The sequence below is a fragment of the Chenopodium album genome, chromosome 24 (genome assembly GCF_948465745.1).
Source record: "Chenopodium album chromosome 24, dcCheAlbu1.1, whole genome shotgun sequence".
Classification (NCBI taxonomy): domain Eukaryota; kingdom Viridiplantae; phylum Streptophyta; class Magnoliopsida; order Caryophyllales; family Amaranthaceae; genus Chenopodium; species Chenopodium album.
In genome coordinates this window covers 429331-490278 of record NC_137857.1, presented here as the reverse complement: position 1 = coordinate 490278, position 60948 = coordinate 429331, and the positions used below count along the sequence as shown (strand labels likewise).

Here is a 60948-nt window from a genome sequence, read left to right as displayed (position 1 = left end):
CATAAGTCAGGTTTTTCGAGTTGGGTAATTGGGTATGAATCGATTTGCCAAGTCTATTCACGTTCAATGGGTGCAAAGTTGCAAACCAAACCATTTGCAACAATGCCCAGATCTCAACCAGCTCTGCCAAATCAAATCTTGCCAAATTTTAATTCAACAAACTATAGTGAATTGTGAAAAAAAACCAAGGCACTTGACAAATTCCTGTACCTTGTTTCCCCTTTCAGATTGCACCTTTTATATCAATGTAACTAATTTAATTGCATAAAATCTCATTCAATGTATAATAAAGGTCCATTTTCATACATATTACACCTTTCTGTCTCACAAAATTACTGTTAAATTACAATTCCTTCAATTCCTGACTATACTTATAGATATCAACTTATTATGTTACATATATAATAATACTATGCCCGAATAAAAAAGAAAGCCAAAAAAAGGATCATTTTACATAAAAATGAATTACATAAATAATTAATTAAGCTACAATTACGCATCCTTATCAATTTCAAGGATGGTAATAGTAACAAATGTATATTACTTCCATTTGACAACTTTTGTGTCTTTCGACTGCTGTTTCTGAATGTTAATAAGTTGCGTCATTACCAAACATCACGCAAGTATCTATTTGTAGTCTGCAAATTCTTCACCATGGCTTCTGCTTCGCTACTTTTCATACCGCCCTACAAACCAATTAATCAACAAATAAGTATTCTCGCAACATCACACAACTTACAATTATGTACTAAGTATATCAGGTGTGATAAACAATCTGGTGGTTGTCGGTAAAAAAATGAAGGAAATGGGAATAAGCTTGTAAGTACGTTTGCAAGGAAAACTTTATGCATAAGTCCATGGTAAATTCATCTCCAGATGTATTTTTCTTCATATCCATTCACTTAATACCACAGCAAAGACTGGTAACAAGTGATAATGGACAATTACGAAGAGTTAACACACTGTATTTGAAAGTGAAATTGCATTTCCACGGACATTCAACTGCTATTATTTAATACAACACACTATGTCATTATCATTATCGCCATGTATTGACGGCTACCTGAAAAGCCATTATTAATAAAAACAACTACTTTCACAACTAGAAGATTTTATTTTAGTTTCTTTGCAATATTCTTCCTTTGGTTTGGTAGCTTCAAATTGACAAATTTACTTGAAAATGCCTTAAATAGCCGAATGGTCACTTAAGGAGGCTAGCTGAGGTAATTTGAATTTAACTATTGTAAAGGGTGGTTAAGCTAAAAATTATTATTATGAAAAAAGTACTTTTAACTGGGAGGAAAAAGGTACTGCTTGAAAAGATGTTTTTGACAATTTTTCGTAAATCCACAAACCAAAGGCTGGAGATTACGGTAAACCATTCAAAACCATTTAAAATGCAAAGGACAATGTGAGAAAGGGGGGACCTTAAGAAAGCAACTAGTGCTGTTAATGAATTGTATTAATTACTTATCATGTGTCGTGTATATATGAAAGAATTTCTAGCCTCAAGTATTTTTGCATGTGGACATACCTGCTCCTGTAAAATTGTGTGAAGGGTGCGGTGGACATCGCGTGCCATGCCTTTGGCATCACCACAAACGTAAATGTAACCTCCTTGAGATATTACGTTCCACACATCTGAAGCCTAGAATTGGCAATAAAAAGAAGAAGAATTAACATTTATTATGTCTTTATGTCCTATTGATTATCCAAGTATCCAACCAAATGTTCACAATGATGATATAGGCATACCCTTTCCATCATTTTGTGCTGTACATATTCTTTCGTGGGGCCCTCTCGTGAGAAAGCAACTATTAGCTCTGAAAGTGCACCACAATCAACAAAGTTCTGGAGCTCATCTTCGTAAATATAATCCTTCAAAAAAAAAAAAAAAAAAAAATCATCAATACATATTAAAGTAAAAGATGCAACATGCAAAAATGCAAATATGGTGGGGAAACTCAAGTATATCTCACCACTTTACGGTTTCTGCAGCCGAAAAACAATAATGCTTGCCCAAGCTCCACACCGTCCTCTTTCAGAGCAGCCCTTTCCTGATGATGAGAACCATGGAAAATATGAGTATTCAAATATTAGAGGAAAAAGATGCTTGATAAAGAGAAATATTGGTTAGTCAATCAAACCTGCAAGAAGCCCCTGAAAGGTGCTAATCCAGTTCCAGGACCAATCATTATAATTGGAACAGATGCATCTACTGGGAGTCTGAAATTGGACTGCCTCACAAAAATAGGTGCCCAACTAGAATTATGGGTCTCCTCTTGGGACAAGGAATTCTGAAAAGACAAATACACTATTAGAAAGAGGGGCTTACACTTGGATACAAAACAAAATATTTCATTCAGCTTTTTCCTGTAAATAGAATGTTTCCTGGTAGGCAATAAAGAAAAAAGATGGATGGATCATTTAGCTATTGCTTTTGAATTATATACTCAAGTTTACTTTTCCAAAGTTGATTACATTCTCATCATCTTTGCCGTTGAATTACGAGGTTAACTATAAGTCCAAACAACAAGCAAACCCTCAACTTGTCGCTCATTAGCTAGTTTGGCCATGCAATACTGCCGCCCTCCCACTTCTCCAAATCAAAAGAAGGCTCAAGAATCTATATTATAACGACTGCACTGACAAGAAATTTAATGCTTCGTAATAGAATAAATGTTCTAATATAACAAACCTTCATCCAAGTTGAGCACACTCCTTTATGAATCCTTCCAGTTGGCATTTTATCAAGAACTAATGCACATGTAACATGAATCCTTGATGGGGCCACTCTGCACACACAAGACAGCCAAATGTGTAATGGTTAGTATACCACACCAAACTTGTAAGTAGTAATAATCAATAACCAAACAAGACTGCTTCTAAATGAGCTAGGAACAAACATATCCATGCAATTCACAGCATCCCATTTCAGTTGCAATAAGAGAACAAACAAGAAGCAACTATCGATGAGAAATCCTCCTCCTTTATCACTATAGTTGTTGCCAGCCTTCATTTACTATGAAGGATAGCAATACACAGAGGGACAACAGAGCTCGGACAACAACTATCGAACCTTAGTAGAAGCAATCAAAATGGGAAGACAGAGAGGGAGATGGCCAACTAGAAGGTAGAAGTGCTCAATATTTGCAGTCTTTCAAACTATACTATACCAAAATTTAGCTTAAATAAGCTAGTTAAATAATGATGGATATAATCACTTTATATGTCAATAGTATGTGCACCAAGGAAGATGGAAAATGTAAATGTCAATAGCATGTTCGCCAAGAAGTAGGGAGAAAAAATTACCGTGGGGAGGATGAGATTGAGTAGAATCTTGGCTGCAAACGTGGTGCCACTGCAGCAAAGAAAACTCCAAGTGACGGTTTTGCTGAAGGGAACTCAGCCATGACCTCAAGGAGACTCCTCTGACTCGCAACTACCCACTGGGCAAATTCATCCTGCAGAACATAGCTCAAGCTATTTAAAAGACAAGTTGAAAAGGCTATAGGCATAATATTTATTAACAAAACATAAAAAGCCTTTTTCACCTTTCCAGCAGGAGATGCAAGATATCTCAGTCGTTCGGCTTCATTGGCATCAGAAGCATGAGCTGCTAACGCTAGCAAAGTAGACTGAAAAAAAAAAGTATCAGAATGACAAACCATTCACAGCATACAAAAGATTAAGGTCAGGCAAGCTGATAGGATATAACAAACCTTTTTAGGGGAGCTTAAAAGATCTGCATATCTAGTGAGAGCCGCTCTTACAGTACAAGGCGGGAAAGGTGGTGGTAGTGAGGATCCAGCAACAGGAGTGCCATCTTCATTATCGGTATGGATAGAGAAGAAAGTATCAGGTTTCACATCTAGTAACCTTTCAGCCTCCTCCACAGTCTCAACAAGATTTTCACAGTAGACACCAACATGATCCCCTGTCTCGTATCTGGAAAGAAAATAAACACAAATTTAAATCAGAGAAGAAGGTTGGGAGGAGAACTAGTTTGCCAAGATTTCGCAAACAGTCAAATAAGAGCACATGTACTAATGGAACTAAGGCAGGAAAAAAGCATAATTGATATATGAGCCATGGATCTAGGATGTAAAACTTACTTCAGTCCTGTGCCAGCAATGTCAAATTCCAAATGGGTGCAAGAACGATCTGAAGCGGGAGTGTGTAGCTCTCTTCTCACAGCAACATTTGATCTTCACCAATATAGTAGCCAAGTTAGATTGAAGAACGAGATACAAAATTCTAAGGTCTTCATCCATTAAATCAATCTCCATACTATACCTGCAGGGATGTTGAGCATCAAAGACAGCGTGACCATTAGCATTAGCCCAGCTCTTGTCTTGCTGAGCTGCATTAGAAGCCTCATGATAAACTACACGGTATTCTGGTATGGTAGCAGTATAAGGAGTAGAAACAGCTACATCATCCTCATCCCGAAGCAACCGGTCTAATTCTGGCCAGACTAATTCCTTCCTGAAATTGACAGATTTCAGTATATTTTCACCAAATTACAAGTTCATTATTACCGAAGAAGTAAAGTTCCAGACAATACCAAGCTGAAAAATCATCTTCAATGCACTGGTCATCATCACCAAGACCAACTGGAACAAGGCGATTTCCACCTGCAATTGACATAAAAGGTCATCTCTTGCAAGCATAATACCTTAATGAATGTTACTCAACAGACTGCACTACCCATCCCCTCACCCACCTCTTCCTAAAAAATCCTAAAAAAAAGGTCAAACCAGTACTTTTATTAACTTTCAAATTTTTAGTACAACTCATCAATTACCGCACTCATTGTGGCTCTATCTATGATACTTGCAAGTTGTAACTCCCATTCCAAAAAAACACCCACACATTCAGTTCAACATGTACATCAAAAATAAAGAATCTTGCCAAACAATCCTCACATCATATAACAAAGTCTCCACCAAGAAGTAAGCCTCACATGATCATGCATTAACTTTATTGATTCATCCTGTCTGAATAGAAGTGGCCCATCATTCCCATCTAAAAGGTTCTAATGTTTGATCATCAATAGTTTCAAAGAGATATCTATCCAAAACAAAATTACTTTCTTAATTCCTCTAGAAAGTACCTTCAAGAAGCATAACTTGTATAGTTCACCTACTACATTACATTGATTATGAACAAAAATACCATAAAAATGAAAATGAAGCAAGTCAATTGCCTAACAGCAAAAAATTGGAGCAACTAAAAGAAATTCTCTCGAACAGTCTAACAAGTTCCCAACAAGAAAGTACTTTCATAATTTTAAGTCTAACAAGGAACAATTAAACAATTAAGAAGTCATTAGAAATTACATGCAAATTGTCACTGACAGCTCAACAATCAGATTGATGCAGATATTATACTAGTAGAACAACTAAAATAAGTAAAAGCTACCTTGCTCAGCGAGAAGCTCATCAATCTCTTTACCAACCTGTTGATCATTGAAATAATAATACCATTAACACCAACAACAAAAAAGGACTTCCAAATAAAATTCACTTTGTCCAAAAAAAATAATGACATGCTATTTTTAGAAAGTCCAAAAAAGTATCTTTATCCTATTATAGTAATGGTTAAAAATATAAATCCCAGTATGGCACTATTCAAATCAAGTGATGGTTAGAGGTTGATATGGCTCAGCTATGGTAAAGGGTCTTTCTATTAGGCCATGTCATAGTATTAGCTGAGGGGTTTGGACGATTAATCTTGGACGTAAATTTACTGAAGAAGCGATCCAAGGGGGGAAGGATAAGATTTTAGGTAAAAGAAGTGTATACCTTGTTGAAATGCTCATACTGTCTATTTCCAAGCCCAAACACCCCGTACTGGAGGTTTTGAAGCCACTCACCCCTGTCTTTGCCCTATAACACAGAAAAAAGAGCACCCACTTTCAATAAACAAGTAATATAGAATTTCTACGCATTTTTAGGATCCAAGAATCTTTCAATGACAACAACATAACTTATAAAAACAAGTGATTTTCCTATAATTGATTTGCTGACGATATATTAATCAATTTTTTTTATGCACCATAATAATTATTATTCAAAAAAAATTTCTTTCATCATGCAATCAGCTCACAGCATTAAATAAATAAGGTCAATATTCAAAGTCGTACAAGTTAAGTAACATGAAAATTAAATCAAAAGCGAAATTTTCATAACATAATAACATGCCCCGCATAACATACTAACATACTCCATCATCATTTTAAAAATGTATAAAAAGCTACAAAGGACAATGAAATAGACATAATTGATCATCAAAAAAAAGAAAAGACATAATTCAACTCACGTATTAATAACCAAACCCGAGACTTTACCAACTAAGATAATTGGAATCCATACACGCACCACAATCTTAAATGGACAATGACATAAACAGAATTCGACTAAAATGTAATTGTAATTTTATACCTCTAAGAACCACTTATAGAACCTTGCTGCATTGTCTGTCGGCTCGCCATCTCCGTACCTGAATCAAGCATTTCATTCATCACTTACTTCACATACAATCATCAATTGAATAAATGGAAATCAAGGAAAAGAAGAAGAAGATACATACGTTGCCAAAAAGAAGAAAGCTAAAGATTCCTTCTTTAATTTTCTTTCATATTCTTCATCATCAGCAGCATAATCATCCTATTCATTATTCAAAGATTCAGAACATATTCCAAAATCCCAAATTATAACACTTTCCCTCTATTGCATAGTATTCAAAATTGAAAATATAAAATGCAAATATTACAAAAAATTAAAATACAACAAATTGAGAAAAGGGGAAAAAGGTCAAACTTACCAAATCAACAATTTTAAAAGTTGCTTTCTCATATCTTGCTTTGGCTTCTTCTACTAACGCCTACCAACCACAAAAAAGTAAAAACGCATCAAAATTATTAACCAATCAAACAAAAATAAAATGATACAAAATAAAATAAAATAAGATTCACATATCTCTAAAAAAATCATATACAGTATGAGTACATTAAAATAAACCCAAATTTTCAGGTACCAATAGAAAAAACACGGTTTAATTTTAATATACGAGTATAAGCAATAAATATACTTTTGAAAATAGGATTCGTGATCAATTACGCGTCGATTAGTGTAATTAAATTATCGAGCAGGGTTTAAAATAAAAACCTTGGCGAATCCCTCAGCTGTTCCAGTTTGAGTACCAAAGAAGACGGTAACCTTCTTCTTGCCATCATCAACATCAACATCATCTTCCTCCTTAAGAATCAACGGCTTAGGAAGTTCCGAAACAACTCTGGAAGATTTACCACCGTTGGATTTCTTCCAAATGAGCAAGAAAGCAACACCAATGAGTACAGCAATGGAGGTTGTAACAAACATAACAACTTCACGATTTTCAACGATGATCGCAGCAGCAGAAGAGTCTTCAAACGACGCGTTTAGCTGCTCGAAATTACCCTTAAAAATAGCACTCATTAGATCTAAAGGTGAGACCTTGATTGGGTTGGAATCCATTTGATTGAGAAATAAGAAAAACCCCAGATCAAATTTGGTTGATTTTTTGATGAAAAAATTGGGATTTTGAAGAAATTGGAAGATTTGATTAAAACCCCAGAAATTAAAAATGGTGGGAAGAAAGAATTAATTATAAGAAGAAAGTAAAATGGAGTCTCTCGCAAAAATGAGATTGTTTTCTCTCTCCTCCGGTTTTGTGGTTGGAAGTGAGGTGGGGGTAGGAGAGACTCCTGAGGAAGAAGAGAGTTAGAGAAAGGGAGATGGAAGTTGGGAAGGGGTATTAATAATGTTAGTTTTGTTGGTTTTTTTTTTTAATTTTAATATTATAATAATTGATCGAGGTCAGTCTTGTATATAACGAGTGTATTGTATACATGTTAGGTTTTCTGTATGATTTATTTTAATTAATAAAGTGATATTTCGTATCTACAATGAAATAAAATTTAGTAATTGAAATCGAAGTTTTTGTGATTTTAAGTGACTAAACTCGTTATTACAAATTGGTACTTGAGATCAATTTATTTTTGTAATTTGAAGCGACTAATCTTACTAAGGATTATATATTATACATCAATACACAAAAAAACTCTTAAGTCAATCTCCTTAAATGATTGGCATGAAAAATTAGAAATTGTGTGGTGATTTCATATTATATATGAACAAAATGTCACATTTTCTAACTTTTTTGTAATCATATTATTGTTATAATATATGATTATCAGTACATAACTCTATACAGTATGATCATAGCTGTTAATTAATAAATATTCAATCATAAATTCATAGTTGTTGATTAGTAAAGATTATACGATTTAATAAAATTTTAGATGAAAAAAGAGATTACTTAGAGCGATCTCCGCATACATCTGTAGTATACGAGTTTTTTTTTTTTTTTTTTCTTTTTAAAATAAAAAAGTGATGGCATGGGTTAATTTGTGGGGTAGATTGATTTGTATGTAAAGAAGGTGAAGAGGAAGGAGGTGGAAAGAGAAAAGAAATAGGGCGCCAACGCTCACCAACCCCCCACCACAAACAAACACCCTAAGTCTTAAGAGAAATAACCAGTCAACTTACCTAACACCATTTTTACTAACTATGGTTAAGAGAGGTTATAATGGTCATCTTTTCTCCACGTGGCCAATTGGGTTGATGGTTCAATATTGAATTTTTTGGGTTGCTTATTTCATTTTCATGTCATCATTTTTTGGTGTTGTTGGATAATGCAATTATAGTGGTTAAAATTAAATTTCATATTATTGAGAAAATACAATTATGAGGGGGAAACATTAGGTTAGTTGAAATAGTGTACAAAATTTGGTGCATTTTGTTTAACAGCAACTTAGAATTTATACTTCACAGCTACTAACATAATGGGCATACTATAAATATAAAAGTTGTATTCATATTATTAATTAATTAAGAGAGAGTTAGTCCAAGCATTCTTTAATTTGGCAAATAAAAACAAGTGGGAACAAGGATGTGGGTGGCCACTACTTTAGTACATAAGTCCATAGTTGTACAAATAATGGTACTGCATGAAGCCATGAAAAAACATAAGATCTATCACATACAGACTTTTCGAGTACTAAATAAAAGGTATAGGGTATATTTTATTCGCCTCAATTTTATATCTAAAATCTAATATTTGTTGTGAATTTTACTTGCTTACTTTTTTGTAAACGTATTTTCATGAACTTATTTTACTATATTTATTAGTATCACATTTTTACTAATTTTTCTTAACGAAATTTATTTAAAATAGCTTAAATAAGTGTAAATAAGGTGAAAAGACCCCAATTATCAACTATGATTGCAAAAGATATAGATTGGTAGCATGCAGGGTCAAAAGAGATTTTTGTTGGAAATAATTGGAGATGTGGTTGACATGCATGATTATTCCATGAACAAGCATAAAGCAAAAGAGATATGGGGGTACCAGGGGAGCTCCAAATTGGTGTGATAAGTGGTTGCTTTGATGATTATCAATAATGGAGTTAGTAATGAAAGAGCCAAAGTAGATAGGGTGGCGAAGAGGTTGGTGCCTCAAATTGATGGTTCATGCAAATCAAATCTTTGATTGAGAGGAACTTAGTTCTTATGTTTGTTGGTACGCATTTGTTCAAAATGTACAAGATCGTGAATTTTTCCCTAACAAATTTTGATTAAGTGGACCGTCTTATAGAGAGCTTATATTACTCTATATATTTCTTCTTTGCGAGCCTTTTCATCATAACTTTCACAATTCTACTAGGATCTAGTTTAAGATAACAATACACGGACCTAGCTTAGCCATGCTTGTGTTTACTAGGCATGCATGCATATTCCCAAGCATCAAGGATATAATGTGGTGGCTGTGTTGAGGTGTAGGTTTGGTGGTGGACTAGAGTTATGACAAGTTTCGGTAAGGATTGTAGCTTATTGAGAGGCCGTGGCTTGATGATTGTGATGATGATACGCTCTTGATAGTGGTCAAAATGTTTGAATGAGAGCACTCATATCTGAATTTGCTTTGTCATAGAAATCTTACAATCATTAAAGATTGAAGGTACATCCGTACATATATATTAATAAGATTCAATTGATCAATTTTATTTATTCATCCAAATATATATTAATATAAAGTTCAAAATTGTAATATTTACATATGTATGAAATTGAACGATCTGATCCGTTGCAAATTGCAATCAATACTTGCTCTTATGCCTCTAACCTCATATACGAGTCTTTAAATTGGTTAGAGACTTGGATATCGTATGGTTTATTTGGTTGGAAGGGGGGTAGGGGGCACTAGAAATGTGGTCAATGATGTGAACAATGATGAAGAGGGTCGTGCTCTTATTTACTCTGCCATAATGACATTAGTCGCTTATCTCGTTAATTTGATTTTTTCATGTCTTCATGTTAAAAGGGGAGGGAACATTGTATCTCATCTAATAACATGTAGGATTTATGAAGGTATTGATGAATTAATTTGTATGGATTCATTTTCTCAAAATCTTACTACTTTGGTGGAATTTGACCTCTCATCTTTGTTTTACAAAAAACCTCATATACGAATCTAGTTCACGATCTCGATATGAAAAATATGCTGATAGTATTCGTAAGCCAACTAATACTCCGTATTATACAATACCTCCATATAAATTTATTTATTTATAAAAATCTCCATATCTACCTAGGTATTGTATGATCGACTGATCGTATCTACTTTGCCCAAAAAAGATTCGTAAACATCATCATAGTAAAATCCAAACTTCGAAATTTATTCAAAAAGAAAAAAAAAAAGGTCAAATCTTTGAATAAATTGAATCAAGTCCTCGATAGTAGATATGTGCACGCGGGTCTCGTGCGCGTTTTGACTCTTTTTACAAGGCCATCCTTAGACCACTCCTCCGCCAACCAATCGTCGCCTTTTCCGGCAACCATTTCCGCCGTCAACACTATTATCCGGCGAATCTTCGGTCACCGGAAGGTTAGCAGTTGTAGCTCATTCGCTGTTACTTCTCTACTCTTTTGAAAGTTCTTCGTTTTCCGTTATTTTGGAGGATAAAGGAACAATTTGAGTATATTTTGTTGTAATTGAATCAAAATTAGAGTTTTGAAAACCTAGGTTTGAGTTTGTTGTTGCTGTTGTTGTTGATTGTGATGTTGTCAATGTCAATGTTCATTACGACTTTTATTAATGAACTCGAAGGTTGAATGGTTAAATTGACAATAATCTTGAATGTATGCCTACATATGCTGTGTTGATTTGTTAGGTATTGTAAAGCCTATTAGCTCAACTGGTAGAGCACTATGCGCGCTTTGCATAGAGGGATGTAGGTTCGAATCCTATGTAGGCTGTCAATGGTTCGATGATTACATTCACAATTATTATCATTGTAATGGGTGGTGATATACTTGCACATGAAGGACGCTTTTTTCAAGATATTGAGCTAATTAGGTAACTGCAAATCTATCTAAATAACGTAAATGGATCAAGGAAAAGTATTTTATTTCCTGCTGGATAATGTTTATGATTGAAATGTAGAAAAAAGGTGTTGAAATATTATTGTCCTTTTGCTGGTGTATTCCTACTGCTGTGTTTCTGCTACCCTGCTACATTGCTATGTGCTGCACTAGATTCATCTTCTATGTTGCGCTCTGCTGTTTTTATCGTCTTCATTTCCCTCCGTATCTGTTCTTGGAATAGAGTTTTAGAATTAAATGATGATTTGATGCATCAAACACTATTAAGTAATGAGAGTTGAGATTTCAATTCAATCAAATTAGATTCATTTCTTTTGGGCACAACTAAATATAGTTTAATATGATAGCAGAACAAATCTGATATTACATGTTAAGCTCACTCTCCACCAGCTAAGCTTCTGGAAGAAGCAAAGTTCACCAGCAATGTTGATCGGAAACAGAATATCAATGACCAAAATGCGATTGCAATCAAACCTTTTCAATTGAGATGTATGTACACTTTGTCACTGTTTACATACTCATACTTTACTGGAAGCAGTAAGATTGGTGATACCAAAGTGTACACGACTGTGATAATTAATGGATCCCTAATTTCCAAATAATGGGAACTTACTTATCTCTTTTACACTATTTCATGTAATAGCTGCACCACTTGATGCATCTCAGGCCTTGTAGCAGGTCTATCATTGGTGCACATATGAGCTATACTGATGATCTTCAACATCTGATGCCTCCACATTGATGGAACATACGAATCAAGCAGCTCATCTTCTATCTGATTGGCCAACATCAAACGAACCCAACCTACCAAATTACCACCCTCACTATCAGCCTGTCCAGTTGGTGCCCTGCCAGTCACCAGCTCCAGCATCACCACTCCGAAGCTGTATATGTCTCCTTTTGTTGTTGCCACCATTGACTGCCCATACTCGGGAGGAATATAACCTAATGTGCCAGAGAGAAGGGTGCTGTAATGGCTCTCATAATCACTTATTATTCTGGCGAGTCCAAAGTCTGAGACTTTAGGCTCAAAGTTATGGTCCAGTAGTATGTTGCTGGACTTAATGTCCCTGTGAATGATGTGAGGCACAAACCCATGATGCAGAAAGGCAATGCCCTGGGCAGCCCCCACACATATCTTGAAGCGGGTGGGCCAATCTAGGCCTTCCACCCCAGGATCTCGGTTCCACAACCACTCATCAAGACTCCCGTTCTCCATGTATTCATACACTAAAAACCTTTCCTCAGCAAAGACACAGTACCCAACTAATGGAACCAAGTTTCTGTGTTGAACCTTTCCAATAGTCTCCAACTCAGCTAGAAACTGTCGATCATCTTGAAAGTGTCCTTTATCAAGCCGCTTGACAGCCATGGTTCGCCGGCGTCCCCCCTCCAGAAGGGATGCCTTATACACTGTACCGACTCCACCAGCACCAATTATATGTGTCTTGCTGAAGTTTTCAGTGGCCGATAATATTTCTCCATGATCAAAGCGGATGAGAGAAAGCCCAAATGTACCAAGATTAATGCTTAACGGCTCACTGATGCCTCGCTCAACCGTCGCTACAAGTCCAACCCTTCCACTGTCACGAAGTGACGCATTTCGCTTCAATATCCATTGTTTACCCAGATAGATGACTAGAACAAGAAGGACAAAGACTATAACCACAATCATGGCATTCCAAACATGGGTCTTATTTGGTCGATGGGCAGGAATTAAGCATGGTTCAGTATGCTCAGTGCAAGACTTGGGCACAAATCCCAGGAATTTGTTGGCAGAGAGATTGATGAAGGAGAGACCTTCAATGCCACAGATGGTGCATGGAACGTAGTTTTCAAAATTGTTACTAGAAAGATCTAGATATGTCAAAGAAGCAAGGTTTGATATCGAGGATGGAAGGTTTCCTGTCAAAGCATTGCTGTGCAGGTCAAGAAAGGAGAGGGCAGTTAGGTTTGAAAGCGAGTCACAAAGGGGGCCTGTAAATTGGTTATTGCTAGCATTTAGATGAACAAGCGAACTGGGGGATGCAAAGTGACAAGGGATGGTCCCCGAAAGAGAATTTGCACTGATATCCAGGTAGAACAGTCTTTCAATACCGAGCACGGATGGTGGCAATGAACCACTGAGAAAATTCCATGATAAATCCAGCTCAGCTAAACGAGGCATTAATGAGGCCATGTTATCAGGAATAGCACCAGAAAGCATATTGTGGGAAAGAATAAGGCCCTGAAGATTCTTCAACGTGATATTTTCGGGTATGGCTGGACCAGCTAAATGATTGGAAGACAAATTCAGCGTGGTCATGTAGGAAAGACTAAATAACTCAAAAGGAATGATGCCGTTTAGCTCATTGTTTTGTAATAACAGTTCCCTGATTATAAAGCAGTGACCAATTGACGCAGGAATTGGACCCGTGAACTTGTTGTGGGAGAGATCAAGCATACCATAATGCTGAGTGTACTCGGAATCTGGGAAGGGCATCTCTTGGAATCCAGAGCATATCTCTTCAGGTATGCGACCGGATAAGTTATTCCAGGATAATACCAAATTATCCATCAATTCCAATCTTGAAATGGACTTAGGTATATGACCAATGAGGTTGTTTGAACCAAGATCCAAGGATACGAGGCCTGTACAGTTGAAAAGTTCCTTAGGGATCTCTCCTGTCAACTGGTTACCGCGCAGAGAAAGGTTGGTGAGGTTCCTCAATTCACCAATGGAAGCTGGGATGGTCCCTTTCAAAAAATTATCACCTAATTCCAGTCTCCGCAATGTCTGAACCTTAGCTAGAGCCGGAGAAATATTTCCAGAAAGAAAGTTATTATCAATAGCTATTGCCTCAAGAGATTTCGACTCCCATAGCTGATCAGGAATCTTCCCATGAAATCTGTTCTTTGACAATACTAGGGTGGTCAGAGGGAGATTACCTAAGTAATCAGGTAACTCACCAGAAAGATTGTTTCCAAACAATATTAAATCTGTCAGGCCATTACAGTTCCTGAAGGTATTCTCAATGCTTCCAGTGAAGTTATTGTTTGGCAATGACAAATTTTGTATTGACTTCATACTGCATATTTCTGAAGATAATTCACCAGAAAGCATGTTAGAACTCATGTCGAGCAACTTTAGATTCTGCAGATTGAGTGACGGCATAGACCCTGTGAATAGGTTCTCAGCCATCGTTATAGATTCCACGTGCTTCCAGTTCGAAATCCAACTAGGGATCATCCCTGTTAAGTGGTTGGAAATAAGCTTCAGAGTTTTAATTGATTCCATCCCTGCAAGACCATCCGGTAAAGGACCAGAGAAAGAGTTGCAGGAAAGATCTAAAACCTCAAGGCTCTTACAGTTACCGAGCTGTCCAGGGATGCTCCCACTCAATCCAGCATTTGTAGCAAGCAAGTTTTGTAAATGAGTCATATTTCCAATGTTTGCTGGCAGTTCTCCAACAAACGAGTTTTGTCCGATATCCAAGGTAGCCAAGTTAGGTAGTTCAGTTAACTCACTGGGTATGGCACCTGTAAGCTTGCAGTTCCTGAGTCTGAGCTCATGAAGCGCCTTGAGTTTGCCAATAGAGGATGGAATTGCTCCACTGATGCTGTTGTTCACCAAGTTTATTGAAGTTAAGTTCTTCAGTTTCCCGATATTCTTTGGTATTGGTCCACTTATGGAGTTTGTAGAGAGATCAATCTTCTTAAGGCTCGTTAACTTTTCAAACCCAGAAAAGATAGGACCACTAAAGCTGTTGGAATTAGCATCAAAGAACAAGAGACTAGCAAGGTCACCCAAACTCAAAGGGAGGGCACCAGAGAAAGAGTTTTTACTAAGATCAAGAGACTCCAATTTCGAAAGATTTCCAAGTTCTGGCGGAAGATTCCCAGAGAAAAGATTGGTGCTAACCGAAAGCTCAATAAGATCACTTAGAAGGCCAATAGTCGAAGGCAAGTGACTAGAAAAGCTATTATCATCAAGTACAAGATACCTGAGATTTTTGAGACTAGACACCGTTGAAGGCAGAGTTCCAGACAGTTTATTGTAACTCAGGTCCAGAATCTGGAGCTCCTCAAGACTCCATATATTTGCAGGAACGACACCCATGAACCCACACTGACTGAGATTAAGAACCTTAAGATGTTTTAGCTCCCCTATGCTACTAGGAATTGGAAGCTGTAGCGCCGAAGAGCTGCAAGGTAGCTTAAGCCCAAGAACAACTTTTGATCCTCCACATTCCACACCTGTTAAGTTGCAGACAGGAGTGTCCATGTTAAACCAGCTAGGAATTGTATCTTTTCTTCGGATTAGGCTCTTTCTCAGAGAAGAGACTATCTCTATATCACTTGAAGCAGTGGCCACACAGATCATACCCAACATTAGAAGAACTAAACTCGGATTCATCATGCTATTCACGCTCATGGCTCGTTTGCACAATTTGTTAACCCTGCATACGCGGAAAATAAATAAATTAGAGCTTTAATAGCTACTTCCTTAATTCCATAATAACCTGTGACATGTTTTTGTTTACATACCTCTCTTTCTACTACTATAAATCTATAAGTTTGGTACTTAAATCTTCTCTCATTCAATATAAAAAATAAACCTTGCTAATAAGTTTGGTTCTAAAATCTTCACTCATATAACCAATTCACAAAAGAAATAAATCCTTGACAAAAATCCGCAATAATGTCTGCTCTTTTTTCAATTTACTACCTCCGTTTCATATTATTTCCAACAATTAGATATTTTTCCTCTCTACTTTATGTCAAATCGTTGCAAATAATATGAAACGGAGGTAGTATATTTGTACACCATAATAACAAAAATACTCGTCTAATAAAGATTGAGTTACAAAGCTATGTATGTACTGCAAGAATAACAGAAGTCATAAACAACAATCATCAAACACAAAAACTTAAAAACTACAACGTTAATAACAAAAAGCAAGAAACTTCTAGAAAATCAGAAATGGCGACATGATAAACCATACAAACAATAACATAAGATCAACAACAAGAAGAAGAAGAGAGCTAACCTTAACCACCTTGTTTGAGGGTGAAAATGAGTATTAGTGTAGGAGTAAAATGGTGTGTTTTTTGTGCGAATGTTTCTCACTCTAAAATTAAAGGGTGATAATCATCTGATCTGCACACAACACAACATATAAGGTAACAGAGTTGAGGAGAAGAGTACGACCGTACCAAGTAGTACTACTATTGCCTACTCACTTTATTCTCATTGGTTGGGGTGTTTGGAGTTGGGGCCCACTTAGTCAGAGAATCAACATTAAGGTCATGGAATACTTTACTCACATATTTGTCATTGATTTTTGCATTATTATCCATGATTTTTCTTTCTATGTTTTGATGTAGATTATAACTAGGAATTAATGAGGTTATGATGTATTTCCTTCTATATTTGGTCTAATAATTTTGTAGAAAAATGGATCTATAGTTATTAAATTTGGAGTGTCTTAGCGACCAGTGGAAAATTAGTTTGAAGGTGCATTTATTCGCATATTACAATATCTATTGTATTGTTTTTTTTATTATCACTCGTGCACAAAAGCCGTTTATTCCGTATTTAACTTTAGATTTACTTGAGATGTACTTTGATATACATTTATACTCGTAATTAAAATAAGTCATTGTCGATACTATGAATGGATACTGATATGTGTCATATCTTAGGATTTTCCGTCTAAACTACTTGTGGCATTTTTTTTTTCCCAGACACCAATTGAACAAAAAAGAAAAGAAAAAAGAAATAGTGACTGCACAACCAAATAAAGACTTAAAGAGTACTTTTCTTTAAAACAAAAAGAATCGTGATATGCATGAGGCAGATCTAGTATAGCTATATACTCGTAATCTTATATGGTTATATTATATACGAGATATAATGATACTTGGAACCATATATGTCCAATTGTTCATTATATGTTGTTATAAACGTTCGTAGTATAGCTTGATTTTATCAAATCAGAGCAAGTTGTAATCGGATAAATTGGTTGTTTAAAGGCATACTGGACGGTTTTACCCATCCAAATGGACTTCTAGAGGGTATTAGTGTCCATGGTAATCATCTCGGAAATTTTTATTTCCAACCCAAAAAAGTGAAAAATTGTTGAAATTGTTGGCTTATTATCCACGTTTTTTGAGAAATTTTGGAGGTTTCGGGACCCGATATCGGAAACACTTGAGATGGTAAGGGATAAATCTCGGGGTCATATAATGACGTTTGGAACCATGTATGACCATTATATGTTGTTATAATGTCCGTGGTGTGGCTTGATTTTATCAAATCAGTGCAAGTTGTAATCGGGTAAATTGAATGTTTAAAGGCATATTGGACGTTTTTATCCAGCCAAATGGACTCCCGGAGGGTATTAGTGTCCATGGTAATCATCTCGGCAATTTTTATTTCTAGTCCAAAAAAAGTCAATAATTGTCAAAATTGAAGCCTATTATCCACGTTTTTTGAGGAATTTTGGAGGCTTCGGGACACGACATCGAAAAGTCTTGATATGTTAGGGGATACATCTCGAGGTTATATAATGACGTTTAGAACCATATATGACCATTATATGTTATTATAAATGTCCGTGGTGTAGCTTGATTTTATCAAATCAATGCAAGTTGTAATCGGGTAAATTGACTGTTTTAAGGCATATTGGACGTTTTTATCCACCCAACTGGACTCCCGGAGGGTATTAGTGTCCATGGTAATCATCTCGGCAATTTTCTGGTCCAAAAAAAGTCAAAAATTGTCAAAACTGAAGCCTATTATCCACGTTTTTTGAGGAATTTTGGAGGCTTCGGGACCCGGCATCGAAAAGTCTTGAGATGTTAGGGGATACATCTCGGGGTTATATAATGACGTTTAGATTCATATATGACCATTATATGTTGTTGTAAATGTCTGTGGTGTAGCTTGATTTTATTAAATCAATGCAAGTTGTAATCAGGTAAATTGACTGTTTTAAGGCATATTAGATGTTTTTATCCACCCAAATGGACTCCCGGAGGGTATTAGTGTCCATGGTAATCATCTCGGCAATTTTTATTTCTAGCACATAAAAAGTCAAAATTGTCAAAATTAAGGCTATTATCCATGTTTTTTTGAGGTGTTTCCCTGAGCATCTCAAGACTTTCCAATACTGGATCTCGAAACCTTCAAAATTTCTCAAAAAACGTGGATAATAGGCTTCAACTTTGACAATTTTTGACTTTTTTTTTGCTCGGAAATAAAAATTGTTGAGATGATTACTATGGATACTAATACCCTACGGGAGTCCATTTGGATAGATAAAACCGTCTCAATATGCCTTTCAACAGTCAATTTACACGATTACAACTTACACTGATTTGAAAAAATCAAGCTACGCCATGGACATTTTTAACAACATATTATGGACATTTTTAGCAATCTTGAAACCCATTTCTCAGCTTTTGGAGGGCTTTCGACTTCATCAACTTTAGTTTAAGAGACGCTAAACTTCACTGAAATTCTATTACAAGTACATTTCTTCTTCCCTTTAAACTCTACTAAAAAATTTCGCAACAATGGTGGATTCCATTGAAGATAATCAGGTAAAATCGCGAAATTTTAGCTCATTTATATCTTGTAATTTTCTGGGTTCATTTTTCTTACCCATAATATGATGAACTCCAATTTTCATGGGTCCATTTATTTGAATTCCTTTGAACTGGTCATGTAGAATTAACCCTTTCATCCTCTGTTTTCTTGCTCATTTTTATTACTAGAATCACCATTTCAGAAAGAAATTGGTAAGTTAAAAGCAATACATAAGAACCCTTTTGAATATTTCTTAGATTTTTCTTTGAATTTGTTGTTCTAATAATGTATGTACTTTTATCAAACAGTTGGTGGGCAAATATGAGCTATATTTGAATGTGGGTTTTCTTGGGTGTTTGAAATCTGCATTGTTTATGTAATAAACTGCTTGCTATACATCTTGTTTCATTTTTTATGTGTTTTTTACTGACTTTGATCTTTGTATAAATTGCAGCCGTCTTCTTCAAGTAATTTAGGTGGAAGTGATGATTGTTTCTTGGTTGTCGAATTACCTGAAGATGACCCTTTGTTTGAAAAGAAGCTTGTGAGTTTTTTTTCAGAATTTGAATTGAAAAATTAAGCATTGGAGTTGCAAGATAAGGAAGAATTTGTGTGATTCATTTCTTTCTTTGAGTGTTAAGCTTTCTCCTTTTTCGGCTTTTGGCTATTTGGATTAGTTGCTGACTTGTTGTTATACTTGATTTGATTATACATCTGTTAAGTTAATTGATAAAACTGGTATGATGTAGGAGGACTCGGAAGTAGGAACTGTGTTATTAATCGAGGGCTCGAACAGTTTGATCCATGATCATATTAATGATTGTTAATGACCTAATCTTAATGCATTACTTTCTGGATGTGATCATTTGAAGAAATTGTTTCTTGGAATGTCATTGACGGGTGTTTTAATTGTTAGTAAAACATATTATAGGGAGTTTTAAGGGTTTAAAATGGAGTGAGACTTGTTTTTAGAAGCAATGAAGTCAGAGCACTTTGAATTATTTTTACTTGATAGTGTTTGAGTTGGCTTATCCTTATGTTCTTATATTGGTTTTAGGCTTCCAAGATGCCTGAAGACAGTTCTGTGTGCTTCATTCATCAATGAACATGTTTATCTGGATTATTGTGCTAACTTATGGTGTCTCTTTTTTATTACAGAAATTGCTTGAAGATAAGGGATTTGGTCCAAGTGATCGTGTATACCTGCAGAAGACTTTAGTTCCTCATAGTCTGAAAGTTAAGTTGGATGCATTGCTTCAGAGAGCTCGGATAATCCACTTGAATGAGGTAAGTGGTATATTGGTTAAAATTATTACTAGTATATACATCTAAACTCGGCTGTAGACTATAAATGGCTCTGTCAATAGTTCCTTTCAATTCAGCATGAAAGCTTAAGTATTCATTCTATGTTATATTCATATTGTCCATCAGTACTTTGTATGTTTGCTCTAGTACAGGATGATAAACTCATCAGAATGCTTAAATATTCTGGAACTTCTGGTATCGGTAATGCTGAAAAGCTAACTTTTTTCTGGTGCAGACGGAACTTTATTTTGGTGCTAGTGCTTTAGATGAGGGTATAACAGAAGAATTTTACAGTCCTCGGAATGAGTTAGAGGCTCTCAATTGTGTCCTCTCTCTAGTTGATCATTATAGTGGGAAAAGTGATGTGACTAATGCTTCACTGAAAGCTCTACGAGTTGCAATTATCTCAAGAATTTGCAATTTTGGGAACAAAAATAAATTGGAGACAGAGATCGTAAAGGAAGCATGTGACAGTGAGAAGCATCTTATGAGTTGGGCTGAAAGCCATGGTCTCATATCTAAGCTGCAGATAGCTTGTATGTCAGGAATGCTCTAATCTAAACTTGTTCAAATCAGAGGCATTGTATTAAGAAAGTTGCTTACATTGCTTTCCTGTGCTGATGTTTACATTTTGTGACAACCTAGATGTTAAAGGAGCTGGGAGAGGAGCACTGGCAACAGAAGACCTTGGGGTTGGAGACATAGCTCTGGAGATACCTATTTCTGTTATTATCTCAGAAGACCTTGTCTATGAATCTGACATGGTATGCTTCATTTGGCCAAAGGATTACATATGCATAAACTATATACATCAATACATGTACTATGACTCAAAGTGCTCCATCCTTCAGCACCTTCTGAATTACGTGATTTCCCAAAAAGTTGGATACATTATGTTTTTGTTGTTATATGAGGGAAAATAATAATAACTTTGTATTCTTTTACTAATCAGATTCATATTTTGGAAAAGATAGAGGGCATTTCCGCTGAAACTATGTTGCTCTTGTGGAGTATGAGGGAGAGGCACAACATTGACTCGAAGTACAAATTCTACTTTGATGCACTTCCCGAACAGTTTAATACCGGTTTGTTCTGCTGCCTAACTCTTTTCTTAAATGCTTTAAGCTTTACATTTATCCATTCATTATAATCACCTGGAAGCTAAATGATTAGCATCTAGGAGATTACTTTTTAAGAATTTATCTCCTATGTTCTGCCAGCTTTATCTTGTCTAACTGATCCCCTGAATCTTAATAGACAGTTCTTACACTGTTTATAGTGATCTCATTGAATCTATGTGTATTCTTTCAAATAGGATTGAGCTTTGGTGTGGAGGCGACGATAGCTTTGGATGGAACCTTGGCCTTAGAAGAAATATTACAAGCGAAGCAGGTTGTCTAAAATGTTTTTTTTTTTTTTTTTTTTTTGCTGTTTTTCAAAATCTAGTTAATAGTATTTCTGCTTCGTTGTGGTTAAAGGAGTTTGTGGAACTAATGTGGACAGTGGAGTAGATAATTAAGCTCTCTTTGGAGTTAAAATATATAGTAACACTCATTTCTGTGCATATATGTACATTGAATTGCTTCATCCAGTTTAGTGGTCTTGTAAAAAATGTATACTAAATTTTGTCAACTTCTGTCAGTGTCAATAATATTTCTGCTTCATTTTGGTTAAAGGAATTCCTGGTACTGATATAAAATCTCTTTGGATTTACCACCTCTGTTAACTATTATTTGCAACAAAGGGGGTGTTTGCGGACTCCTAGGCAAAATTTGTTTGTGAGTGTAAAATGGAGAGAGAAAAAGTTGGGTACATGTGATGAGGAGAGAGATAGAGGGAAATGACAACTTAAAAAGGAAAGAAAACATTTGTTGCACATAATAGTTAGCATCCATTTATAGTATATGTTGCAAATAATAGTTAACGGAGGAAATATAATTTATAGCAACTCATATTTTTGCATATTTGGACATTGATTTGCGTATTGTCCGTGAAAATAAGAGTACTAGAATTGTATCAAAGGATGTCCCAGGTCTATAAATTTGAAGGGTTCTTGTTTTTTCATTACAATGTGGTATTATATGACTACTATGCCCTGCAGCATTGCTTCACCATTGTTGACTCTTGCTTTTTTCAGAGTTCAGACATTGACCATACCAAACTAAATAATTCTTTTCTTTCAATGATTATGTCCTTGGAGAATTTTTCACTTAAAGAGTATATATTGAGTAGGATTTGACCAATTTTGTGGTTGTATAATTGGAGTAGAGAAAGCATATGGGTGAATGTGCATCTATTAAGAAATGAGGGGACATTACTGGGACAAGGAAAATAATGAGACATTTATCTTTAAGATGGCGAGAGTATTAGTACTGCCTTTTCTCTACTTTTACAATTTTACCGGTTGCTTACATATCTGTCTATATGTTTGATGCAGCATTTGCGTTCTGAATATGATCAGTTGTTTCCTGCTCTCTCCGTGAGTTTTCCTGGTTTATTCTCACCAGAGTTCTACACATGGGAGCAGTACCTATGGGCATGTGAGCTATGGTACTCCAATTCCATGAAAATTATGTTTCCTGATGGAAAGCTGAAGACATGTTTGGTCCCCATTGCAGGTTTTCTAAACCACTCTGTATGTTCACTTATCTTCTCACTCTCTTGTTTTGTTGTACAAGTATTAATTTAGAAAGGATTTCAGAAAATTGGTTTCCAGCTTTTCACACGGCTAAATCATAGTATTAGTTACCCTTATTTATAAACCAGTTACATCCTCAAATTGCAGAAAGACTAGAAACTAGAAGAAAATCCCATTCACTCATACATTCACCTTGCTAGAATGCTAGTTACCCTGTCTGAACTTCGCCATGTTTTTTTTTGCACAAAGTCTCCTCTTGTATACTTCTAGGCAATTCAGCTAGCTAGAGTGATGTGTAGTTATCATCTTGTTGACGTATTCCAATTTTCAGATTGACCTTCAATAATTTATTAATCAATTTCTCCAAATTAAAGATGTTGAAATATCCATTTATGAATCGTTGTTGGATCAACTATCTGAGCTTCTGATATCAATAAGAAGTTTTCCTTATCTTTCTTTGATAAACTCCCTTAATAAGTTAATAACCAGAAAGCAGTATACCTATCTTGGGATGCCTCTTTTATCGCTTCCATGTGAGTCATGGGCTCACAGCCAATCTCTTTCTGAATGTCAGTAAATATGATCTCGTTTGTCTACAGGTTTGCCCACATATTCTGCATTATGGAAAAGTAGACTCAGTGACAAACACTCTCAAATTTCCTCTCTCAAGACCATGCAATAGGGGCGAGCAATGCTATCTGAGCTATGGAAATCTATCTAGTTCTCATCTGCTCACCTTCTATGGGTTTCTACCACAAGAAGTGAACCCTTATGATATTATCCCGCTTGGTGAGTTTCACAGATATTCTACAATAAATGTAGTCAGAGCTCTTTTCTGATTAATAAGAGCTATAATCATCTCCTGTTGGGATGATATCAGATTTTTCTAGAATTTTGTTTATTGATATTGAATTCATTGTAGATATTGAAGCAGGCTCAGACTGCTCTTCTGAGGAAGGCTGTCAAGATTTTACCCAACACATGGTTCGGGGTACTTGGGTTTCAGTTTTAACCAACCAAGGCCTCTTTTACTATAGACTGCCATCACCACTTTTGGAGCATCTACGGAATGCTGTGAATCCTGGCTTGCATACCATGACACAGGTATGATTTGCTTTTATCTGACTTTAAACATCATAAGGTCATCTAGTTAGCTAATACTTCGGAGAATTAATGCCACAACCTCATGCATTTTTAATTTTTTATTATTAAGTGTATTGTTGGAATTCAGATGGTATTCAAGCAATGAAGCTGGGTGATTGTGTAGTAGCTTTACCCTATTATTAACTGTAATGAATTTTTCTGTTCATCATGAGGGTGTTTTGGTATCCGGAATTCCGGAGGATGATATTGGGGAATTATAGAGGGAAGTCTTTGGGTTCATCAAGGTAGTGATGGACAAAACTTGTTTGTGTTGATTAAGGCTATCTTGAATCATGATTTCACATTTGGAAGCTCATACCCACTTTTCACTTATTATTGTATTAGTCGCAAGAAAGCTTGGAAACTGAGAAGAAGGTTCTTGATGACCTTTATGCAATTTTTGATGGCATGATGACAAGTCTTGATGACTCAGTGCTGGAAGACAGGTTAGTTTCCGAAGAATCCATGCACATGTTTAAACACTAAGATGTTGAACCTAAAGTTGATGTTTTGCATTTTGCAAGGTTAAGTGAGAAGTGGGATGTACAATTAGCAATACAGTACAAAGATTTGCAGAGAAACATTGTGTCTTCTATACTGATTGCCTGTGAATCTGGACGAAAAATGGTGGAACATGAACTCAAGAGATGCATGAATGAGGACATTGATGGCTAGCTTTAGCTTCAGGTAGAACGAGTGCCCTTCCTGCTGTTTTTCTGTTTATCATTACTGTGAATGTCAGCCTCCCTTGGAGCCGTATACTCGCCCTGTATGTCTGATTTTGTTGTAATTTTAGCATAAGTAGCAAAGATAGTATACCTAGGTAAAGGCATTGTAAGATCGTAAGTTCGTTAGCCATGGTCAAGATTAGCCCCTTCACCAATTTTGTTCTGGACCTTCCTCAGTTGAGGCAATATAATCTGGTACAAGGGTATTACTGAAAGCATTGTAGTTCTGAATTCCAAGAAATTTACTTTGAAATGTCTACTGTGAATCCATATTTCTACTACTATATATATTTCCATTAACCAATTGATAAAAGTTGGTGAAAATACTTTTATCAATGATTGCAATATACTTCCTTTTTTTTTTTTTTTTTTTTTTGACATAGATAAATACTTCTTATTATTTTAAAGTATTCATAAATGATATTTTAGATTGCTTACTGAAGTCAGTGAACTCATCTTGATTGAATAACTGTCTTTGTAATTTAATTTTTTCCCTATATACTGTATAAATTAGATGGTTAAGAATGTGATGTGTTGTGCTACATTTTCTAATTTTGGTAACCATACATCTTATTGGAAAAGCTGATTGAAATAATCCCTGGATATGGTGATGATCACAATAAATTGAATTACGGGCTTTACGGCCAATACAGTATAAAAACCATGATTACTCTTTATTCACATAATAAGCAACAATAGACACGATTAGATACATTAATTTGACCCTTATTTGATCATCCAATCCAAAATCGAAATTTATTTGCAAGTTACATGTTTCGATTTAAACCTCAAACCTAAACCAATTCCAAATAGACTCAAATAAATTGACTAATATTTATTGATTTATCGTGATATCAATCCAAATAGACTCAAATTTTGTTTATTTGTTATTACTTTTATGTTTAGTAAAAAAGATAATGGAAGAATTAGCATATTTTTTTGACTAAATCTTACCATTCATTAAAAGAACTTTGTATCTAGTTTCTTCTAAGCATCAACCAACTGAGTGGATTATTTCTTCTTAACGTAGAGTACTAACTTTTGACTTTCATTACTTGCTTTTTTTTATGTACTAAATCTACTAACAATGATCCCATATAAAAACACTACTTGCACTATAAATTCTGTTGTACTAACTATTGTTGGTAACCATTCTTTTTACCTAGTGCAATGTGTACAATAATACAACATATAGTATACTTCATATAATATATTTCAGATATCACCTCACCCATACTAATTAAACATAGACGTGACATTGGTTATGCACCATTGCACCTACACTCAAGCCATAATGAACCTATAATCTCATTTAATAGAACTCCGTTGTAAAAAACCTTGACTTAAACCAAATAAAAATAATTATTTCAAGATTACAACTAACCAGAGCTAACTACATACTTTCCTAAATAACCCACATTTTATAATTATAATTAAAATGTTTTTTAGATTTTGAATTTGACAGCAATTTAATTTGTTAGAAAACCTAAACAAAAAAAAGTCAATTGTGGATATAAAAGAATAAAGAAACTTTGAACAATTTGCAGCTGATCACGTCAACCCACAAAAATTTTGTTGTAGGTGTTAAAAGGTTCGATGGGAAAAGTTTGCATTCATGCACACAGCACAAAGGGACCAACTTTTGCAAATAAAGGGATCAAATCTATTCTAAATTTCTTCAATTCATAATCTTCGTATCCTTAATGGGACCTTATAACATATTAAAGTCATCATATTGGTTACAAGTTTAGCAAAATTAACTTTTGAATTGCACATTAGTCATTTGTCACCAATTTCTAATATCTTATTTGGCTTTATCGAAAAGTTAAGTTGACATCTACAAATTATATGTATACGTTACGAATACAAGTTACTTAAATATATATATGTCAACCAGTTTTAGATAAGCATGACTTCAAGGTAATGCAATCAATCGTACTTGTGGCTCTTTGGGATGGAGTTTTCTATAATTTCTTCCCTCGCTTTTAATGTGTCTTGCATGCAATGCCGATTGGATTAATGCGTGAAGTCAAGGACTCGAGGGGTCAATTTTGTATGATTTCTTTCCTTCTGGAATTGATCCTTACTTGCCCTACTAGTTAGGATTTATATTCTCCACGGGTAGGTGCAGTGTGACAATTGCCTATTTAAGTACAAGACTCTTTCATCCCTAGAAATCTACAATGGTTTTGTAGTTTTGCATAGCTACCTCTATAGATGTTCTCATTCTCCATTCTCGTCACACTATAATGTAATTTGATTTGCACATCGTAATCTTCTCTGTCAATTTAAAAGACACCACATTTCACAAATGAATTTTGCTAGGGGGCTCGACTACTTGTCTACTTAGCTAATAACTTGGTATTATGTACTGATATAAAATCACATAACATAGGCCGAATGGCATGATGCCATTATACTTTTTAAAAACCACGATCTAATGTTTTATTTGGGTTGTTTAATTTCCATCACATAAATTGCATGGTCCTCTTCAATCAACAAAATTTATAATATGAATACTTTGTATGTGAATCTAACATCACCTTATTCTTTACTCTTACTTTTATATATGAGTAGCTTACTAAAGTGATTATGCAACTAATTATCATTAAATAAAGACAAAAAGTGATTCGATCTCCATCTTGTTCAATGAACTATTAATATGCAAATGGGTTTATTTTTGGTTTAAGTGATCCATGAAGTATAATTTGATGGTGAAGACATTCATTCTAGAAGAATCTGTAACCAATGTAAGTTTGACATTTTCGTTAAGGTAATCAAATATTCTAAAGTAGACAACAATAATAATTATATGAAAAAACAAGATACCTAAAAATTTCTGAAATTTTAAGGCACCAATTAATATTCAATGTATTTTGTAAAAGATTATTCTAGTTATAAATTATATATAAGAGGTCTTAGGAATATGATTTTGATAGACGACTTTGCCTTGGATTTAATACAATTTGTATGATCAACTTTGTCACTTTCCAGTGAACTTTTCCACTTTCAAGTTTCATGTAATTAACACTTTAGAATTCAATCAAGAATTTCCATTTAATTAATCACAAGAATTTATTCAATCTAATTTCAATCATGTACTATACATTGCAATGTCATCATAACTTTTCTCACTTTTTATATAGGAGCATATGTTGTGAGCAATCTGATTGTTTGAAAATCAATTTTTCGTATATATTATAAAATGGGTTATTTGCAATTCTTAGAAATAGAGCTTAAAATCTCTTACTTGATTATTTGAATTTAGAATTGATACAACCTCTTGTTGGGGTACTCGGTAATCTCAAGCCTGCTAAACTAAGACTAACTTGGATTTGAGCTAGGTTCGACCTCAATTAGAAGGAATCCTCACCCATCAATGATTTACGTTCTCAAGGCCTGCCTGAGCCGCCAGATATCTCTAGTAAAGTTGAACAACTTTCTTACCAATTGATCCAAGTATTTATTGGTTGACTCATGCAACCACTTAAATAACATAACAAAATATATACTTGACCAAACTTGTAGTCGACCAACTAACATCCATCTGATTTGTAATTATTTGATACATATATCATTGAGAACCGATGAGATGAAAATAAGTTATTGGACATTTCATACACTGTAAGTTATTGAACATCTCGACTTTGTATTAAAATAATTACATACTATATGTTATTAAACATTATTTCATATAAGATCTTGAATATTTTATATATTATCCAAGCTTTTTAAGGTTTTTTAGAGGTTACGGGGCCCGGTGGCGAAAAGTGTTGAAATCCTAGGGGATACATCTCAAGGTCAAATAATGACGTTTGGAACCATATATGACCATTATATGTTGTCATAAATGTCTGTGGTTTAGCTTGATTAAATTTTATAAAATCAGTGCAAGTTGTAATCGGGTAAATTGACTGTTTAAACGCATATTGGATGGTTTTATCCACTCAAATGGGCTCCCGGAGGATATTAGGGACCATGGTAAACATCTCGGCAATTTTTATTTCTGAGCGAAAAAAGGTCAAAAATTACAAAATTGAAGGCTATTAACCACGATTTTTGAGAAATTTCGGAGGTTTCGGGGGCCGGTGGCGAAAAGTGTTGAGATTCTAAGGAATACATCTATAGGTCATATAATGCCATTTGGAACCATATATGACCATCATATGTTGTCATAAATGTCCGTGGTGTAGCCTGATTTTATGAAATCGGTGCAAGTTGTAATCGGGTAAATTGACTATTTAAAGAGATATTTGATGATTTGATCCACCCAAATGGACTCCCGGAGTGTAATAGGCACCATGGTTAACATTTCGGCAATTTTTATTTCCGGCCAAACAAAGGTCAAAAAATTCTAACATTGAAGGCTATTATCCACGCTTTTTGAGAAATTTTGGAGGTTACGGGGCCTAGTGGCGAAAAGTGTTGAGATCCTAAGGGATACATCTCAAGGTCATATAATGACGTTTGGAACCATATATGACCACTATATGTTGTCATAAATGTCCGTGGTTTAACTTGATTTTATGAAATCCGTAATTGGGTGAATTGACTGTTTAAAGGCATATTGTATGGTTTTATCCACTCAAATGGGCTCCCGGAGTGTGTTAGGGACCATGGTTAACATCTCGGCAATTTTTATTTTCGGGCGAAAAAAGGTCAAAAAATTCCAAAATTGAAGGCTATTATCCACGCTTTTTGATGAATTTTGGAGGTTCTGAGGCCCGATGGCGAAAAGTGTTGAGATCCTAGGGGATACATCTCAAAGTCATATAATGACGTTTGGAACCATATATGACCATTATATGTTGTCATAAATATCCGTGATTTAGCTTGATTTTATAAAATCATTAGAAGTTGTAATCGGGTAAATTGAATGTTTAAACGCATATTGGATGGTTTTATCCACCCTAATGGGCTCCCAGAGGGTATTAGGGACCATGGTAAACATCTCGGCTATTTTTATTTCTGAGCGAAAAAATGTCAAAAATTATAAAATTGAAGGCTATAATCCACGCTTTTTGAGAAATTTCAGAGGTTACGGAGCCTGATGGCGAAAAGTGTTGAGATCCTAGGGGATATATCTCTAGGTCATATAATGTCGTTTGGAACCATATATGACCATTATATGTTGTCATAAATGTCCGTGTTGTAGCCTGATTTTATAAAATCTATGCAAGTTGTAATCGGGTAAATTGACTATTTAAAGGCATGTTGGATGATTTCATCCACCCAAATGGGCTCCCGGAGTGTATTAAGGATCATGGTTAACATCTCGGCAATTTTTATTTCTGGGCAAAAAAGATCAAAATTTTCCAAAATTAAAGTCTATTATCCATGTCACGGTAGGCCAGTGACAGCCAGTATAAAACTTCGTCACATCCCATGACATGAGCCAAACAGATATTTTCGTGGGGGCGTTCCCTACTCAGCGACGCGCTGCACTTCCTAGACCCGGGTGTAGTGATAAGTATGCAAGGGTTGCTAGGTCGTCGCCCAGAAGCGACGCGCCACATTGCCCGAGTGTGGTGTCAAATGAGCAAGGGCGTGCCATTGGGGCGTTCCCTACTGAGCGACGCGCTGCACTTCCCAGACCCGGGTGCAGTGATAAGTATGTAAGGGTTGCTAGGTCGTCGCCCAGAAGCGACGCGCCATATTGCCCAATTGTGGTGTCAAATAATCAAGGGCTTGGAGTTGGGATCAGGAGGGAGCGTGGGAGAAAAGAATTTAGTTTGCGGATTGGTTCTTGGAATGTGGGGTCTCTTACGGGAAAATCAGCAGAATTGGTAGAAGTAATGAAAAGACGACGCGTGAACATCATGTGCCTCCAAGAGACAAGATGGACAGGAGAAGGAGCTCGAGGCTTGGTTTTGGGGTATAAGGTATGGTATGTTGGGCAAGAAACGAGCCACAGAACAAGGGATGGTGGAGCTAGGAACGGAGTTGGTGTGGTTCTCGATGAGAGGTTGGCAAAAGAGGTGATCGAGGTCTATCGGAAGAACGATAGGTTGATAAGGCTGAAGTTGCTATGTGGCAAGGAGATTGTGAATGTTATCAGTGCTTATGCTCCCCAAGTGGGTTTAGATGCAGAAGAGAAACGACAATTTTGGGAGGACCTAGACGAGGTGGTGCAGGGTGTCCACCACTCAGAGAAGTTATATATTGGAGGGGATCTAAATGGGCACGTTGGGGCGAGCCGAGATGGCTATGAGAGTGTCCATGGAGGCTTTGGGTATGGGCAGAGGGACGCCGGTGGTGAAGCTATTATGGATTTTGCCCAATCATATGATTTAATTTTGGCTAATACTTGGTTTAAGAAGAGGGATTCACACTTGATAACTTTTCGGAATGGAGCAAATGCAACTCAAATAGACTTCCTGCTCACAAGGAGCATAGATAGACAAAGTTGCATAAACTGTAAGGTTATCCCAGGGGAGAGTGTGGTCACCCAACACCGGCTATTGGTAATGACTATTCGTCTGAAAGAGAAGGCGAAGAAAAAAGTTAGACAAGAAGAACCAAGGATAAGATGGTGGACCCTAAGGGATGCAAAAGCTAAGGTTTTTACAGAAAAGGTAATTGAAGAAGCGGATTGGGATGGAGAGGTGGATCCGGACATGACTTGGTTACGAATGAAGAACTGTTTCCTAAGAGTGGCCAAAGAGGTCTTAGGGGAAGTAAGGGGAAGAACTTCGGTACAGAGAGATACTTCGTGGTGGAATGAAGAGGTGAAAGCAGTAATTAAGCAAAAAAGGGAATGCTATCAAGCCTTAGGAAAATGTAGGAGTGATGAAACCTTTGCAGCGTATAAGGAGGCTAAGAGCAAGGCAAAGGCAGCTGTTCGCCAAGCAAAAGAAAAGGCATATCAGGAGGTTTATGAAAAGCTTGATTCCAAGGAGGGAGAAAGGATCATTTATAAGATGGCAAAGAGAAGACAAGAGGCAAGGAAGGATATTGGCATGGTGAAGTGTGTCAAAGATAAGAACCAAATGGTCCTAGTGCAAGAGGAGGGCATCAAGGACAGGTGGAAGGGGTACTTCGATGAATTATTTAATGGAAGTAATGGAGTTGTGATAGGAGATACCTCTATGAGTGATGAAGAAATCAACATGGAGTATGTGCGAAGGATTAGGAGAGTAGAGGTGGAGATTGCACTGAGGAAGATGAAACCTAAGAAGGCGGTTGGCCCTGATGGGGTACCGATAGAGGTGTGGAGGTGTTTGGGTAAGATTGGTATTGATTGGTTAACAAACCTTTTCAACAAGATATGGACGGCTACAAGGATCCCACAAGATTGGAGGAAGAGCACCTTGGTCCCGGTTTATAAAAACAAAGGAGACGCTCAAGATTGTTCTAACTATCGAGGAATTAAGCTTATGAGCCATACTATGAAGTTGTGGGAAAGGGTGATTGAACAAAGGTTGAGGGCATGCACAAGCATTTCAGATAACCAATTTGGTTTTATGCCTGGGAGATCTACTATGGAGGCAATCCATTTGATAAGACAAATGATGGAGTTTTATAGGGTAAAGAAGAAAGATCTTCATATGGTCTTTATTGATTTAGAGAAGGCATATGACAAGGTGCCAAGAGAGATACTTTGGTGGGCAATGTTGAAGAAAGGTATCCCACGAAGGTATGTAGACCTAGTTAAGGATATGTATCGGGATGTGTCAACAAATGTGAGGACATGCGGAGGGTTGACAAAAGATTTCCCTATTACAATCGGATTGCATCAAGGGTCTGCATTAAGCCCTTTTCTTTTTGCAACGGTTCTAGATGAATTAACTAGACCAATTCAAGATGAGGTTCCATGGTGTATGCTGTTCGCAGATGATATCGTTTTGGTGGATGAGACTAAGGATGGGGTTAATGTCAAGTTGGAGCAATGGAGGCAAAGGTTGGAATCTAGAGGGTTTAAGCTAAGTCGGAGTAAGACTGAATATTTGGTATGTCGTTTTGGCACTCAGAGGGGGACAAGCAATGAAGTGGTGAGTTTGGATGGAAAGGATTTGACCATGAGTGAATGTTTTAAGTACCTAGGGTCGATCATCCAGAAGAATGGTGACATTGATCAAGACGTGACCCACAGGATTAAGTCAGGGTGGCTTAAATGGAGAGCGGCCACGGGAGTGTTATGCGACCGCAGCATTCCCTTAAAGTTGAAGGGAAAATTCTACAGGACTGCCATAAGACCAGTGTTGCTCTATGGTACAGAATGTTGGGCTTCTAAGAAAGAGCATATTAAAAAGATGGAGGTTACGGAAATGCGCATGTTAAGGTGGATGTGTGGAAACACTTTAAGAGATAGAATCAGAAATGAGGTTATTCGCAAGAAAGTAGGTGTGGCGGGCATTGTAGATAAATTAAGGGAAAATCGTCTGCGTTGGTTTGGACATGTAAGACGGAGACCCGAGGGTGCACCGGTGCGAAGAGTGGAAGAGTGGGACCATGGAGGGATTAAACGAGGAAGAGGGAGACCAAAAATGACTTGGTTGGAAGGAGTGAGGAAGGATATGAAGTGCATGGATTTACGTGAGGATGAAGTTTTGGATCGTAAGGGATGGAGGAGAAAGATTTATGTTGATGACTACACGGAATAATCAAATTTGGTTCATGTTAGCCGACCCCACTTTTGGGATTAAGGCTTTGATTGATTGATTGATTGATTGATATCCATGCTTTTTGAGGAATTTTAGAGGTTATGAGGCCTGGTAGCGAAAAGTGTTAAAATCCTAGGTGATACATCTCAAGGTCATATAATGACATTTGGAACCATATATGACCATTATATCGTTGTCATAAATGTCCGTGGTTTAGCTTGATATTATGAAATCAGTGCAAGTTCTAATCGGGTAAATTGACTGTTTAAAAGCATATTGGATGGTTTTATTCACCCAAATGGGCTCCCGAAGGGTATTAGGGATCATGGTATACATCTCGGCAACTTTCATTTCCGATCGAAAAAAAGTCAAAAAATTACAAAATTGAAGGCTATCATCCAAGATTTTTAAGAAATTTTGGAGGTTACGGGGCCCGGTGGCGAAAAGTGTTGAGATCCTAAGGGATATATCTCTAGGTCATATAATGCTATCTTGAACCATATATGACCATTATATATTGTCATAAAGCTCCGTGGTGTAACTTGATTTAATGAAATCAGTGCAAGTTGTAATCGGGTAAATTGACTGTTTAGAGGCATATTGGATGGTTTTATCCACCCAAATGGGCTCGCGGAGTGTGTTAGGGAACATGGTTAACATCTCGGCAATTTTTATTTCCGGGCGAAAAAGGACAAAAAATTCCAAAATTGAAGGCTATAATCCACGCTTTTTGAGGTATTTTGAAGGTTATGGGGTCCAGTGGCGAAAAGTGTGGAGATCCTATTGGATACATCTCAAGGTCATAAAATGACATTTGGAACCATATATGACCATTATATATTGTCATAAATGTCTGTGGTGTAGCTGGATTTTATGAAATCAGTGCAAGTTGTAATCGGGTAAATTGACTATTTAAAAGCATATTGGATGGTTTTATCCACCAAAATGGGCTCCCGGAGGGTATTAGGGTCCATGGTCATCATTTCGACGATTTTTATTTCCGAGTGGAAAAAGGTTAAAAAATTATAAAGTTGAAGGTTATTATCCACGCTTTTTGAGAAATATCGGATGTTATGGGTCCTGGTCACAAAAAGTGCTGACATCCTAGGGGATACATTTTTAAGTCATATAATTCCGTTTGGAATCGTAGATGACCATTATATGTGATGTACACATTCTATACCACATTTTACCCTCGGTTTATAGCTATTTTTGTGTGATTTCTAAGCTCTACGGAGCTATTTCTCGCTAATATCCTCTTCTCTAGTGTGGCTTGGTCTATTTGATTGATTTTACAGGCATATGAAGATTTTCGGATGATTTGGACGCATTTTGGATTGCCACGAGAGCTTAGTAGGATGGAAGAGATTTTTCCAGTGTCCGCCCTGGCTAGCAGCCAGGGCGAAGAAGAAAAGAAGTGGAAAGTTCAGCCTCCGTCCGCCCGGACCGGGCGGCATTGCCCTGGCAGACTAGGCGGCATTGCCCTGGCAGACCGGGCGAGCAAGATTTCGTGTGAAGTGCCAAGTTGGTTGTCGCGCCCGACCGGGCGGCTTTGCCTGGTCTGACCGGGCGGAGTTTCGCGGAACCTATTTTCAGCATTTTTCGGGTTTCTTATTTTAAGGGATATAAATACCCCTTTGTAAAGCCGATTAAAACACTTAGTTATTATCTTAGCAGCTTTTAAAACACTTTTAGAACCCTAATATTCTCTCTAGTTCTAGATTACATTTGATTTTCAAGTTTTAATCTTTATTCATCAACGATTGGTACTTTTCTTCATTCAAGCAATTGGTATTCATTCTTATTCCATCTTTTACTTTTCATTGCTTATTAATCATGTTTTCTTCATTGAATATTGTTTTTGCTTTCGTTAATATGTGTGAGTAGTTTCTTTATTCCAAGATCTAGCGGAACCCGAATATGATTGATGCATGATTTAATTCTTTAAATTCTCTAATGATAATTGCAATTGAATTGCTTAATTGATTGTGCTCATGCCAATATTAGATTAGGGATAATTAGTATTGTTATTAATCCATTGTTTTAATCACAACGGGAGTTGGGTTTTGACGGAATTGAATAAATCAATTAAGGGTTTGAAGTTCATCACGGGAGTAGTTGAATGGATGATTAGGAAGTTAGAGTAATGTGCTCAAGGTCTTTAATTTACATGATTCCACGGAAGTAGGCTTGATTGTGATTAGAGAAGCCATTAATAACTCGGGAGAGACCATTGGTATTATTCATGGATTACTTTTCCTCATTAATCAATTGAATTATATGTTAGGGGTAGAACGACTATTGCATTAATTGTATTCGTGGTAATGCTTGATCTTGGATGTTTTTAGCATTGATTTATCATATTATTTAGTTTAATCGCTTTAATTAGTTCTTTAGTTATTGATTCTCATTCATTTGATTTGGTTACTTGCTTAGTAATTGCTTGAGTCTATTTAATTAGTTGAACCATAGTCTCTTGGGATCCGACCCTTGCTTGCCCGTCTACATAGTAGTGGTCTAGTTAGGTTTATTTTTGTTAGGTACGCGACACGCCTATCAATATGTTGTCATAAATGCCCGTGGTGTAGCTTGATTTTATGAAATCAGTGCGAGTTGTAATCGGGTAAATTGACTGTTTAAAAGCATATTGGATGGTTTTATCCACCCAAATGGGGTCCCGGAGTGTATTAGGGACCATGAATAACATCTCGGTAATTTTTATTTCCAGGCGAAATAAGGTCCAAAAATTCCAAAATTGAAGGTTATTATCCACGCTTTTCGAGGAATTTTAGAGGTTATGGGGCCCGGTGGCGAAAAGTGTTGAGATAATAGGGGATACATCTCAAGGTCATATAATGACGTTTGGAACCATATATGACCATTATATATTGTCATAAATGTCCGTGGTGTAGCTGGATTTTATGAAATCAACTCAAGTTGTAGTCGAGTAAATTGACTGTTTAAAAGCATATTGGATGGTTTTATCCACCCAAATGTGCTCCCGGAAGATATTAGGGACCCTGGTAAACATCTCGACGATTTTTATTTCTGAGCGAAAAAGGTCAAAAAAATTACAAAATTGAAGGCTATTATCCACGCTTTTTGAGGAATTTTAGAGGTTATGGAGCCCGGTTGCGAAAAGTGTTGAGATCCTAGGGGATACAGCTCAAGGTCATATAATGACGTTTGGAACCATATATGACCATTATATATTTCCATAAATGTCCGTGGTGTAGCTGGATTTTATGAAATCAATGCAATTTGTAGTCGAGTAAATTGACCGTTTAAAAGCATATTTGATGGTTTTATCTACCCAAATGTGCTCCCGGAGGATATTAGGGACCATGGTAAGCATCTCGACGATTTTTATTTCTGAGCGAAAAAAGTCAAAAAATTACAAAATTGAAGGCTATTATTCACGCTTTTTGAGAAATGTCGTAGGTTACGGGGCTCGGTGGCGAAAAGTGTTGAGATCCTAATGGATACATCTCAAGGTCATATAATGACGTTTGGAACCATATAAAACCATTATATATTGTCATAAATGTCCGTGGTGTAGCAAGATTGTATGAAATCAGTGCAAGTTGTAGTCGAGTAAATTGACTAGTTAAAAGCATATTGGATGGTTTTATCTACCGAAATGTGCTCCCAGAGGGTACTAGGGACCATGGTAAACATCTCCAAGATTTTTATTTTCGAGCGAAAAAGGTTAAAAAATTACAAAATTGAAGGCTATTATCCACGTTTTTTGAGAAATTTCGTAGGTTACGGGGCCCGGTGGCGAAAAGTGTTGAGATCCTAGGGGATACATCTTTAAGTCATATAATGTCGTTTGAAACCATATATGACCATTATATGTTGTCATAAATGTCCGTGGTGTAGCTTGATTTTATGAAATCAGTGCAAGTTGTAATCGGATAAATTGACTGTTTAAAAGCATATTGGATGGTTTTATCCACCCAAATGGGCTCCCGGAGGGTATTAGGTACCATTGTAAACATCTCGACAATTTTTATTTTCGAGCGAAAAAAGGTCAAAAAATTACAAAATTTAAGGCTATTATCCACGCTTTTTGAGAAATTTCGAAGGTTACGGGGTCTGGTGCTGAAAAGTGTTGAGATCTTAGGGGTTACATCTCTAGGTCATATAATGCCGTTCGGAACCATATATGACCATTATATGTTGTCATAGATATCCGCGGTGTAGCTTGATTTTATGAAATCAGTGCAAGTTGTAATCGGGTAAATTGACTGTTTAAAGGCATATTAGATGGTTTTATCCACCCAAATGGGTTTATGGAGTGTGTTAGGGACCATGGTTAACATATCGCCAATTTTTATTTTTTGGGCGAAAAAAAAGGTAAAAAAAAATCCAAAATTGAAGGCTATTATCCACGCTTTTTGAGAAATTTTGGAGGTTACGGGGCCTTCTGGTGAAAAGTGTTGAGATCCTAGGGGATACATATCAAGGTCATATAATGTTGTTTGGAACCATATATGACCATTATATGTTGTCATAAATGTCTGTGGTGTAGCTTGATTTTATGAAATTATTGCAAGTTTTAATCGGGTAAATTGACTCTTTAAAGGCATATTGGATTGTTTTATCCACCCAAGTGGGTTCCCAGAGGGTATTAGGGTCCATGGTAATCATCTCGACAATTGTTATTTTCGGCCCTAAAAAAGTCAAAATTGTTAAAATTGACGGCAATAATTGGACTTACATATTAGTTTTTGAATGAGTAATGATCGAAATCATAGACTCATAGTGAAACGAACACAACCAATACTTCGACATCAAACCTAAATCCTACCCATTGATTCCACCCACCAGCTAAGTTAAGAGATTTGTTCCATTGTTGAGTACTCATAAAAGGGAAGGGAAAGCAAAGATGAATACATTTATACATGTGGAAATGTAAGATGCACAATATAGTATTAAGAGTACCAAACCAACTCCACTAGGATGTGGCAAATTGTAAAAGAAAGAAAGTTAGGATGTCCTACCTCAACACTTGTTCTGGTATAATGTATAGTTTTATGTCAGTCAAATAAATAGCTCTATTTTGGACTAATTAGCCTACACATGCAAACTAGATAGCTAACTTTTTAAGTTATCCAATATCCATCCAGCTCAATCTCTGATTATAATCTTATGCTAATATATTCTCATTTGGCTTTATTTGCTTCCTTTTTTTTAAACAAGTATACAATTAATAGAACTATATATGTCAACAATTTATGGGTCCATTCTTTTCTTAATTAATTTAGCAATTAAGTATGCTAAGCTCACAAAAGAAAACAAATTACACACATACTCACACAATTATACTATTCACTTAATTAACCATTTAGATAATAGAAGTGCATAATTTATGATTAATATGTCAAGCTTTGGTAGAGCATCATACTTCCAACAGTAGTGGTGGCATGACACATATTATTCCATTGGAATAAAGATTGTTATTGTTAATTATGTGAGGTCAGTTTATGCCCCCCATAAAAAACATGTACTAATTATTTTTACCAAAAACAAAATTAAAAAAATTGGTAAAGATAGAGGTTATTCGGTATTAAGTTATATTATTAGCTTCGAAGTTTCGAGCTAGAATTCATCACGTCATCATTTTATACCTCATCACTTGGTTTTTTTCACTATCAGAGTATCTAAATTTTTTCCAATTAATTAAGGTTTTTTTTTTCCTTATATATGATGTTAAATTTCAAAGGAGTAAACTACACTTAAGTTATCCTTTCTATTTCTAAGAGTTTAATCAACTTGATATGTTCAAATTATAGACTATAAAATATGACTAGCTATTATCGACAATTACAATTAATTATTCCACAAATTGTGAATCAAGTAGTAATTTACTGTTACAATAAGATAATCTTCAGGCATTTTATTCAGGGGTTGATTAAGAAAAAAAATATATAAGATGAAGATGATGTATACAAAAAGACAAGATAGGGATTACCATCACTTTACATAAGGGTAAATTGCATTTCTTGTCATGTCTGATTTTCATGCATCTAATCTTCTTACTTTCATGACATAATAATAATGTACTACAACTACAACTACAACTTAATCAATTTCTTAACAGTGACAATAACAAGAAATTATGATATGATGAACATCATCCTACTCTTCACCTTTTTTGTTCCCAAAATCATTAAATTTCACTCATTTCATCATTACCATTGCTAATTTCTTGTCCCCTTTACCCTATCCCTCAATCTTTTTTTTCCTTTCATAATAGTAACCTAAAAATTGAAGAAAAACCAAGAAGCATTACACTAGTAAATAGTAATTATAACAGTACCATATTATTTTGTCTTAATTGAACTTCTTATCATTTTCCTTGAAATAGAGTTCATCATCATCCACCACAACATTGCCCTTGCCCTCCTTTTCTTCATCACCACCATTTGCATTGTTATGCATCATCTCAAGCTCCCTCTTCTCCTCCTCCTCTTGCTCCTCGAAACTCGAAACCCGGCCTCGTACACACTCATTCTTACCACCCTCCGCCCTTCTCTTAAGCTCCACAAGCAACTCCTTGACCGCCTTCATCCTTTCTCTCCTATGCCTAATCAAAACCTCGCTCACATCTGCCGGGGTCATCCCCGCCTTCCCCACCACCGCCTCGAACTCGGCTATGGTCTCGGAATCTAGATCATTCTCCTCTAACCCCACATAATTCCTTAACAAAATCTTCAAGGCTTCAAAAGAACAGTTGCTAAGGTGTATATGCATATCCATCCTACCACACCTTAGCAATGCAGGATCAAGCTTCTCCACATGATTCGTCGTAAACACGAATATCCTCTCGCTCCCGCAGCACGACCACAGCCCGTCCGTGAAGTTCAGCAGGCCCGATAGGGTCACCGAGCCGGGCCCAGACGGGCCGTCATCCGGGCCCGGGTAATTCCCATGCCCGCCACTTTGACGATACTTGCTGTTCTTGTTGTCCTTCTGCCTGTCCGATAGGTCGATCGAGCAGTCGATATCCTCGATCACGATAATCGACTTCGACGTCGTCTTCATGAGCAGCTTCCGGAGCTCAGAGTTCGACGACACCTCCGTAATCTCGAGGTCGTAGATGTCGTAATTAAGGTAGTTCGCCATTGCAGCAATCATGCTCGACTTCCCCGTCCCAGGCGGGCCGTATAATAGATACCCGCGCTTCCAGGCCCGGCCCGTGGCCCGGTAGAATGACTCCCCGCCTGCAAACTCCTTGAGATCAGCCATGATCTCGGCCTTCCTCCGCGGGGCGATCGCGAGCGTATCGAACGTGGAGGGGTGCTTGAACGGCACCGCCTCCCACGGGTGACCGGGCCGGGCCGAGTCCATCGACCCGCCCCGGGAATTGGTGTACAAATACCGGTCTTGATTCAACCTCCGAATCTCCCCGGCCCGGTCCATGATATGATCCAAGTACGGGCCCAACACCATATCTTTCGCCGATTTCTTGACCCGAAGACTGAACCCGCGCTTCTCATCGGGCACGGGCCGCCAAGAGAAGGACTGAGATGGCCTTTGTGTAACAATGTGCTCCCACTGAACTGCCACCCCTTTGAATGTATCAAAGAGGGTGTCATTGTGTGCTAACCCGAACGTAACGGCCGAGGAGTTAAGCGAGCGGGTTAAGCTTAGCCGACCCGCGGACGCAGCTGTTGCGGCCGCGGCAGAGCTAAGATAGAGCTGGACGGCGTTATACAGCTCGTTGGTGTTAACGCCGTCGATCTCAGTTATGTCAAAGTAGCAATAACAAGAGAAGTAATTAGAAATTCGGTTGAAGAATTTGAGAAAAGTGTAACGAAATGAAGGTGGGAAAATTGTTGTTAGTAAACTTTGGCAAAAAGCTAGCACCCCCATTAATGAAGCTAATGAGGTCCAAAATTCTCTCATTATTTTTTGATGGGTTTTTTCAAGTAACAAAAATTATGTGATGATAAACTTATGTTGTTGCATAAAAACAGAATTTATAGATGAAATTGTAGGTAGAGTGAGTAGAGTAGGGAAGAGTGAGAAGAAGATGGAAAATATTTGGGGATAAAATGGAAAGGGAGTTATATAAGTAGTCAAGTGAGAGGGACATGGGATCATCATCATAAGGGACAGAAAGAGAGGCATCTTTTTAGGCTGTATTTATGTGAGATGTGTAGTAGGATGGGATTATGAGTAGCTTTATGATTTCTTCTCTTTTTTTTCCACCCCCTCTCTTTTTGTCTTGTTTTTGTGAGATTTATATATGGTTTTAAATCATAGGCTCCACATAAGTTACATCATGTCTAGTTTATGTTTATATTCTCTCCATTTTAGAATAATCTCACAAAAATCATATAGACATATGTATTTGCTCCATTTCTGAATAATTGACGCTATATATTTTTTTTCTAGACTGTTTCAGAATAACTGACATGATTTATTATTTTGAACATTATAGAATAATTGACACACTATTATAACTAATGACAAATGACAACATGTTATTAGATTGAACATTGAAGTATATATAACCACAATCACCATGACTCATTAACTTTTACCACTGTTACTTTTTTAATAATACTTTTATAAACTAAATCTATTCACTTTATTTTACATAAAACATCTTTTCCACTCAAATTTTATAGTATCAAATAAGGGTCTGTTCTCATTGACTGAATTCAACTAAACTAAACTGAACTGAACTGAAATGAATATTTTATGAGAGAAGGAAATTAAGAGCTGAACTGAACTGAACTGAACTGGACTGAACTGAACTGAATTTCAACGTAAGAAAACAAGCCCTAACTCATTAATCATTATATGGTCCTCATCTATTATTTTGTTAAACTATATGTCAAATAACACAAGAGACTTTATTAATTATTTCAAAATGGATGGAGTGTTATAACATTATAGTATATTTAATTATTTGTTTGTTTTTTTTTTTTTTATATGTATTGACACATCTTGTATTCAAAATTGTTGATGTAAAACTTCAAAATCAATATAATATATAGTATATATTTGCAACGGCAGATTTGATTTCTTGGTCTTTTGGGGTCCTCCTAGCATAGCCAGTAGCATGGCAATCGATCGACAGGCAATATTTGGCAGACATATAGAAGCTAAAAAGAACAACCTTGCTTGATAAGGGAATGAAAATCTTTAAAACAATCAATAGTGCTAATAAATTTGGGATTCAGCGCCAAAACAAGGGAAGATATCATCATGATGATTCTTTTCCTCTTGGACCTTTCCTCATTTTAATTATTATATCTATATGTAGATGTAGTTGGCCTCTATTGCCTATATGTTTTATTATAACTTTATTATATACTTTTTTTTTTTAATTTTTATTTTTTAATCCAATCCGTTTCTAATTATTTGCAACAATGAATTTTTTTTTAGTCTTCCAAAATGATACCCTTTATAACAAATATAAAGAAAGTAGTTTAATAGTTAAACATCTTGTAGAATTGAAATACAAAAGTGAACAAATGAAATGATCCGGCCTCAAGAGCTTATAAATTCTCAATCAACTATAAATTTTGCTTGATTGCTAAATAAAAAGTACTGTATAACTTTTTTTTAGGTATGTACTATTAATTAAATTTGAATTATTATAATAGTACTCGATGTAGTTCGTATTTATCAGCTTATTATTTTGAAATCATGAGTTTAAATTGATTCTTACTAGCCACAGTTATCAAATTTGAAATTAAAATCCCCTCATCCTATACCCTAGCTCCCATCCTTCCCTATCAGGGCTTGGATTGTGTAGAGTTTATACTTTAATTTATAGACTTACACTTACCTGTATGTAGGAGGTTTATTTTAGTCTAATTTGGTGTTTAAATTGAAGTTACCCACATACCAAAATAAATAAACAAATTTTAATTTTTTTTTTTTTTTTTTTTTTTTTTTTTTTTTTTTTTTTTTTGACAAAGATCATATTTGCTTGGTCACTTTTGGCCTTTCTCATCCTTCATGCATGCATATTGCATATAGTTGCAGTTTAATCATGCTATGCTATATGTCATACGTCCTGCATGCAGCATGCATAAGCTCATCCTCCCTGCATGTACAAAAGTATGTGTGTAAAAGTGAACAAAATCAAGAGATGATCGAGTATAGTAAATACAATTACTCGTATTATTATTGGCACTCCATCTATGAGTATACTACATCAATTTGCGCTACGCTCTCACAACGTTCTAAATTGATTTTAGTAGATAAATCAGTTTAATTATTATTGTCTTTCCTTTCATAGTAATTTTCTTATTTATTTGTATTTTAATGTATACTTACTAATACTAGACTACTAGAGTATTACACATCCAGTAATTAATACATATTTTTAATAGTACTAAGTAATTAGTACATAATATAATACGCGAACAAAATATATGAATCAACCAACATCCAACAATCCAGATTACTAGAGTACAATCTTGTTGTATGTTCGCCCCACTAACAAAGTATTGTAGCCTTTAATTTGTAGGCAATAAATAAAAATACTACCCCCACTTGAGTGACAATTGAGCTGGAAGCCAGTTTGAAGTATTCCCAAATAATAATGAAGAAATTGAAGTACATTCAAATATTTATGCATCTTCAAAAAGTTATGTAGGTAAGATTTGGACTTAACACTTGAACATAAAAGTTGCAAGAAAATAACAAGAATTATTTGCTCAAACATGTGAAACACCTTGACCCATTTGGCCGTACCATATGTAGTGTCCGTATATAGTTTATACTACTATAATAAGCTGTCTAATATCTAGATGTTACGTACTCTGTTACTAAACTAGTTTAGTCTCGTGCGTTGCACAGATTAAGTAGCCATTTATTTGTTTAAAAAGTTGTCAATTTAATATTAAATATATATATATATATATATATATATATATATATATATATATATATATATATATATATATATATATATATATATATATATATATATATAATCTTAATTTTGAAAGAAGCACTGTATTTATTTAATTTTAGAATATAGGAGAAAAAAAAAAGGATAATGTCAAAAATAGTATAGGCGGGAAAATATTTAATAAGAAATTGACATGTGTCCCCGAATAATATTAGCATGTTTTGTTTTAGTAATAGTTAATAGACTTTTCTAATCTCCTTAAAAAAAAATTAAAAATAATTTTTTTTTTATTTTTATTTATTTTTTATATATATATATATCAACTTTTGAAACAAATAAACATTAATCCGTACTTTTCATCAAGTCTATTTTTTCTTTTTTTAATTTAATTTGGAAAAGTACAAATAGAAGGAACTTACTAGACCATTCTTTCTCAAAAGTGACCCCTTAGGAAAATCCAAATCAATAGTGCCTACAAAATATTTTGAGATTTTCGTTCCAAACAACCAACTTATAGTTGGGTTCTCAAGTAGAATAAATCTAGTACTTCGTATCTCTTTTTAATGGTAAAGTCTTGTGTGAGTAATAAATAATATAAAAGACTAGTGATAAGGTTTGTATTTTACAACCATGAGGTTGTAGGATTAAATTCCACTAGAGGTACTTTGGGGTGGGGATTTCCTTATTGTTCTCCCCCACTCCCAAATTACCTAGCCCGATAACGCAAGTTGGGAGAACTTGTGAGAGGTTCCGACCCTGATAAGACCCTTCTCCTTATTAAAAAAAAAAAAAGACAATTTAGAAAATATTTTTATAATTGATACTACATTTTCTATTGTGGTCGACTTTTACCTATAAAAGGCTGCTAGCAAAATCATTTTCGATTATTTGGGTACATGATCCTCTGACAAATTTGGCTCATATCTAAACTTGCATGTAAAAGGTAAAAAAAGAATTTGATGGTTGTTATTTACTCCGGAGTACTCATCAAACTCTATTTTTACACTTGCAGGTAAAACTCAACGACAAAGTAATCTCTGGCTCTCTGTATACTGTATTCCTAATGTCAGAAATTCCCACTGTAAAAAATACAGTAAAATAAAATTATACAGTAAACATAAATAAATTTAATTAAATTTTTGTACAGTAAAACAGAATTATGAACATAAAATAAATTTAATTAAATTTTTGTAAAATTTTAAATTAAAAAAAAAAAAATCATTCATCAGCTGACAAATACAGTGGTCACGTTACATATAAATAAGAAAAAAGAACAACCAATGAAAAAGCCATCGTTAGCAACAAAATGTAACAGAATCTTCTGATAAAACCTCTTAACGGATCAAATCTGCTAATATTCTGATTTCTGACTCTGCATGGATTCCCATTTTCATTCATCAGATTTGTTCTTTCTCAAAGAAGATGGTGTATCTTATTAACCTTTTCCAATATTATTATTGGATTTTACCAATGTGGAGTTTAGTGGATTTGGATATTATATCATCCATTCTTACACAATATTTGTATTATTTGGACCTTGTAGTCATGACTCATGAGGTCAAGCCTTCCAAGGGCGTGAAAGAGTAACGTTTCATTTTCCTTCCAAATCTGTCCAACAATAGAGGGATTTGGTTTATAAAAAATATAGGAAAACAGATCCATCATTTCCTTTCCCTTATCTTGTCCTGCAAATCTTTCATGCAATAATCGGAAAGAAAACTTAAAGTGTCTTCCCTTAGACAAGCTCGATATGATAACACAATTAAGATCATGCATAACTAAACTGTAAATGCAGAGCTACATTTATTTTTGAGTATTACAGAAATTATAGTAAAATTTTGAACATGATAGACGGTTTCAAAAGAAGTATAACAGTAAATCTCTCTCAAGACGAGATTCATTATCAATCAGCATAAAATCTATGGTAAAAGAAAGCTATGCGATGCTGAACTTTTGTAATAGCATCTTCAGACTATCCAAAACTGGGTCTAAAACCCATCAATGCTCTAGAATGTTCTACTCATGAATACATTTCAGTCTAGTTTTTGACATTTGGGTAAACAACACCCATTTGGGGTCATAAAAATTGTATGATCTGAAAATATTGATGCAGAGTATTAACCAAAGTTGCACAATGGTAGTATCTCAAGGTTTCAGAGCCAAGGCAACGCCAAATTTAGAGGCTGAATGAGCCTTTGTGTCATACTCAGCTGAAAAAGTTACCAGGGACTTCGGCCTCCATTCACGCTGACACAACATTCCGACCCTTCCGTTGTCAGAGAAACGAGTTTTCAGCAATGTAGTAGGATCAACTACATGTGAGCTACCAATTGTAAATCCGTTCTCGTAATTAGAAAATCTATGAATCATTTCGGCTGCAACAGCTGTTGATGGATTCACAGTGTGATAATACGAAGCCTTAAGAGTCTGTCCTTTATCCATCCTGCATTTTAAATAGATGTTAAAAAAAAAAAAAATAAGGCCAGACAACCTAATAAACAGTAGTTTATTGATGTTAAAAGAAAAAATTTAATGGCCCAGAAAAGGAACACTATATAGTCTATTGAGAGTCTATTGAGGATTCGAAGGTTCATCAAATATATGCAGCAAAAGATTTCTCATAAAATGCTAAAAAAAAAAAAAATTAATAGAGAAAGAAGGGAGACAGGCTTGAATTTCAAGAGATCATTAAGTATGCATATGAGCTTAAGATTGATAGATTAAACCTAATATGTATACCATAAAATCCAATCTAATATCCAAGATGTGCACTTTGTATTTTCAAAGCCATTGCTCACCAACCCATGCTTCTTTTCATCTCCATGATTCCACCTCCGTGGTAAAAGGGTTATGTCTTATGTGTAACAGAAGAGGAGAATACTTGGGGTTAGGGGCAACAAAAAAAGGCCCAGAAAAATCAAACAAGTTTCTTTCTTTACTCCCATCTTCTGATTTAGCAGGCACAGCAGTGACAGGTTCCTTCTTAACCAATCTGCTGTCCATATTACCCCAGTAGCTCCTTCATTTAGTCCTCAAATCAAACAGTTAATCAGCAATTGTTATCTCAAAACTGGTAGGTGCTACATAGAGATTGGTGCAGTCAATGTGGTGACTGAGGTGTTTGGAGATTAATCTCTTACACAAAATGATTTGGTATGATGACTGCAAGTTTTCGGAGATAGCATAAAATTTCCTGCACATTCTAACTACAAATCACTAATTTTACCAGTCCCAAAAAAAAGAAAGGAAGAGAAACATATCACATAAAGCAAGTTAATTGATTTTAACCGTCATCTTAAAACAGGGACTTAAATAAACTATAACATCAATTAAAGCATCAGTAATATAGAAGGTTATTCAGTTGTGTCAAAAAAAAAAAAAAAAAAAAGTTATTCAGTTAAATAGCAAATCAACAAGGCAGCAAGTAAACCTCAACAATAAATAAAAAACCAGGAATGACATTATACATACAGTAAAAGGGCTGCAGAAAAATCTGGTCTGTTGAGGGTAATCCCAGCATTGTATTTGGTGAATGAACCAGATGCAGTATCAAATGCCATTTCCCCACCCAAGCTGGTGTCCTCATTGCCGATGGCAGCATTGACATCCAATGTAGGGGAAGGATTCAAGCTAACACTAGAGTTCACTGCAGCATGATAATTCTGGTAGTGCACATCTAACTGTATCGATACAAATAAAAATCAGGCATAATTCAAAAGAAATCAATAAATTCTAAGCATTCAATACATGAATTCCCTATTCCTTTTACTTTATTTATTTATTTATTTTAAAAGTTGAATCATTAGCTCTCAAATATTGTAGATATCTGAAACTTATTTCTAACACTTGCAGATATGGGCTGGTTACGAGAGCTCAATGTTAACTATAACAGGCCTCTAGACTCAACAATCCTGAATAATCCCATACATTCATGCTGTTAGAATATAACAATTCGGACAAGATACAGAAATTAGAGCTGACATGTGACCCTAAATAGGAACACCCATCAACTCTAGAGCTGAGCATACATGCCAGACAGAATGGTGCTCACAGGATCCTATTTCTTGTGATGCCAACAATTTAAAGCGAGAAAGGAGATCCTGGCACCTTAAGCTGGCTATAGAATCCTTGGCCAGAGCAGAAGTTGGGTCAAGTACAACTGTAGAAGCGTCCTCACAAGACCAAGTTAAGGAGTGGCTAGACTGGATACAGGCCTATGGATGAGAGGATGACCAAAAATCAGCAAGGGAATATGGACCAAGGACTGGTAGGAGAGGAGAACAGGAGTGAAACCCCAAACAGTAGCACTTTTTAAACCATATTATGAGAAAATAGAATATTGGGAATAAGGATGGAAGGAGTGCACATGTTTTCTATGTGTGAGTATATTCTTAATATCAGTACTTCTGGCCCTCTATCAGTCTATCTCTGTCACTCTTTGATTCTTTTCTGGCTCTTTTATCTATATTCTATTTGCCCTTGGATTAAATTCTAATGTGGGAATTTAAAGCACATATTCCTAACATTCAGCAAAAATAATTTGCATCTCGCAACATGTACATGCACAGTCTGCAGTAAGACAACCATCTTTTCAATACCCTCGAACTCCTAAAGTCCCTTCTTTACACTTAAATTTCAAGTCCATGGGCATATAGAATAAACAAGGATATAAGGGAAAAAAATTGCATACCTTGCCAGATTTCTGATCAGGAATGTTAAAGCTAAGAGCTGTTTTAATGCCTGGTAAAGCTTCATCATAAGTAATTTTTGTGGCAACCTACAGAACAAAGAAGACTTAAAATTTTTAGTATGATCATGTACAGTGCATCAGCAACATCCTACTCTGGTCCTCTTAGTTATGGCAAACATACGGGACAAAGGAGAGATTCACAAGCACATAGATGAACATAGATAAGGGGTCAAAACAAACAATGAAAGAAGGGATACTTGAATAATATATACTTACATAAGAATAAGTATCAACTTTCACATCAACTGTAATGTTTCCACTCCTATACTGTGTACTTATATCACCAATAAAGATTTGATCCTTCTTGACACCTGTGGCTGTCAATCCCTGCTTACAAAGAATCACAATTTTAGAATACTTGAGGGATTAGCAAGCATTATTCAACCATAAATAAGATCAATTTGAGTAGAGAGACACTGTTTGATAAAAAATGCGGCAGAAATCTCATGAAAGACATTGCATGCAATATATGTTCCATTCACAAACTGGATTGGATGATCTGCTTCTCATGGATAATAATTCATATAGAAACATAGAAGAGACATGGTATAGTTCTGAAGAAAAAAAGCAAAGCAGTACTTATTGCAACTCATGGAAACCGATATAGGAGAACCAAAACCAAGAAGTCTTGTGTTGTGATTAATGAAGTAATGAATAAAATCCATTGATCAAGTTGGAGCATAGATACTAATCGCGTTCAGGCCCAGCTATGTAAATGGTATGATTAAAACACTATTAAACCTCAACAAAAAATGGGTAAATGACATAAAAAAAAAGGTAATTCCTAATATCACAGCCCACATTTCTTCAACAGTAGAGCTAGAATATAAACTGTAAAGTCATTCTGAACTTCATTTGAATGATAAGAGACTGATTTAAGATAGAAACCATCCATACCATTCCAGTGATACTGGGCACTGACAAGGTGAACTTGTGATCGAAGTTGTAATCTTTGGTTAAGACATCTGCATCAACAAATAAATAAATAAAGGGAACTTCAGCAATTGATAGATCGGGGGGGGGGGGGGGGGGGGGGTGATTGTAGTATGTTCAATATCTTTCTTCAATTAGCATTCAGACCACTGCTGAGGGATGACCAAAATTTCCAGCAAGCTATGATGGCTGAATTTCACTTAAACAACATACTGTGAACTACCAGTCTACAATATCCTTTTAGCAAGTATGGTAACACTCCAATAATCCATCTTTTCCTTTCTATTCTCATCTATAATTCAAATATTTTCTAACAAAATTTTGAGTCTAGTAGTTCTAATATATTGCTTTGTCATAAAACAAACAAGGAAAGGGCTCATTGCTAAGCATCTCATAGGTCACCCAGGCATCATCTTTCACCACACGTACTTCAACCAGTTAACACCACAGTATAAGCATAGACGTGTCCAAAACTAGTTTCAAGTATGCCCTTCACCCCTTCCAGAAAGTATCATTATCATACCAAAGGTATGCCCCCTATGATCAAATCATACAAGTCTACATGCAAACCAGACATAATATCTCATAATAAAAGGACCATTCCAAGATTTCCAACTTTGAGCATGCCTACTAACAACCATCTCCAAGAGAGCCCAGACAATATGAAATAAAACGCAAGATATGAATAGAATCGAGCAGAATGTCAGATATAATACTCCACAAATATTGGAGATGGAAGAAGTTTTAGTTCTGAAACATTACATGAAATGCATCCTAGAGAAATTTACAAATAAATAGTTCAATGTAATATGTTATTCAAAAAATTGTTCCAGAAGAATCACCCGTTGGGTCCATCCAAGAGAAAGAGCTGAAAGAAATAAAGCTTGAACCTTAATTTTTTTATTTTTTTTTATTTTTTTTTATTACAATTGAGAGCTCGAGGGGCAAATATGACTTATCTAACAGACTAATTTGCAGGTAGTGCCATAGTGGTTCAACTTTTATTATTAATTCCCTCCATGTATTAAAGCCCAAAATGATTCCTATAACACCACACAATAATAAAATTGGAATTCACCTTGAGAAACCTCAATACATGTTAAAAGAGTAGTCTCAAGACTAAAAATATTATAAAAATCTAAGCATCTTGGATATAAGTCAATATATGAGTTTTCTTATCTAAACTTATTTCAAAATAATTGAAAGTTATACATATTACCAATGGTAAAACTTGCCAACTATTTTCACGATAGCTAACGATCCACTCATAGAAGATGATGAAACATTTCAAGTTTATTTACAGAATAGAAATAGACTTCTGTTCTGTGGAAAGAAAAAAAAATTACAAAAAACACTAATGATCAATATATAAATGCCAGCATTCTGGCAATGAAGAGATTAATATATGGTCGATTGGTCATGAACAATTGAACATGGTTGCTTAATTTCCAGACTTTTCATGATAAACTACTTTAGTTATATCTACATAGGTGAATTCACAACTTCAATACTAAAAACTCTCATCTCAAAATTTTATCACCAAAACATCCATAACATTCAACCATTCATTTTTTATTCTGAACTATGGGTTTATGATTCAGTCATACAGTACTACCATAGTTGCAAATGTTTCCAGAGAACATAGTCATTTACAATTCATCATCAAATTTCTACATTCTGTAACTAATATTTTTGCTTCAAGAACATTTGCCTAAGGAAATCTCAAAACAGACAAGGCAACAAACATTTAAATTACGCAAAATCTTGTTTGAAAAGATCTCACGATAAGCTATTGTGCAACATGTAATACACTAATACCTCACAATGAATTATCGGTAAACCGTCTCAGCCAAGACTTGCTATCCGAATTCATCCCCTAACCAAGAAAGCTCGAAAAACACAAATCCACTACGCACCAAACTCATTTTGCCTAAAATATTATTCTAAACACAAAGTAATTAAGGTATCATCCTAAATACAAAGTAGTTGAAATGTATATACAAAATTAACACTTCAATCTAATAAAATGACAAAATGCCAATCACAATCACAATTACATCATCATAATACAAAATGGTACAAAATCAAATTAATCAACCAAAATATCACACAAAACAAATCAAAATTAAAGAAAACCTAATTCCAGATTACCTCTAGCTTTCTTGCCAATATCAGTAAATGGAGCTGGACCCATCTCTCTTCCTGCTAAAACTACGATTAATCAAACGATAGCACATGAATTAGCTTAACATCAAAGCTGAACCAGGGTGAGAAATGGTTCAATTTCACAACTTCAGATTATGAACCCTAAATTGAGTGTAGTACAACAATTAAACTAATGATTAATACTAGATTTGTGAAATTGAATTCGATGATTAAAGAGAAAGAAAGGAAAACATTTTACCTAAGACGAGAAGCTGCTTCAATGGAGGAGAGAAAGCTTAGAAGCCGCTTCAATGGAGGAGAGAGAGAGGGAGTCTTGCAGCAACCCAGCGTGAACGTGAAAAGGGTGTAGGAGGTTGGGGAAGTGCTGTAAATTAAACATAGGAGGAATTACTAATTAGGGCTGTTACACCGGTCCAAGATTGGACCAAACCGGACAAGACCGAAGGTCGGAAAATTTAAAATTCAAGATTCGGAGACTAGACTGATTATGTTAAGAAATGAATTAAAATAGATCGATGAAATCGTTCCAATATTCGGATTATTAGGTTATATTTGTGAGTGGATTCACATGTAGTGGTGATCGGTATATAGAGTGATTTCATTTGGTCAAATGGTTGTCAAATCTCAATAAATCGTGTAAATTATCTTTTTATAAATGGTACTCGTATATTGTATCTGAATGTGTATGACAATTACTAAGCATGAACTTTTTTTTTTTTTTTTTTTCTTTTTGAGGGAATTATTAAGCATGAACTTAGATAAGAATAATCCAATTTGTAGTAAAGGAAACAATACATCAATAAAAGCCAATTTTATAAAATGGAAGAGGAGCTTATGCTCGATACATTTGGTCCTCTTAACTTATACGGAGTACCCTAAATCTATATTTGATTTGTTTAAAGTAGGTTTTATTTTTTTCTTCGTCATCACAAAATACCTTTATAGAGTCATAAACTCATAATTGTTTTTCATTAAACTTTTTCTTTGAAAACGATATTTTTGAAAATCAAGTTGGTATTCAAATTTTAATAATTAGGGCTAAAATTATGAGCTTATAAAATAAAGTCTACCTATAACTTGTGTGGTCCACTTTTATTTATTTATAATATATTGATAATTCAAAGTTTCAAAAAAGGAATTTGTAAGTGTCATGCATACTCCATTACTCCCTGACTATCATCGACCACCATAGATTCAGTAACCCCCACCCCAATCACTTCCGAGTTTGGCAACTAGAATGGCTAGGCTATGTTATAGAATGAAGGCGATTATATTATTTTTGTGTGTGTGTGTTTAAAGAGCCACAAGGACAAAGGTGAAATTCATTCACAGAATCTCCTAAAATTGGGAGAAAAACTCTTAACTATTTGAGCTATCCCTCCTCTTTAAGGCGATCAGAAATGAAGGGATTTTTTTGTTTAGGAGGTTTTGCAAGTCAGAGATAGCGTTGGTGGTGTGTTGTCGCCTAAAAGAAAAACTCCTTCGATTGAAATAGTGATTTTCCAATCACTTTATAGGTAAGCCAAGGATTATTACATTGAGAACCATGTCTTAAATGTACTGTATATGAAAATCTATCATATTAATTGTGATAATACGTACACATAAAGATACATTGTAAACTGAACGAAAGCTATGCTTGAAAAATATTATAAAGCTTTCGCTTAAGAACATTATACAAGAGTATTCTCGAGCAAATTAAGTTTTCAGATTCTTCACTTAACAAACATCAAGAAAGATGAAAAAAAAAATAACTGCACTTATATTACAAGTTACAACTAACAGCATTTAGTGAAAAGAAACGTAATCCAGTCATGACAACCTTAAACCATCCTTAGCTTGCTACATACTTTGTTTCGAGCCTTGAAGCTACTAAAATTGAGCGACAAATCAAAATGGTTGCATATTAATACTAGGCTCCAGTGACAACCGCGGACACCATCGTATTCATCCCGCACATACCATGACCCCTACACAATTTATAGTATCCATCTTCACCCCATTTTGTGCCCCATGAGTTTTTGATGATCCAGTAAGGTTTGTAGCCGAACCTCAGAATGGAGTAGCCCTTCGCCCCGTAACCAACAAGCAAAACACCATGATTTATCATTCGCTTACCACATATCAGGGGACACGATACTCCACCAATGTATGTTTGCATGAACACAGCATTTAATCCAACTGCAAGAGGACCGTGATGAACGAGATAAGCCGCAATCTGTTGTTCATCAACCGGGATGGTGCTAAAGTTTTCGACTTTGACGGCCACCTTGTGAGGGTCAAATTGGCATTTGCCCTGCTTCCCACTATAAGGGTAAGATTTTTCCTCTTCAAGGCCTCCTGCCTCCATTAGATAATTATAGGCATTGGTCATAAGACCACCACGACACCCACTGTCGCACTCGGTTTTTTTGCTCGTGTCACACTAGCCAGGCCAACATATATAATTACCAATTCAAGCTAAGTCAGAATATATATTAATGTTAGTACTCACAATTTGTAATTACTCTGTAGTATGTAACTTGTTACCTTATGATCACAATCCACAAGCTGTTGTTCACTCAGACTTAAAAGCTTGCCTGTTGCGATAAAATTAGCTCCTTCAATAACTCCAGTCGTGCTAAATGCCCAACACGATCCACACGTTCCCTGATTCAAAATCACTAACTACATAAAAATCCTTGATGTATGTAATAAGTCGTAGGATTACATTACAAGTTACTAGTCTAAGCAATCCAACTATATTCATTACCTTAAGCCATGAAGAAATTGCTAGGAGTATTTTGTAAGGAATTTGAATACTTTCTATGCAAAGAAGGCCTTAAATAAAATGGTACTCCGTACATAGTATGAGACTAGGACAATTGTTCGATTGGACAGGGCAACAACCGAAGTTGAGCCAAAAAAAAATGTGTGTTCGATTTGCCCCTTTCAAATTAGGGGTCATAAGAACCAATCCCAAAATCCTCTGGAACCGAGAGGCGAGGTTTAACCACCTGAACTATCCCTCCCTCACTCACTTCGTAGTATATATCAATTGCAATCAAAGGAATTGAAAAATAAGTTAACGGAAATTGAAAGCTATAGTTTGATCTAGTCCAAATCTTTTTAGTCTACTCAAATCCGACTACTCCCTCCGTCCCAAAAACAATGACCCATTTGGCCAAAACTTTGTCCCAAAAAAATGACCCATTTGCATTAAAACACTCACCAATTTGCTACGATATTTGTGCAAAATTATCTTCCCCACATAAAAATTTGATTTTCCATGTTATTTTATTACTTTCTCTCTCTATTTTTTTAGAAACCCCATGTAAATTTATCTTACCAATATACTTTTACTTCTTTTTACTTTACTTCCTTAATACCCGCGTAATCAACCCAAATGGTTGGTTCTTTTTGGCGGATGGAGTACTTTTAAAGCATAAGTTTATAAAATAAGGCGAAGAGACCAAATCCAAAATGTCAATAAATTGTCAAAATGAAGCATAAACAAAAAAATTGATCAGATATTGAATAGGGAGTAACTTTTACATTGTACCTAATATTTTCAAACATTACTATAATTAATTAGGCCTTCCACTAATTAGCATGAACTCATCTCTTCCAAAAATCCACATTAAAATTACAAATAAACAAAAGAAATTAAACATGCATATAAATATATACCTGCATCTTGACATCAGTAACAGCCCCTTTTTCCCTCCAATCAAAACTCTTAGGTAACCCACGAACATCCAACCTAGGGGCCACCGCATCAGCGGAGGCCCCATTCGCACCCCAACTACTATGACGATCAAAATCGGGCTTTAAGCCCATGAACGCGGTTTCAAACTCCTCGGGAGACAAGTCCATAAACGGCGTAACCCCATGGACCGCCGAGGGGTCCAACGCTTGATGCTCCGCGGCCCGGACCAAATTCTTCGAAAAAATCGCCAACCGCTTGACATACTCTTCCCTTGTACTATACTCCTTCCCATGTTCACGCATAAAACTCACAAACTTACCTTCAACTCCTACTAAATTCCTATCTTCCGTAACTTGGTAGATATAATTATTATGTGAATTACTATAGTTTTGAGCTCTAACTAATGCGATGTAATTGAGTGTAACGATTAATATTGATAATGTAACGCATGATGTTGAGCTCTTTATTATTACCATGTTATTTATGCTATCTTATTTTTGCTTGGTTTTTTGGTTGAGGTTGCAAAATTGGATTATATTTTCTATTTTATCAGGGTTTCTGTGGTTAGAATTTGGTTAGTTAGTTATTTGATAAGTGGCGGTTTCAAAGTGTAAGGTGGCAGTTTGTAAGTATACGTGTAAGAGTGTAGTTGATTTTGCATGCATGCAATAACGTTACGTGGAGGTGTAAATATGACTCAAACACTTAATTTTCTTGGGACTTGGGAAATCGAGTAAAACTAGCTATCACTTGATATTAGTTGACCTGAAAATCTCTCAAATAAGCCCATGAAATTTAATCACTAAACCAATAATTTGAAATGGTGAGCGATATTGATATGTTATCACCTCAACTAAGATTATAATATAATATTATTATATTAATATTAGAGTTGTCACCATATTTTCACTTATTTCATATAAATTTGTTCGGGTGAAAAATTTGTTCATTGAGTATTTGAAGTTACTAAATGGGTAAAACGCCTGAATTATATCGGATGTCAAAATGTGTAGTAAGAACATTAGAAGCATGTGTATTCTTCTAATCTTTTTGTATCCTTAGATCTATCTTCCGGTGACTCTTGGATGTTGAAGACGTTTAGTCCCCTGACTTTTGATTGATTTCTCACTTTTTGGTCTATATCCAACAAATTCTAGTCATCTAGTGTAACATACAACTCCAATACATTCGGGTAAGATAAGTTTGTAAATATCGATTTCAACAAAAATAAGTTAAAATAAAAATTAAGAATTGTTACTCAAGTTTGATTTACAATTACAACTTGATTAATAAAAATTTGGCATTGCCCAAATTTTGAAGAACTTTTTCCAATCAACCCAAGAAATTTTGGCCAATCTGGATTGGACTTAGGCGTAAGGTCAAATTAGCTTTTGCAAACACATATTGCCAAAATTCTAACAAAGGCCAATGTTTTTTGCCTGATTCCAACCAAAATTTTGTCAGGCTAGGCCGATTGGGCCAAGACATTATTGGTATTAAGGCCTACATTTTCCATGTATATGCTTATATATTAGTATTTTTTTTTTATTGGTAAGATGAAGGGCTTTATCGGGCTAGAACTCCTCACATATCAACCCTGTTCGGATTAGCAGCTAATCAACTTGAGAGAGTGGAGGAGGATAAGGAAAATACACCCTCAAATTGTTCACTAGTGGGGATTGAACCTTCAAGGTGTTCCACTATACATTGGTCTGTAAAATTATATGCATGTATGAATTTCACACACGCATCATGTGCATATAGATAAATATGTGCATGTACAGGCCTAAAACGTGACAAGAAATGGGTATCTGGATCTCGATGAATAATAAAATAAAACAAGATAGTAGTATATAGATTTGGAATTTGTTGAAATACATTATAGCCCACTTGTAAGTGTCTCACATTGGAAAAAGAGAAGAGGTGGTTTCACTTTATAAAGTATAGGAGTTAATCTTGCTATTGCCAATTGTATGGAATCTCCTAAGCCTTATTTGTGGACCAAACTCTCCTTGTTCGGATTGCCTAGACCCATTTTATATTGTTTTGAAATTTAACAGTCTTTTAACAAGACATGATGGGGATGAAATTTTTGGGAGTGTGGAGGATGAATTAGCCCCAACTAGCCCCCTTAACCTCACCTTGTATTAAAACTTAAAAGGTTAAAAAACTTAAGCATGACTATTCATGTGAAATTGCATTATAATCCGCAACTTGTCACGCTTTAGGCCTGCATCCACCCTCACCATATGGTTTGGCAACTTACCAGTTACCACCGTCGTTGAGTTTGCTACGTTAGCACTAACGCAAAAGTCCTCTTAATTCACAACTTAAAGCAAGCTCATTATTTTATTTCATATTTATTCATTTTGTATTCATCTTGTATCAACTATATTAAGTTTCAGTCAATTGCAATTAATATAGCTAAACATGTAATTATATCGAGAACGAACTTAACGCACGCTGTGATTGTACTCTACTAATTATGTTAGTACACGGGATATGTCATTTAAGTACTAAAATTTAGACAATTGTACATTGTTAATTAAAAAACTAACTCACCTATTAATGTTCTGTGTAGGATGGATAAATTAGCTAGGCGCTATACGAATTAAATACATACGTCTAAATTTTGAGAGACTATCAAATTGAATCCTTGCTTCATTTTATTGTCGAGCTTTGTAAATAGAAGTACAAAAGTCATCAACTCAAAATTGGAATAAAATTTATGTATAACTATCAAAATATACTCAAAAGGGCTGCTACATCAACAAATGGGCAGAAATAAATGAAAAGAATGACCAAAACCATAGTTTAAAAAATCCATCTTAAGGTATATGATACATTTTAGATGGTTTGAGATTCTTGGTAACATTGAAATATTCCAATGTCTTGATCCACTTCTCTTGTGTCTTCAAAAGATGCACAGCAATTGTATCCGGCCATAGTTCATGGGTACACCCCGTGTGAGGCTCCGGGTAGTTATACATCGACCATTTTGCATTAAATCGATTCTTACCACGATGCCCATTTCGCATCCAGTCTCCAAATATTTTATCTTCCGGACCCTCTAGGTGAGCTTTCGGAATATCCGATTCCTTGATCCATTCCGCTATGTCCCATGATACCAAATATCCCATTCCGGACATATAATTAACAAACGGGTCCATACTAGGACACGGGATAACATATCCATAGTACAAGTCCTCCCTAGGCAAAGGCCTTAAGGACTTGACCAAATTATCCAACCTAAAGTACGTGTCGTCGTCGGCTTTTAAGACATAATGGTAAGGAGGGTATGGACCCTCATTGTTATTAAATATACTAGGGAGACTTGAAAAATAAGTGTAAGTCTTACCCTTATTCATGTTTTCCGAACAATTAAGGATGATAATATCATTATAACGCATAATCTCTAGGGCAACAAGCACTTTTTGATCTTCCTTTGTTAAGTTACAAAACACAAACTTCAAATCTACTCTAGCCCCCTCCGGCGATTGCGTTCCGTAGATCATCCTTAGGAAATGTCGCTTGTGATATTGATCCGGTAACGTTAAAATCCCTACAAGAACTCGAATCTCATCCTCCGGAGGAGACGACTTGATTGTACGTAAAGAAAGCGGAAATGAATCCAAAGACGAGTTAGAAAGAAGAGAAGGCGCTCTAGAGAAAGCACATTTGCTTAGATTTAACAAGCTCTCATATCTAATTTCATTGATTGAAGCTAAAGTACAAAGAAAACAAATGATGAAGAAACAAGAAATGATGAATCTTTTACCATTACTTTGCTTTGGTGTAACATTATTTGTAATAATAGTTGGTTTCATATTGACAAAAAAAGTGTGAATGTTTTTGGTTTTTGAGGGTTGTTATAAACTTTATAAATGGGGATATAGGATGAAAAATGTGTGTTGAAAAGGTGATTGGAAGTTATAACATGAAATAAGAGAGGTTGTTTCTCGTTGCTATAAACGAGTTATGGTCGTTTCTTTATGTTAAAACAACCAATTTGCTTTAGTTTGACTTTTGTTTACTTAAAAAGTAAGTAGTCAAGGAGGATACGGGCCTAATTTAGGGGGTTATGCATGTGCCCCTTAGTGTCCTTATTAAAGTAGCGTGTGGAGATTGTTGAAAAAAGGTTTAAAGTGTGTATGAGGTTAATTACTCCCTTCATTTTTTTTTATATGCATCACTTTTACAATTGTACTATTCATATATTATGGTTGACTTAATTTTTTCACCTCTAAACAAATTAATAAATGTTATTATATTATAATGTCATTAGATTCTTCATAATGTCTAGTTTCATAATCTAATTTTGTTACAATTTTTACTAATACACAATTGAAGATATTTATGGTCAAAGTAGCATCTCGGCAAATATACCGGTCAAACTGATACATATAAAAAAAAAAATAGAGGGAGTAGTAACTTTGGTATAGATATACAAAGTATCGAAGATTTGAAATCGAGTTTTATTAGGTCACTATTCTTAAATTGCATTTTCATGTCAATAAAATGATAAGAGTATTGTACTCAACTTTTGGCCCTAAATTTGGAAAGATGGACTCCAACAATGTGATTTCCAACCTATATTTTGATTTGTAGGCCCCAACCATTTTGGCCCGATCCTTCGATCCCAAAGTGTGGCTTTTGCTATTGTTGCTCACCTCTAGACTAAACTGAAGTAAAAATAACCTAAATTATAACAATAGTATCATTATAACTTTATAAGAAATTGAAACATGCAAGCTTGGAAAAAGAATCTACCGTCTATCATTAATTACGATTCTATTCTTTTCCCCAATTCTTGCTTATGCTCTTGTCTCAAATTAGCGACATCTTTACTCACAATGTTTTCCCCTTATATTTTTGTTCCAACCATTGATGTATCAATATTGAGTACTCCGTATCTTAATGTAACTTTATCTAATATACTCCGTATATAAGATTCATTATTAGTTGTCAAAGTTATGCATATGTAAAAGATAAGATAAAAAGAATCAAAGAAGCATAAGATGATCTTTTGTACTCCAATCAAGTTCCA

At 35.5% G+C, this 60948-nt stretch overlaps 6 protein-coding genes and 1 pseudogene across 8 annotated transcripts; 1 reads left to right on the top strand and 6 right to left on the bottom strand.

The window, feature by feature from the left end:
- Positions 1 to 282: 282 nt before the first annotated feature.
- Positions 283 to 7784, bottom strand: LOC145611857 (NADPH--cytochrome P450 reductase-like). Its single transcript, XM_081667238.1, has 18 exons — positions 7173 to 7784; positions 6829 to 6888; positions 6595 to 6671; positions 6447 to 6504; positions 5808 to 5891; positions 5425 to 5461; positions 4568 to 4637; positions 4297 to 4488; positions 4116 to 4208; positions 3723 to 3948; positions 3555 to 3638; positions 3313 to 3464; positions 2699 to 2795; positions 2148 to 2297; positions 1980 to 2057; positions 1756 to 1878; positions 1535 to 1648; positions 283 to 686 (listed from the first exon to the last, which is right to left on the bottom strand). The coding sequence occupies exons 1-18, from the start codon at positions 7518 to 7520 to the stop codon at positions 606 to 608; spliced, it is 2124 nt and encodes a 707-aa protein (XP_081523364.1). The 5' UTR covers positions 7521 to 7784; the 3' UTR covers positions 283 to 605.
- Positions 7785 to 12111: 4327 nt separating this feature from the next.
- Positions 12112 to 15903, bottom strand: LOC145612674 (leucine-rich repeat receptor protein kinase MSP1-like). The gene has a single exon (XM_081667995.1). The coding sequence runs from the start codon at positions 15901 to 15903 to the stop codon at positions 12112 to 12114; it is 3792 nt and encodes a 1263-aa protein (XP_081524121.1).
- Positions 15904 to 18938: 3035 nt separating this feature from the next.
- On the top strand, positions 18939 to 25277 carry LOC145612160 (ribulose-1,5 bisphosphate carboxylase/oxygenase large subunit N-methyltransferase, chloroplastic-like). The gene is made up of 12 exons (XM_081667534.1): positions 18939 to 19076; positions 19517 to 19606; positions 20221 to 20349; positions 20603 to 20903; positions 21013 to 21131; positions 21320 to 21452; positions 21683 to 21759; positions 22805 to 23002; positions 23605 to 23794; positions 23928 to 24109; positions 24494 to 24594; positions 24673 to 25277. The coding sequence occupies exons 1-12, from the start codon at positions 19050 to 19052 to the stop codon at positions 24821 to 24823; spliced, it is 1698 nt and encodes a 565-aa protein (XP_081523660.1). The 5' UTR covers positions 18939 to 19049; the 3' UTR covers positions 24824 to 25277.
- A 14207-nt stretch (positions 25278 to 39484) lies between these two features.
- On the bottom strand, positions 39485 to 41509 carry LOC145611961 (AAA-ATPase At4g25835 pseudogene; annotated as a pseudogene).
- Positions 41510 to 46143: 4634 nt separating this feature from the next.
- Positions 46144 to 52602, bottom strand: LOC145611620 (mitochondrial outer membrane protein porin 4-like). 3 transcript variants are annotated; one of them, XM_081666960.1, is made up of 7 exons: positions 52452 to 52602; positions 52199 to 52258; positions 50012 to 50079; positions 49331 to 49441; positions 49055 to 49141; positions 47836 to 48044; positions 46144 to 46807 (listed from the first exon to the last, which is right to left on the bottom strand). In XM_081666960.1, the coding sequence occupies exons 2-7, from the start codon at positions 52239 to 52241 to the stop codon at positions 46510 to 46512; spliced, it is 816 nt and encodes a 271-aa protein (XP_081523086.1). In that variant the 5' UTR covers positions 52242 to 52258; positions 52452 to 52602; the 3' UTR covers positions 46144 to 46509. The 3 variants fall into 3 exon arrangements, with proteins under 3 accessions (XP_081523086.1, XP_081523087.1, XP_081523088.1); XM_081666961.1 differs by having other exon boundaries at positions 52199 to 52252; positions 52452 to 52587; XM_081666962.1 differs by having other exon boundaries at positions 52199 to 52249; positions 52452 to 52558.
- A 1508-nt stretch (positions 52603 to 54110) lies between these two features.
- LOC145611774 (putative cysteine protease RD19D) lies at positions 54111 to 56382 on the bottom strand. Its single transcript, XM_081667144.1, has 3 exons — positions 55883 to 56382; positions 54743 to 54862; positions 54111 to 54638 (listed from the first exon to the last, which is right to left on the bottom strand). Exons 1-3 carry the CDS (start codon positions 56375 to 56377, stop codon positions 54126 to 54128), a joined length of 1128 nt encoding a protein of 375 aa, XP_081523270.1. The 5' UTR covers positions 56378 to 56382; the 3' UTR covers positions 54111 to 54125.
- A 2287-nt stretch (positions 56383 to 58669) lies between these two features.
- Positions 58670 to 59728, bottom strand: LOC145612673 (beta-1,3-galactosyltransferase pvg3-like). Its single transcript, XM_081667994.1, has one exon. It carries the CDS (start codon positions 59726 to 59728, stop codon positions 58730 to 58732), a length of 999 nt encoding a protein of 332 aa, XP_081524120.1. The 3' UTR covers positions 58670 to 58729.
- Between the last annotated feature and the right edge of the window lie 1220 nt (positions 59729 to 60948).

What these genes read in the sequence shown, in the direction of transcription:
- LOC145611857 (XM_081667238.1), bottom strand. Translation starts at nt 7,520, where the DNA reads ATGGATTCCAACCCAATCAAGGTCTCACCTTTAGATCTAATGAGTGCT. An exon ending in GCTTTCTTCTTTTTGGCAAC is followed by an intron (nt 6,505 to 6,594) that starts GTATGTATCTTC and finishes TGCTTGATTCAG; the next exon opens with GTACGGAGATGGCGAGCCGA. An exon ending in TTTTAAGCTCCCCTAAAAAG is followed by an intron (nt 3,639 to 3,722) that starts GTTTGTTATATC and finishes TTTTTTTTTCAG; the next exon opens with TCTACTTTGCTAGCGTTAGC.
- LOC145612674 (XM_081667995.1), bottom strand. Translation starts at nt 15,903, where the DNA reads ATGAGCGTGAATAGCATGATGAATCCGAGTTTAGTTCTTCTAATGTTG.
- LOC145612160 (XM_081667534.1), top strand. Translation starts at nt 19,050, where the DNA reads ATGGTGGATTCCATTGAAGATAATCAG. An exon ending in CTTTGTTTGAAAAGAAGCTT is followed by an intron (nt 19,607 to 20,220) that starts GTGAGTTTTTTT and finishes TTTTTATTACAG; the next exon opens with AAATTGCTTGAAGATAAGGG. An exon ending in ATCTAAGCTGCAGATAGCTT is followed by an intron (nt 20,904 to 21,012) that starts GTATGTCAGGAA and finishes GTGACAACCTAG; the next exon opens with ATGTTAAAGGAGCTGGGAGA.
- LOC145611620 (XM_081666960.1), bottom strand. Translation starts at nt 52,241, where the DNA reads ATGGGTCCAGCTCCATTTACTGATATTGGCAAGAAAGCTAGAG. An exon ending in TGCCCAGTATCACTGGAATG is followed by an intron (nt 49,442 to 50,011) that starts GTATGGATGGTT and finishes CTTTGTAAGCAG; the next exon opens with GGATTGACAGCCACAGGTGT. An exon ending in TTTTCTGCAGCCCTTTTACT is followed by an intron (nt 46,808 to 47,835) that starts GTATGTATAATG and finishes TTTAAAATGCAG; the next exon opens with GATGGATAAAGGACAGACTC.
- LOC145611774 (XM_081667144.1), bottom strand. Translation starts at nt 56,377, where the DNA reads ATGGTAATAATAAAGAGCTCAACATCATGCGTTACATTATCAATATTA. An exon ending in TTACTGATGTCAAGATGCAG is followed by an intron (nt 54,863 to 55,882) that starts GTATATATTTAT and finishes ATTTTGAATCAG; the next exon opens with GGAACGTGTGGATCGTGTTG. An exon ending in TTGTGGATTGTGATCATAAG is followed by an intron (nt 54,639 to 54,742) that starts GTAACAAGTTAC and finishes TGGCCTGGCTAG; the next exon opens with TGTGACACGAGCAAAAAAAC.
- LOC145612673 (XM_081667994.1), bottom strand. Translation starts at nt 59,728, where the DNA reads ATGAAACCAACTATTATTACAAATAATGTTACACCAAAGCAAAGTAAT.